This window comes from Melanotaenia boesemani, chromosome 2 (assembly GCF_017639745.1).
Source record: "Melanotaenia boesemani isolate fMelBoe1 chromosome 2, fMelBoe1.pri, whole genome shotgun sequence".
Lineage (NCBI taxonomy): Eukaryota > Metazoa > Chordata > Actinopteri > Atheriniformes > Melanotaeniidae > Melanotaenia > Melanotaenia boesemani.
In genome coordinates this window covers 25,215,611-25,276,558 of record NC_055683.1, presented here as the reverse complement: position 1 = coordinate 25,276,558, position 60,948 = coordinate 25,215,611, and the positions used below count along the sequence as shown (strand labels likewise).

At 40.5% G+C, this 60,948-nt stretch overlaps 1 protein-coding gene across 2 annotated transcripts; it reads left to right on the top strand.

Annotated features, from left to right (window-relative positions):
- The first annotated feature begins 1,550 nt into the window (after positions 1-1,550).
- Positions 1,551-20,136, top strand: pdgfab (platelet-derived growth factor alpha polypeptide b). Of its 2 annotated transcripts, XR_006008912.1 has the most exons (7): positions 1,551-2,193; positions 3,349-3,445; positions 7,297-7,425; positions 8,615-8,805; positions 15,904-16,027; positions 16,560-16,687; positions 17,327-20,136. XR_006008912.1 is itself a non-coding variant. In XM_041974044.1 (6 exons), exons 1-6 carry the CDS (start codon positions 2,134-2,136, stop codon positions 17,338-17,340), a joined length of 615 nt encoding a protein of 204 aa, XP_041829978.1. In that variant the 5' UTR covers positions 1,553-2,133; the 3' UTR covers positions 17,341-20,136. The 2 variants fall into 2 exon arrangements, 1 of the variants encoding a protein (XP_041829978.1); XM_041974044.1 differs by lacking the exon at positions 16,560-16,687 and having other exon boundaries at positions 1,553-2,193.
- Positions 20,137-60,948: the final 40,812 nt, after the last annotated feature.

Genomic DNA, 60,948 nt, shown 5'->3' with positions numbered 1-60,948 from the left:
TATTTCCCCCTTCTTTATATAAACAATACATAGCCACTCCTTCCCATCTCATATGTGTTTCCCACTTCTGTGTCCCAAGCTAAAGAAATACATATATCAAAAACACAAAAGATGCGTAGTGAAAAATATAAAACTGGGCTTCATCTTTAACTATTCCTTCCCAATGTGATGTGAAGTAATCACTTAAAAAAGACAAAACAAAAAATCAAAACAAAAGAAAACATGAGTCATGCTTTTCAATGAGAGTCCATCCAGAGAGGGAGACTGACCTGTGATGTAACCATGACAACAATACATAGTATCACACAGGGTTTATGATTAACATTCTGTCACCAGTCAGTCTTTTTCCCACAGCATCACATCCTTTAACACATACATGCAGCCTTCTACAGTAAAAAAGGATAAAAGAGTGAAGGGCTGTACATTTTGAGAAAGACACCTCAACAGCAGCAAGATCTCATAAATGACTTACTAGCTGAGGGAAATTTATTGTAAAAATATTTGATTCATTCTACAGCACCAGTGCCATCCTAAAATGAGCACCACTGGTCTATTAAAATAGTTGCATTAATTACTCTACCATCTGTTGCAGAGCTTTCTCTGTGTAATGTTTCCAGTCACAACGCCCCCAGGCTTTCCTCATGCTGTGCGATCCAGCTGAATGGACAAGGTGTAGGGTGGACCACCTGGTTGGCTGACCTGTGGCTCCCTGCTGATTGTCACCTTTGGCTGTTAATGTGTGAGCATGCCGTCTATCTGTGCCTCTGTTCCTTTAGGTATGTCTCCATTATCAGGCCCTTGGGCTTTTCTCCTAGACCTCCCAGCACAGCACAAGGCAACTGTCGGCTTCCTCAGGACAAGTTAGGACCAGTCAGTTGTGAACCTGCAGTTAAGTAGTTGCTTCCTGTGGCCAAAAATCTTATCCACAAAGGTACATAATAAATTATCTTAAAAAAAACAACTAAAAAAGGATCATCTTACAACATTACATAACACATAAATAGATTCTTTTGATTTGAACATAAATGCACAAAGAAAGCATGTGCCACTACCCCTCATCATGAAGCATCATCGGTCATGATCATCATCACAAAGAGAATGATTTTACATGTTTCTATTTTGCATCAATTAAATTACATCCATCAAATGACCAAGAAACCCAAGTGATTTCCTTGAAATTAAGTTCATACCATCCTCTCATGTCTTTATTTAATCAGTGTCACGTTCTCATCATCATATTCATCTGCACCATCATCATCTTCATCCCTTCTTTTAGTACCGTTGGGCAATTTTTCTTTATTATCGCAGACAATCAAAATTAGATTACAGACTGAATCTCTGAATGGTCGCTCCGCTAAAGGAAATACACACACACACGCACGCACAAACACACTAGCTGAGGGGGGTTGGGGACGTGCTCTTGGAGTCTTAAGTCATCCAAGCAGCCAACCAGCTCCCCTTGCTGAATAGATGCACAATCATTAAAACGCGAGGGGAGGCGCAACGGGCACGGAGCTGCTGGCTCTCTATATCCAGTGGCTCAGAGGAGCTCTGACACCATTCACTCCAGAGTCCTAGCCAAGGACCTGTACAGACTGCTGCAAGACAGGCTTGGGATAGCCAGGACGGACAATTTTCTCCCTTGTGATTTTCTGAGGGCATCTGCTCATTTGGATTATTTTCATTAAAGACTTTTAATAACAACTATAATAGTCGTGATTCTTAGTCCTGTCTGATCTATCAAAGAAAAGGAGCCGCGTTTCGTCTTTGACATCTTATTGTGCTGGGCTAAAGTTTGCAGCCTGTTTTTAAAAGGTGAAGGGCAAGTGCAATGTGCGTCAGGCTTTTTTCTCGGAATTGTCTCGCTTGCGCGTAAGGAACTATGTCGAGGTGCAGCACAGGGCTTGTTCAAGAGGACGCAGCCTAATGTGAAGAACAAGAATCAACTTCCAGCCTTCTCAGACTTGAAGCAAGTGCAGCACCGCGTCTGAGTGAGCCCGCTAAGCTGCTCTGACACTCTCGTTTCTCACCCCGAGGGGATGGTTGTGGATCCTCTGGGGCCAGGAGCGACTCTCGGGCTCCTACACAACAGCACATTTTTTGTGTTCGGACTTAACTTTAAATTGAAAGGAGATGAGACCCGCACTTTGTTACTTCCTGCTGTGGACGACGTACCTGCTGGCCACCGCTGAGGTAAAGTACCAACAGCTCATCAGTCAGATTGGTAGCCTACGGCTTCGGATAGTTTGATTCCCCTGAAGGTGCAAAGGTCCCACGGAGCGCACATTTATGTAAAGAGCCACGCACATGTCATAGCAATTTGATGCCTACAGAAAACTACGAATATATTTTTATATAAAGCCTTATCAAGACAGACAATGACATTCTAAGTAGTTCTCCATTTGAAGTTACTCACAACATATTTTTAAGATGACAGAGAAGTTGTCATTAAAAGGATAAAAAAAATAGCTATTTAAATTTATCCAGTGGAACAAACGGCGCATACTGCGCTTCACACTACATGGACCGTTGCGCATCGATTGCTTCTGCGCTTGGTCGCATATCGCAGTTATATTTAGTTTTTGTGCCAAATATGTTTGTAGCTTAAGCCAACTGAACAAACGTTTTGGTTGGACCGAGCGGGTTCATGGGAACCGCGCCGGCTGATAAAAATAGCCTCTGTTCCTGTGAGCCTGCACGGTTTGCTCAAGTTGAGGTGCTGCAGGACTGCAACAAGTGCCAAGTCTGAAGCGGTGCCGCTCACACAGCCTGAAGCCTGACGTCCAAATTCCACTTGATTCTTGTTCACCATCTGAGCAGAAACGAAACTTGAATTAAAACGTGTGAATCGTTTATTTGGAGGCATATTTGTTCATACATTTATTTATTTATTCGGAATTCAGTTTGAACAGTCTATTCAATCGTCGAAAAACGAAGTGAAACTCGCTTAATTTCTTAAGCATTTCACGTGGAAATGTTTAAGTAATGTTGTGAAACAACGAGAAAATCATTAAAAAAAACTGATTAGCCCTATAGTTATTTGAGTTTATTATCCCATCAATAGGCTACACTTCAGGCAACGTTGTCCTGCAAGACAAGAGGCAACTTAAACTGTGCAGCCTAATTTCTTAAAGGGGCTCTTTCTCAGTTAATAAGGAGAACAGGTTCATGGATGGTAACTGGTTATATCGGCCTGCTTTTTGTCGAACAGTTGCAAAGTTGTCCTATTACTATTTGTTTGGTTCTTCATTATTTACAGACAAACAATTACACACTCATTTCCCACTGACCCGACACTTCTCTAACATGTTTGATTTTCTTTGCCCCCCCTCCCCGCTCCCCCTGAAGGAAGCAGAGTTTCCCCAGGAGCTGATAGACCGGCTGTCCCACAGTGAAATCCACAGCATCAGCGACCTCCAGCGGTTACTGGAGATTGACTCCGTAGGTAAATTCTGCCTCTTGTTACTCTTATCACAAGACATGTGGTACAGTGTTGTTCTAAAGAGCATAATTGTTCTATGGAGCTTCTCTAGTCATAAAAAAATGTTAGTTGCAGAGCTCTCATTTTTATATGGTGGAACACATAATAAATCAAGCTCTATATCAAAAGCTTTTATCATTATGCCTTACCAAATATTTTGTCTGCAAGGTATTTAGTCTTTTTGCAGCCTTGGAAGATAAGTCAGTAAACATAACAGGTGCTTTTACAGTACACATGTGACAAAGGTTGACTTTCACTGACATATTCTCTCAGCTGTAGCGGTTACTGCACTGAACTGGCTTTATTGCAAGCAGACAGCAACATTTGTTGCCCTGTAAATAGAGTAAAAGAGACAGCAGCATGCATGTCAAGCAGGTTTTCTTGTGCTTTGGGTTGTGCTTCCTCTGTGCTCAGAAACTGTCTCAGACTGCCTTAGATTAAGTTACATTGGTCCACTGGAAGAAGCTGTTTGCTTCATATGAGCCTCTATTTACACAGGCTCCTGCCATATATCTAATTCAGTGCTCTCCCGCAAAGATTTGCTGATGGAAATAGGCAATTACTATGTTTGCTTTAACATTCCCAAGTGATGCAAGCAACCTAAGTAATCAAAGCTGATTAGAAACCCCAAAGCTTATATCAGCAAAGCAGCATAATTAAGATCAGGTTTTTAATTAAGTAATTCTCCGTGTGTCACTGAGTCTACTTTTCTGGAGGATGAATTAACTGATGACACAACATCATTATTATTTTCCTTTTATTAATTTACAGTCAAAGCAACCTGTTGTTGACAACAGTGAGCACCCCACTTCACATTGAGCTCAGAATAGATCCTTACAGTGCCTCAGGCATGAGAATAGGTGTTTATAGTTGAATTAACTTGTCTTTCGTCAAACAGAGTAATATTTTGCAGGGTAACAGTGGTATGCTGATTATTATTATGAGTACATAAGTATGTTTGAGGGTCAGCTCGGTGACCCTGGATAGCCCATTAAAAGACCTTTGACGCCAGCCAGAGGGGTATTTTCAGAACTTTTGTTGGAGATGGTAGCGGCAGGAAGGCTAGCGATATAGGCTAAGCTGTAGATGACATGGTATAACAACCAGAGAGGAAAAAGACAGGCTTAGAAGTATTTGTTTAGTTCAGAGGCAAAGTTGCTTTGAAGGCCTGAGGGATCCACAGTGACTTTGTTTCATTTAGCGCTGCTGTGCTCAGTGCAGACTTGCATTTGCTTTTGTGAGGACAGTTTCTTCAGCACTGACTGACAGATGAGATGACCTTGTTGAAGTCTGCAGATGGCTGTCTGGCCCCTGAGGTGCTTTTCTCCTCGTTATTCCTTCTCTCTATCCCTGTCTCCCTCCTGAGGTGGCCCCCTGCCTGCCTACTCTTATCTCTTTCAGTGAAGGACTTTGACAGAAAAGGGAACCTGACTCTTGGCAGGGGGCAGAGGTGGAGGAGGGAGTAACAGGAATCTTGAAGTTATATTTCTGCCTCACTTAGAGAGGCCACAAAGTTGTGCAATCTGCTTTGTCTCTGAAAAGTCGGCACCATTTTCACCTCCCATACGCTTAGCTGCACTACTACTGAACCCAAAGTGTTCAGAACAACATTATCGTGCGTTACACCTGTCTTCACACCCACAAGGGGGGACCTGTTGGTTATATGACCTGAGCTGATACTTTGTCAACTCAGCCAAGCAACTGTTAAAAATAACAAAGCAATGAAGAATGGCAGAGGAAGAGTTACGGAGTCTTCTGCTCCAAAAAGTCAACAACATGTTAGCTATTTGTATAAGGAGAGGGAGAAAGAAAGAGAGGAGGAGGAGTAAAAGGAGGGAGTCCAGGCCCTTAGCTAATGGAGAGAGTAATTTGCCAGTCATGAAAGCCTGATTCATGGCAAGTGACTGTCTCCTGCTCCTGTCTCTATGCTCCGGGCATGTTATTACCGCTTAGTCACCTGGAACCAGGAGAGGAACAAACCCCTCACTCCGCTCCTGCACTGTTCCTCCTTTCACCTTTCCCCTTCCTTATTCTGCTTCTCTGTATACCTGTGTTTTACATTCACATTCCTTCCAAATGAATATATAATTCCTCATTCCATATTTTATAATCTCTTTTTGGAGTAAAAGGGGGGAGAAAGTATAGAAATGTAATTTTATTTGAATGAAAAGGTGACTGTAGTCTAAATGGACTTTTTCACGGTTTGCAGGTGGCCACCAGGGTAACACCCTTCCTCAGTCTTGCCTTCGTTTGACAGGAGATGAACAGATGGATACAATGGGTGAAATAAAAGAAAGCATACTAGGAGGCAGTGGCCCAGAGCACTTAAAGGTTGCTTGGGAAAATAAGTGTACCTAACAGTAATGCAGACAGAGTAGGTGCATATTTAAGTGTATACAATCAGTTATGTTAGTGTACAGTTTGTGCTTGTGTCAGACAGACTGATGGCTCAGCCTTTTGCTGAACGGCCTACTTCAGCTGCAGGCAACACTTTCCTTCTATGAACCTTTGGCTTTTGGACACTGGCTGCTTGACTGACTGCACAGCAAGGTGGAAGGAAATTCTCTCAATACTTACTGAAGACACTACATTTGGCCATATACCTGACAGACCTAGAAAAAGAAGGCATCAAATAGCAAATAAACAACTGTGTTGGACCATGTATAGCCAGAGGAAATCCCTTAGATAACTCTGGTCAGAGCACAAAGAAAGTGGATGAGTGGATTGTGTTTGTGCATGGTTAAGCTTTGTTGTGCTTGTATACTTTAGGTTTTAGCATGTTATGGAGGATAATAAGAGGAGTTTGTCTAATTGTGTGCATGTGTTTATGTTGAGTATACAGGCATTGGATTGTGTTAGCCAGGTGGGGTGGATATGCCGTATTACAGACAGGTAAACCCACCCACTTTGCAAACAACCTCAGACACTCTCAGCGCAGTATCCTGTGGAAAAGCGTTATCATTTTATTGCTGCTCTGGCATTTTTCTGAAATCCACCTTCTACTCTGGGTGGGGACCAAAACAAGCACACTTTATCAGATGACCATGACTGTGAAAAAGCTGAAGTGGCTATATTGGTCTGGAGCTGGAGAACATTTTTTTTTTGTTTAGCTAGAGAACATGCTAGAGAACTTAAAAAACTAACATAGTAGCACAACAAAACATGTACTTTCCCGAACCACTGAATGACTGAAAAGCAAACACTTTCAGTAAATGAGAGACACCAAACCTCTAATTATGTGCAGAAATAATGGTGACTGAGCACCACCTGTCAAATGACCACTTTAGTCCCTCGTGTGTCTATGAAAGCTTCTTGTTTTTGAAAGTCCATGCTGACTCACCTGTGTCTAGCTACTTTATTCCTGTTACGAAAGTTCAGCCAAATCAGTGAATGAAGCGGACACATAAAGCTTGCAATTACACAGAGGTCTGTGTAAAACTCTGCCTCCTGCCTGCACTCTGGGCTGTTCACTGGATTTTAAGACATCATCAGCTGCTGTCCAACTAGTATCTTGAAGAAAACGTTAATCCATCCAGTAAATCAAGAGCTCAAACATAGAGCACAGCAAACAAGTCAGACTGACCGACACATTGTTTGTTGTGGAATGGTGGAAAGGGTATATAAAGCATCAGCAACAGATCACATGTACCCCATAAGTGAAACCTACCAAGCCAGACATCACTGCCATTCAATATCTTTAAAGCTGCAGTGTTGGTCACTGGCTTATAGCTGGTTTATTGTTTGGATAAGCTTTTAGTGTGCTTGCTTCCTTTATATGTTTCATTATTAATATGATGACCTTATGTTTTGACGAGGTACGGGAAATGATGTTATTGAGGAGCACAAGCACCACAAGCACCACTACAAGAACTTCTCTCATCATCATGGTTACTACAAAGATCTAAAGAGCTCCCAGCTACACAGCCGACGCAAGAGGAGTATAGGTAAGAACTTCACTGTCAGGGGTTGCATCATGATGCTATTTGACATTACATACATCACCACGTGGCACACACAGTGCCAAAATGCCCTTAAAATATTTTGTATCTTAAACATCACCTCTAACACATGAGTTCCCAGGACATGAAACAGATCACTTTACTCTAATGTCAAACAAAGCTAACATTTAGTGGTTTTTATACTGCTTTTTAGAGGTTAAAAGGAAACCCTAATAAAGTCATCTACCCAGTATTTATGGCAATCAAGGAATCATGAGAAAAGCAGCTGGTGCATGAGGTTGACGAGGACATCTGACACGAAAGCTTTTAATTGGCCCGAGGCTTGCAGATCTAAGACAGAAGCGTCAGGAGAGAAATATATCCTCGAGTGTGGAAATTCCAGCCATTCAGGGTTCAAGTTGCAGCTTGCCTGGGCTCTCAGTCAGATTTCTTCATAAAATGCCACGCGGTACGATATCTGATCAAGGCGTAGAGTATATCATGTAGTATGGGGTGTCTGTGTTAAGGCTGCCTGCGTGCGCCCTGCATCTTTCCCGGCAGCATGGCACTAAAAGCAACACTGGATGAAATGGCTGGTCATAGTTCATCTATATGTGCCCAATCATAAGATTATGAAATAGCATACGATTTTGGCAGCTCTCCACAAAAGCCCTCACATTCTGTGCATGATGGACATATCATCTTTACGAAATAATGGTATCTTACTGTACATTGTCAAATCTTTAGTTATGGATGCTTCTCAGTACATTGCATTTGAAACAAATGATTACAACTTTTCTCTTTTTTACCATGGGAGCAGGGTTAAAGGCCATTATTAGATCTCCCACTGGTGGAAACAAAGGTTTTCTGGCATAGTCATGCTACATTAACCCCAGCAAAAGCTCTTAACAATGGACCACTCGTTGTTATGTCTTAGATACTCTTAAGCTCTTTAGCTGATATGAGATCAGCGACTTGGATAGCTTGCACTCATAACAGTTAAAAGTTGTCAAGTGTGATCTGAGGTAAGACAAACAGCTTTCACGTCAAGTGAGTCATCAAATAATGAGCAGCTAAAGAATGCAAGCCCCTGTGAGTGAGAAAAAACAGATCTTAACATACATCTGCAATCATTTGCAGTTGGAATATGTGTCATGCAGACCAAATCTATTAACGCCACTTGTCTGTCTTTCAGTTGAGGAGGCAGTCCCTGCAGTGTGTAAAACACGAACAGTGATCTATGAGATCCCCAGGAGCCAGGTGGATCCCACGTCTGCCAACTTCCTGATATGGCCACCCTGTGTGGAGGTGAAGCGCTGCACAGGTTGCTGCAACACCAGCAACATGCGGTGTCACCCATCCCGCAAGCACCACCGCACCGTTAAGGTAAATCCCACACCCACAAAGTATGTTGGTTGCAAGGGATTGACTTGCTAAAAAGCATGTCTATTCACACACAATTACTACAACTCATTAATGTATTGTGAGGGTAAAAGCAGAGTATATCATCATCATAACTAGGAGAAACCAGGTGAGTAAAACACAACATACCATCCTGCTTCTTTTCCTTTACATCGCCTCTTCTCAGTCAACCTTTCTCTTCTAAAACTTCTCGGTCACTTCATAAATATCAGTCATCTAACCTCCGCTGCCCCCTATGCCAACAGCCTTCTTCCATTTCAGATGATCACCACCCTCTCTCCTCATCACTTTATCCCATGTTTGGCAGAAGTCCTAAGTGACTGTGCCAGGATAGTGCAAGTGAGGAGGAGAAGAAGAGGGGTAAGGGAGGTGGGGAGAGATGCTTGTTGGCACTTTTAACCAGGACATCTGTTGAGGGACTGACCCCTTGAGGGATGCTCCTGCCAAGTGTAAGACAGGCAGAAACAGAGAGAGATAGAGATGAAGAAACAGTCTCCTGTGTCTTGAGAATGTCTGAGTGTCACTGGTCGTTGCACGGCTGCTCCTCCACTTTCCGTTTGTTTGGCATTTAGTCTTTCCTGTAAGGAGACAAAGTGGCATAGAGAATGAGAGTAATTGAAGAGGGATGCACTGTTCTCTGAGGCTCCTTGGCATATGTTGCTTAAAAACATGTCCTGCACAGGATCAGAGGAGACATGGTGGCTGGAGCTGAGATGTATCTCTGGTGTATTTACACTACAACCTGTTAGTTGGTGTGAGGCTCTGTTAGGAAGTATGAGAGTTATGTGGTCTGTACAGTAAAAACAAGAGACAACCAGGGGATAAACAGGACAGCCAGGAACACTGACTGTGTTAGTGTTTCTCAGCCAGTCTAGATCTGCGCTAAATAATCTCTGCTGTTATGATCTTGCCCAGACACAGTGGCACAACACTTTTTCTCTTTTTTTTCTCTGTACCTTAAAGTTGCCGCTTTGATAGAGTAGCAAAGTAATAAAACAAACACCAGTCCCTGACATACAGGTACAAGTTATGGAGATTTTTGTAAGGATATGAAGACATTCTTTTCCACCTCCTCCTTACTGACAAGACAACCTTTGTAGGGCAAAAGCATTGCAAACAGAGCAGAGGGTTTATGGTCAGAAATGCTGACTCATATTGTGGTAAGAAAGTCCAGCTCTGATATACAGGGCAACCCTGTGTATCTGTCTGCATGCAAGCTCATCCATCTCTCTGTCTACCAGACAGCTGGTGTCTGTCATCGTCAATAGAAGCTCTGTCTGTGATCACAGTGATGAGGAAAGATGCAGAAACCCTGACGACAGCATGGAAGACACTATAATGCTTGATTTAGCTATTCTTGGAATGCTGTAGTCCATACAACTTTGTCCATGTCCCCCTTATGACATTGAGGACAAAATGAGTGTACAGACTTGAGAGGGAGCTTCAGGCAGGATGGAGAGGGTTTCAGGGTGGGGGACAGTTTTCCATGTGGTTCCAGCAGCTGGCAAAGTGGGCTGAAAGGCGTTGCATCCCTGGAAAGGTCATCCGTCAGGGCTCCCTCCGGTCAGGAGACATTCACCACATTGTATGTAAGAAACATTGCCTCATGTCAAGTTTTTTTTTTCTGTCTATCCCCTCAGTCGGAGTAGGGGTTCAGTTAATGCTTCTCCCTTCATTTATTAGAAAACTAAAAATGCTGTCTGCCTACTGTGTCTGACTTTTTCCCCTACAGGCCAAAGATGGGAAAAGAACATTTTTGCTGGGTTTGGCTTGGTTTCCATCTCACGTCACTGTACTTTTGCCCGAATGCACACCATTATTTATTTATTACACCTCCTCTCTTTCTCTTCTCCTTTACATTTTCATGCTATAGTCCTAACAAAACAGAACAGGTCTGTGCAGGCCCTGTTCTGTACAAGCTTGTTTTATTCAGTAGAGGGGTAATAAAAAATAAAAAAAACAGAGACTTTAAATAGGACTAGCCTGAGGAAAAAAAGAGGGAAGATATTAAAGTCCCATTCTTTATTTTATTTGTCTTCTCTTGACCCCCTCTAATTCTTCACATTTTCTTTTTTGTTGCTGTTGTTGTTAAACTTTGGTCCATTTTTCAAGCCCTGAAACTTGATTTTTCCATGTGTACATATTTGGACTCCATAATCCCAGAATATTTAAAGTTGACATCTCTTCCTCATTGTACACTTTTAATGACAGCACATCCACCTCCCCAATCACAACATCCTGTCTTTGTCACTTTTTTCCCAGTGGAAGTAGACATTTTCCACTTCTCGCTGTGGTGAAATAAATGAAACAAGACTGGCAATGTTTATATGCAATAGAAGGGATAGTTAGCATCTGATCTTAGTGTGCATGCATTCTTTTGCAGATTTGTCTTTGTACATACGTACTGTATGTATGTGAGCGTGTGAATCTAAATCCCCCTCTGTGTCTTCTTCCTATGGAACAGAGTAAATAGGGCATAATGACACAAGCAAAGAATGGACCTGTCACTCATCCTCACACTCATTAACTTTTGGTGGTTCCATGGTAGAGATGGTTTACTAGTACATTACACCCCCCTTCATCATGCTACTGATAAGCTTATATACAGGTTTGAAAAAATATGCATATAATTAGAAAAAAATAGCAAGTGATAATAGGTATTCTCACAGGGTAAATATAACTTAAACTTGGATTTAAAAAAAAACAAAACAAAACAAAACAAAAAACATTCTTAGAGAAATCGATAGTTTGGGGCACAACTGTGAAAATAGCAGCAAACATGAGAACCAGCTCTTTTCACTGCCCTCATGATGGACCTTAATCTAATAAGCTTGGTATATTACTGTTACAATTCGGTTCAGTTTATCTTATTTAGCTGTTTAGTAGCTGGGAACCTTTAATTGGCATTGAAGCAAGTATTTTCCAGAGGTTATTGAGGGTCATCAGCACACATCTGTGTAAACCAAGTGGAACGTGTGTTTGTGGGTGAGACTGTGAGGGAGAGAATGCGAGCACTTCATGCTATGCTACGTAAACTCCCCCAAATGCAAAGCCATTTATGTGAAGCTGCTGCAAGAGGAAGACGGGCCGCAGAGTAATGAAGTGTTGATGGCTTCTGGATCAAAGTGGAGGCTGACAGAGGTCTGGTTGAAATAGCCATAGTGCTGAGTGTGGGGGTCCACACATCTCTCAGCGCCAGCCCCCGGCCCCAACCTCTACACACAAACACACACACTGACAGCTACCTCAGCGACAGAGGGTCACATCCGGGTGTTGGGGGAAGCAGTAGCTATTTCTCTGCGGTTGTGTGGGACTCTGACTTATAGAGTGTTTCATAAATATAAGACACTGTGATGGTGATACAGTGAGAATGATTCATGACGATCTGAAAGACAGGGTGTGTGTGTGTCTGTGTGTGTGTGTGTGTGGGGGGGGGGGGCATCAGATGGGAACAGAATGAGGGGCCTCCCTGTTTGAAGTCCCTTGCAGCTGTGAATTATTTTTTCTTTGATTCGCTCAACTCTGCAACTATGAAGAAGGGTGAGGGAGTTTGTCAGTGTGTAACTGTGTGTGTATGGTGGAGCAGGTCACAGACCATGGGAGTGTATTGACCAAGCAAGAAGACTGAGAGTTTGGCTACTGCTGCACCGGCTGGAATGCATCAGCTCCAGCAGGGAAAAGTAGATGCATATTTTAATCATATTTTGCCTTGTTTCTGTATTTACTTTCGCTCCTCCGCTCCTGTCCTCCCCCCTGCTCTTCCCCACTGACTTCATCCTCCCCTCCACACCTCCTCTCTACAGACTGCTTCAGTCCTGGAGTCTGATTGTCTGTTATGTGAAATAGTTTTTCACTCCCTCCTTGGTCTCTGTCTTTCCTTGAACAGCGCTCTCTAATTTGACTGTCAAGTATCTGCCAGTTATTCCATCTTTGTTGCTTTCTCATTAAAACTGCTGTTCACTTTTTCTCTTTTAGGTGCTCAGAAATGTGTTTCTTTGAATTTTGTAATCTGTGACTGTGCACTTTGAGTTGGAAAGATCTAAAGATGTTGCACCATTGCATGATGGTTAACTAAGGGAAGGGAGGTGTGTCAGACTCTTTGCACACTGTCTCTGCTGTTTGGGGACAGCAGCAGTTTGTTTTGGTCTTCTTCTGACATCCAGTCTTCATTTTCTGTGGATTGCTGTACTCCTTATTTCAGGGAACAGGTAGACAAACAAACACATGGAGATACACAAAGTCTCAACGTCCTCCTCTTTTTTTCTAGACAACAAACACTAAGTCTCTGTTGTCTAATTTCCCTCCTGATGGATGAATTGCAACCCTAACGTGCCTCTTTCCACCCTTCCATTCTGCAAATACACATACACTTGTGTTTATTTTTGCCTCATTCTGTCACTGTTCCAGTTTGCCATGGCCTGCAGTGTACATCCACATCCCCACTGTGTTTTTCTTGGAAGGCTGAAGCAAAATTTTCCCCTCCATCATGTTGTCATCAGTGCTCTGTGCTCAGGGAATTCCCAATTAGCCCGACTGGGACAATTGGCTTCACATGGAGTGCTGTGGTGACACTGGGGACAAACTATAGGGGGTGTGCTTCCCAGAGCCCTGTGTCTCACCCCGATCCTTTGGATCGGATATCATTCCACAGCCACTCAGGGGACTTTTTCTCAAGGCCCTGGCTTTCTAGGGAGTTCAGAACTGCTTGATTTATACAAAGAGAGTGTGGGGCCCCTTGCTGCAACACAGGGGTCTCTTTCTGATCTGTGTTACTTGGGAAATCACAGAATCTATGCCAGAATGGAAGCTAGAGCAGAGTTGAAGAAGTGGCAAAAAACAGACTTCAATATAAAAGTAAAGTTGGAAAGAAGACATCAACTATTTTATAGTAGCATCAACTCTTTTATATAACACAAGAAACAGGCAATAATATACATCTGTAGCACATAGATAAACAGTTAGACAAAGAAGCACATGTCAGTGTTGTAAATCCTGCAGGGAATGTTTTTAACCCTGCTGTGTGGGGGGCAGGAGGCAAGTTTACCAATGAGCTTCACATTAAGGGAGCTCATCACGTCATCCTTCTGTCAATAGCTGTTGGTTTGGCCAGAAGAGTAAGTGTGTGTGTGTGTGTGTTAGTCATTAGGAACAGCTTCAGTAGTAAGTGTCTGACAAGGCGTTTTGCTTCCTGCTGGTGATTTCTGAAGCTCCCTCAGCACAGACATTCCTGTAACCAATGGCAGCAGACTCGCCTGCAGAGGCAGCTGCATCTTTCATCTCTCTTTTGCTTTCCTCTTCTCTCCATCTTTTTCAGTCAGATAATGTGATTAAATATTGGCAGCGGTTTCCTGTGAAACTTGTGTCATTCTATGAAGCTGTGTGCACTTTCAGTAGATAACAACAAACCATTGATAACTCCTCTATCTATCCTGTCAGTTTAATAAATTTCCCCAGTGGGTAACCCAGAAACTAGATGTTAATGGGTAACACATAAATGTCGTTTAATACAAGTCATGATCATGGTTGACCCCCCCCCCCCCCCCCCCCCCCCCAGATAACCCCCCTCTACTTCGACACACACACACACACACCCTTGTGTTCCTTAATTAGAGTGAGGGCTCACCCTCCTACCTTCTGCTTCGCTTTGGCCTTTCACCTGCTCTCCTTTTTTTTCAGGGCTCGGTAACAGCAAACACACCACCAAAAACCCAGACACCATTGTCTTCTGTTTGCTCACTGCATACCTCTCCTGCTTGCTTATTCCCATTTCACTCCCTTTCTTCTTCCTCCATAGACAGAAACTGTTGCAAAGGAGTGGCTGCTTAAACTGCTGGTCACTTCTTCCTCCCTCTGTTCCAGCTGTACCAGATCACCCTGCAGCTACTGTTACAGCTTGCTCTCCGTGTCAATGTCAACATTATACTTTGTTTTATCAGACATGATTTGGTATGTCCATTGGTCTTCATGACTAACTCAGCACCGAGAACTAGCGTTGCCATCATGAAATACAGGAAGAAAGCCTCTTATCAGTTTTTGCCTGTTGTTTACGTGTGTTAGCTTCGTGTTGACTACAAAACGGTGTTGCTCATAACACCAGAGAGTGCTGGAAACTTGTCAACCAATATCCTTTCTTGTGCAGTAACTAGGATAGGTGAAGCTGAGAATATTGTTTCCACATGGCTCCAGGCCTCTCAGTGTTAGACTGGGATGTTACCTGCACTTGGCGCACAGATCAGAGAAGCAAAAGCATGCAGCCACCTCCCCTGAGTTACACAACAATATGATCATAACCTTCATTCAACCTTTTCTATTGGGCTTTCATCTGAGCTTTAATCAACACAGTTCATCTCTGACAGAAGCTTAGCATGATCATAACCCTCTGAGGATTAGTTGCTAGACAGTAAGTAGAGGTCCAAGCTGTACACTGATAAGGTGTTGCCTGAACTGTGTTTGTTAGTTTGAAATTGTCATTGTTTGGGGTTTTATTGCTTATAATGGACCAAGTAAATGGTATTTCTTATATGCACGCTAAGAAAAACTTTCCTTAACTGGTGAAGAAACATGGTTTAAAAGCAACATGTTGAGACAGGATGAATTAGTTTAGGTGTGTGTCTGTATAGATGTGGATGCTTAAGGCTTGAAGCTGGGGATCTCCCAGCTTCTTTTCTCCTGCCAGAGTAAACCTTCCCAGGCCCTTAGGGTGTACAACACCCCCACCCCACTCTCTCCTTTGCCATTGTTTTTGATTGCTTGGACAGGGTCATACACTCCATTCAGTTGCTTGTAGACTAAAGAGCACACAAGTAGGACCTAGTGAATCAGCATCTCAGGAATGCTCTGTCACACTGTTGACTGGCAATTCAATGGCTGTGTTAGTTTTGTTGTTGTTATTGTTGTTTTTTTTTTTTTTTTAATGAACCAGTTATGGATGTGTCATCAGTCACAGAGCAATATTTCATGACATTTGTGGATGGGCAAAGAGTATGAATTCACTGACACCCAGAGGGAAATAGAGGTGGTTTTGGAGCCTAGAGCTAACCTTTTTTCTCTTCCTCTCTTCAGGTAGCCAAGGTGGAGTATGTGAAAAGGAAACCCAAGCTTAAAGAAGTCTTTGTACGATTAGAAGACCACCTTGAGTGCATCTGCACATCACATCATGTAGTAGAGCACTCCGATGCAGAAACAGGTAAATGCAATACTTTATATTTATGGCAGATCTTTTGAAATGTTGGTCAAACATTGGGTTTTTGGAGAAAACTCAGAAGCTGAATTTGATGGCTGAATCCTGTCTGTGTCCTAATGTCTTCATGCTACTATTCCTGCCTTGGCTTTGCACTTTATGTCGTGATTGCTCCCGCATAGACGTATACACCTACGGGATGGCCTGCTGTTGCAAAACTGTAAAACCTGTGTGTTTGTGCCTTGTTATATGAGAATGTGTGTGTAAACTTGTGTGTTAATGTAGGGTGTTCAAAGGCTGCTTGGCATGACACAGGTAAATCCGCCAGTGCCTTGATCTGAAGTCTTTCTCCCCCTGGGAGCTGATAAGCGCTGTAGTGTGTGCTGATAAGGCATCTGAAGAATTTATTCTTTAGAGTTATATCTTTGCACTCGCTGCTTCTGTCCCAGGGCTTTTGTGCTCTTTTCTGTATCATAAACCCTGCTTATTGCTTTTTAACCCTCCCTCCAATCCACCCTCTCCAACTTTGTGTTTTCAGGCCATCTAAAAAAGGCTAAAGGTAAAAAAAGGAAATCTAAAAAGCTAAGGCCCAGCAAGGACTTATTGGTGACATAATAAAGTTGCTCTCATTACCCCAAGTCCACTGGAGGACTGTGAAGGGAACAGGTAGGACTCAAGCACTGAAGCCTTCTCTCACCTACTAGTGCTGCACTGCCCCAATCAGGGTGCCGAGAGGGCCTGTCAATCACTGTCACCAGTCACATCACAGCCAATCAGTGTTGTCACCAATCACATCACAGCCAATAAGTGTGAGAAGACAAATGAGCAACATGCTCAATGCCCCAATGCTGCATGTTGAATTTGTGGCCTGCTGAGCATGCATACCTGCCGAATCTGCTTTGTGTCACAGTGTTGTGCTTGCGTTCGGTTGTGTTGTGCCCTCTGACTGTTTGGTATGTTTTACTTTTTAAAAGGCACCGTTTACGCTTTCCACCAAGTTTTCATCACCCTCCAAAACAGAAAGGGCTTTCTTAATCCCATCCTGTACTTGGGTATGAATAAAATGAACACACACATGCAGGATGATGACCGGACATAATTGTTGGGTCAAGGTTTTTACAATGTGAAGGGATATTATTTAGAACTCTTTCGGTCTTGTGTGTGTTGTGTCATTTTTTTTAAAGCATGGATTAATTGATGAAATTGGGTTCTAAATCCAAAATCTATTAACATTTTTTCCATGATGAAATGCATGTATTTCACATGTTCTGGTTGTAATCTAAGCTTTGTCTCTCTTTCCTTCAGTGGATGTGAGGTGAGACCAGACAGAACAACGGAGTTCAGCACGGGAGGGACCTAAAACAGAACATGCTGCCAACAGGATGCCTGCTCTCTACTCTTTCCCACTGCCATGCAACCTCTGTTTAAGAAAATAAACTTTTCTTTTAAGTCAAGAGACTGAAAAATAGACAACAGACAAAAATGAGTAAGATGCCAAAGGTGCTTTTTTTTTTAAAGAACAATATCCAGTGATGATGACTGCCTCTGTGGTATGATATGTACCCAGTCAACTGAATTGTGCCGGTGAATGAGAACTTAAAAGAAGATGCCAATGAGCCTAAGCGGGCAGAAAGAGGCCACTGGGTGATGATGAAAGGGATTTGTGTTGAACATTGTGACAGACTTTGCTTGAAAAGACACAAAACAGAAATGAGTTGGATGATGCTTTCATGGGAGTCCAACACTCTGATTCAGCATAAGTGTCCTGCCCCATCTAAATGACTCTTAAATACACAGGAAGAAAGAGAGAGAGAGAGAGAGCTATAGGAATAACAATGCAAAGAAAAAAGAAATAGACAGCTGAGGAGTGTTTTTTCAAGACTCTATCAAGCATCAAAACATTGAATTATAGGATGTTTGCTCTGATTAAAGAGCAAATCATCTTCAAGACTCCTGATTGTCTGAGACTTTCCCCGCCCGCTATGTACAGTTAAATTTGAAAAGGAAGATGCGTCGCTACTTACAAACTATTTATATGTCTGGACATTTGCTTTTTGTCTCTTTCAATACAAAAGAAAGAACAAAAAAGTGTTTTAATGATTTTCACAGACACGCCAGTGTTCTGTGTGGTCTGGTTATTTGTATTCATCAGTATCACAATCTCAGTGTCATTTTTATAGTTGTTTTCTTGTCAACCATGTTTCGTATTATATTACAGTATATCTGATTGATGTCAAGTCTTGCATATGGTGTGGATATGTGTGCAAGGTGGTGATGTGAGAGTCAGTACAGGAAGATGCTTTATTTTTGTTATGAAATATATTATGCATACTTATCTCCAAGCAGGAATGATGTTTTTTTTCCTCCTTTGTTGCGATTGAATGGCTGTATTTAATGTAATAGGAAAACATGCAAAAATGTGGGCAGGTATAGCAATAGACAAAGAATAAATGGCTGCCACTATTGTAGCCTGTTTACATCATAGCTGTAAAAAGGAAAGAGGACAAGAAGGATAAAGGGATAGAACAGCTTATACAAGGAAACTTTATAGTTAGTGGTTAAAAACTTAAGCTACAGAGGTGATAAGTCTTTATGAAATTTCAAACAAACAAGCATATATCAGTTTGTGCTAATCAATCATGTCAGGACCCAAATAATAGAGCAGTTATAATGTATTTCTAAATAAGGGGAATGTATGTAAACCTTTTGTTTCATTATTATACAACTTAACTATAAACACTGCACTTCAAAAATTTTTTATTGCACAATAGATGTCATTAAAAAGTGAATCCGCAACTTAAATTTGCATATCCAAATGTTTGCTTGCAAATTCAAAACTTCTGGTTTCCAATCCAACAACTTCATTTTCCAGAAAGAAACATATTGTTTGTGAAACTCAGAAGTTTCGCCATCCAATTAAGAGGTTTTTTTTGCTGTAGAGCTGAAGCTTATGGGTGAGACCTATAGACACATTTCTATTGGTCTGCCCTGATCTTAGTGAATAAAATCTACATGCACCTGTTCAAACATCTAATTATTGCCATGATCTCATAATTTACTGCATGCTCCTTTCAGTTCTATTTATATACAAACTGTGGACGTTGCTAAGCATTCACTGCTATCAAGACCATTAGATCCTGCACACAATATTCAGCTCAACATCAAGCAGAATTTCCCAAAAATCATTTTGCCTGCAATAAAACATCTTTTGAGTGCAGTGTACAAACTTTTTCCATTGCAACCGTCTTGTGTTACTCCAAAGCCACACAATCTGTGTGTGTGCCTTCACACAGTCTACTACAAGAGGATATTTTTCGACCATATCTCTACCACTGATAAGGATGATGCCTGCCCAGTCTGCTTTTTAAGCCTGTATATTCTGCTTGCAAAGAGCAAAGTCCATCTTGAAGATTGAATGAGTGAGCAAAGCAAATCGACAACCGCATGAATGGGCTCCTTGTTTAGTCAGGCTTTACTCCCCTGTTGACAGGAGAACAAATCACTCCACCCTGTGGAGGGACTCATGCTTTATGCAGCCACATACAATCAGGACAGATGATGATGAGTGCACTGAGGTGGTCTGAAAACATTACAGCGCTGGCATGACCCTGCACCTCAGTGGAATAAACAACTCCTTCCTTCCCAGTTCCTTTAACAGTGATGAATGTACAAGCAGGGCAACATAGTGTGAAAACTACAATCTTCTTTCACCCTGTGTTGAAATGAGGAAGTTTGACTGGGATTATTCTTATAAACCAAGAATAAGTCACTGTGCAATGTGAAGAGAATCTAGTGAAAGTCAAGTAAGTTTGACTGAAACATGGTTGTATCAGCTTCTGTTGTTTTGTGAACATTACATCACATAGCCACCTTTGAATTAACTTAGCATATGTTGACTGGTGCTATAATTATAGCCTGATGTTTCACTACTGTAAACATCCACATTATGTCAATGTAAGTTAGTTGTTTGACTAAATCAGGGACCACACATAGGTATGTGATTACAATACAACACAATGCTATCACCAAGCCTTTATTACTTTTTAAAGCTTCTTTTGGGTAAAAACAGCAATAATCATAATTTATATATTTATGTTTTCAACAATAAATGCATTTCTGCTTAAGAAACTTTTTGCTAGATGTTGAGTCCATTATATTGGGATGTGTGTGATGTGGGATGATATTTCATGATAAATTAAGAAAGATTACTGGTCAAGTAAAAAGGCTATATATAAATGAGCAACAGATCAAATATGATATAAAGCAGTGAATTTATGCAGCCACATACAATCAGGACAGATGATGATGAGTGCACTGAGGTGGTCTGAAAACATCACAGCGCTGGCATGACCCTGCACCTCAGTGGAATAAACAGCTACTTCCTTTCCAAGACAACCTAAAGGACAGAGGGATCTGCAACAGAAAAACAATTTATTTGCTCCTTGACAGACTTTGTAGTAAATTTAGTACTTTGCAAAAAGTGACAGATGCACAGATTATGTGGGCTCAAATGATTGGAGGTTCATGTGTTGTTGCTACCGCTGCAGGCAAAACGGAAGCTGGATGTGAGGGTGGTGGTGTATACAGGAAATGTGAGCTTTTTCAGGTTTGCAGGCTGAGCAGGAGTTGGGCTTCATTCCAGGATCCAACAAGAGCAGACGGTAGGTTCTGGGGGCTTTATTACTTTTCCCGTAGCAGCTCACCCTAATCCCAGGGCTAAGGGACATGAAAGTCCCTCTCCTTTGCACTTCCCAGCCATACACCCAGCTTATTACCTCAATAGGGAGCCAGATAAAGAAAGGCAAAACATGAAAGAGAAAAGGGATCACAAGAACAGCAATTCGGCTAGCCAGTGGAGCAGGGGGATAAAGTCAATAAAGTAAAGATAAAAGGAAGAGCTAAGTCCTGATTGATTTTTATTGTTTTTATCTGACATGCACAGCTTTATTCATAAAATGTGGGGAGGGCTAAAGTGGGGGTTTAGAATATCATGTGCAGTGTATTTGCAGTGCAGGGAAAGGAAAGCAATATGTCATGGTGGGGAAAGCAGGAGGAGGAGTGGGAATACCCTAGGGAATGAGAGTGCAAAAGGATTGAGACAGAAGGGGAAAAATGAAGAAAAGAGGGAACTGAGTGGACTCAGGATGTGGGTAATCGGCACCACAGCAACAAAGGCCAGACAGGTCAGCACTTAAGTGGACATGCTTCTATAAACAATGCCAGAGGGGCACAAGGGGCCAGGTAAGGTGTGAAGAGGGCTGCTGAATGGGCTTTATATTTATGAGTGTGTGTGTGCGTGTGTGTGCATGTAAAAGCCAGCAAATGTGTGACTATTTGTGCAGTGGAACAATACAAACAAAGTTTCCTGGTGTGAAACATGGACTGTTGCAGTTTTGGGTTTGAGAGCAAACTGTGATTTTACTTACACAGAGGATCGAAGTTCAGGGTTCACAGGTCATGTGGGGATGTCGCCAGTGGTGAAAAGTGTTGGATGAAATGCCAAGCTTTAATATTCTCCCTCCATTTCTGTTTATTGTAAATATATTCTACTTCTCAACTCAAATACTTTAGATAAATGTAATCCTTTTAAGTAATTTGATGAAGAAGTAATGGAACCTGGTTTAACAGAAAAGAATAACCTCCTCAGAAATAGTCCTGATTGTTTCCATCCCAGATTACAAATCTTTTAACATTACACTCCTCCCACCCCCATCTTCCCCTGTCCTTTTCCCCTCCATGTTACCCTGTTATGTTTCTCCTCTTTCCCTCAACCTGTGGGCTCTGGGTTTTGAGGAAAGGCAGAGGTGGCCTTTGAAGATGGCGGCAGCCAAGTTTGTCCGGGGCCACAGCCATGAATGCATGTCTTTGTTGTCCACTGTTCTCTCACATCTTCATATCCTCCCCCAGCTTCACTCCTTATCCTCGCTCTGCCCCCCACAAACTTACACCGACCAGCTCATGCCCTCACTGGGGCCCCTTTTGCACAAATGACCCTGCTAATTATGTATTTAAGGTATTTGGCTTCTGTGAAAACATCTTTGGGTTAGCGGTGGAAGGTGGTGGGGAAGGAGGAAGGTGTATTGGGCCATGGTGTGGTCCAAGGTCTCATGGCTATCATTACTGCCCAGCATTAAATGTAAACACTGGATTAGGGGCAACAGGGGCTGATTCAGTTGAAGGACAGTTGATGTAGTAGAGCATGCTTGCACTTTTGAGTTCTGGTCTTTGTTTTCACCCGTGGGCAGCAGTCTCTTAGAAACCTTTATGTCATGCATGAACAATTTAACTCACAGTGTACATTGATAGTTGACCAGCAGTATAGAAGATATTGGATGCACAATGTTGTAATGGTTAGCACTGTCATCTTACAGCAAGAGGGTTCCTGATTTGAAGCTAAGCTGCAAGCATGAGTTCTCTCTGGGTACCTTGCATTCTTCCCACAATAAAAAAAAGCTTGGTTAATCAGTTATTTCATAGCAGTGAGTGAGCATGGTTGCATGTCTCTGTGTTGTTGCTGTAATGTATTGTCTAGGCCAGGGGTGTCCAGAGTGTTTCGGATGTTTCCTGCTGCAGTACACCTGAATCAAACTGATGAGTCAACATGCTTGGACAGAACTTGACAACAAGCTTTGAATCAGGTACATTGGAGCAGGGAACCACGTAAAACCTGCAGGACTGCAGCCCTTGGGGACTAGATCTGGACATGCCTGGGCTAAGCTGACCTTTTCTCACAACCAGTGAAGGCTGGGATAGGCTCCAGCTCCCCTGCAATCTTGAACTGGATTAAGTAGGTATAGAAAATGAACAAGGATGGAGAGACAACAGATATATACAAATAAATGTTTAGGCTTTCCATCATGTTTATTGATGTGTAGGCTTGTATCTAATCTTTCTGGGTTCAGCATTGCCAACAAATGCCTTTGTTGTCACATTTCAACAAGCAGCTGAACAGATTTAAAGTTAAGTTACTCTCTGTTGATATTTTAAGCAATAAAGGCAGACATCTAAGCAAGGAAACATGCACACCTGGCACAGGACTAAACAACATTGGTCTGAACCCCTAATATAAGTTACTGAGGAACTGCAACAAAAATGTTCTGTGGTGAATATTCCCTTCATAACCAATGCCTTGCCTTCCCATCTCTTGCTTGCTCTGTTTTTTCTTTTTTCTTTGTAGGAATTCTTTGTCCCATCACCTATAGCTTTTCTGGGTCACAGCAATAGATGAGACCATGAGCAGCCCTAAAACAACAGCTTAGAGAGCAACGATCCAGAAACTGGATGCAGAAACTGGATCGTTGCTCTCTGAATCCCAGAAGTGGAGGGGGCTAGCTGATGCTGCTGATAAACCGGAGATGGACCGAAGCTTCCTCTGTGCCTCAGTGGGAACCTGTTGACACAGTACCCCTCTTCATTCACACTTAAACATCAAAGCTCACCATAAGAAGTACATCCAGTTTTAACTGAAGCAACTAATTACATGCATGAGACAAACCTCTGTCACCTTAGATGAAATTGGCAATAACACACAGATGAACTGCACTAATACATTTAAGCCTGTGAACACATGGCTTACTAGTAAGGTGATGGAGTTAGTTTTCACTTCCTCTCTTTCAAATCTATCTGTATCACTCTTAACTCACTGCCAGTGTCTGCACAGAGGTTTAGAGAATGCCTGGAAATCCTCTCAGTCTGATCTATAAGCCCACAGCTACTTTTTCTCTAAGTCCTATCTAACTGAAGTAAACCTGGCAAGGCTTCTGTCAGGTCTTATTATACGAAGGGAGGGAAGAATCAAAAGGGAGTGAAGGAGGGCGTGGCACAGGAACTACTGAGAGTGTAGAGGTCTCTGGAGGGTGATAAGTCAGCTTCTAATGGGAGAGGAAGTTTGTATATGTGTTGTAATTACAAAGAGAGAAGCGCCTCTACGGTATGGGTGTTTGTGAGAGAGGTCGAGAGTATGAGCATGCATGTTTTCCGATGGGAGCGCAGCAAAGGAAGCCAGTTTCCCTTTACACATCAAATAAATCAAATGTCTACAATTAGAAAGAAGGAGTGAGTGGTGTTTGGTTTGTGGGAAGACAAGAAGAAAGCTTGGAATGTGTCACTGCTACTGAGGAATGAGGACTCTGTGTCTGTGCAATTATATGTGTGAGGTCGGGAGTAGCCAGCCTGGCCAACATTCTTGGGCCAGCAGTATTATTAACTGTGGTGTAACCATTATCAGTGTTTACTTTGATCCAACCATCACCAGAGGAGTAATGGACTCTACTGAAATTAGCCTCTTTTTCATCTCAGAGATGCTTGTCTTTATCAGGATGATGATGTTCAGGATAATCTTTACTTTGCAACACAAAAAAGATTGGCAGCAATAATGAAGCTTAATTAAAACACAAATCAAGTGATGTGTGTGTTGGACTGAGTCTGAGGTCTTTTAGCACTTTGTGTCCCATAAATTAACAGTTCAATGAGACCACCTGGTTTTAAGGCCTCACTGTGCAAACACACACATATGCATCCAACCACCCCTTATCTTTAGAAGAACACTCTTGTCAGTAGACTGGGAACATACCTTTGTTGACAGAAAGGAGGAGAAAATGTCTTAAGGAACATTAATCTAGGATTCAGGCACTTGGTGTGTGTTCATGCAGTTTACATTCAGTTTGTGGGAAAGGCTGAAGAGTTGCCATCCCACCTGTCTGATGAGAGCAGACCTCACACTGCTATTGCCAGCTGGCAGGTGGCAGACACACCTGGACTATAAAGTGTAGATGAACACACACATATTTGCCATGAACATAAAGATATTTAAGTCCAATATTCCCTTTTTTAAACACTTTTTTGTCTCTACAAAGTAAAATCCTAAATTTAATTCATACCAGCTGTGAACAAGCAGAAAGTCTGCTGTGTGAGTGAACGAAACCCCCTGATAATCTCATGATCTCTTGTATTGAAAAACCTTCCTGAACTACTGTCTACTGGCTGTGGACTTCCTGAAACAGTCACTTAAAAGCAGCTTGCATTTCTCTGAAGTTATCTTATGAAGAATCACTCCCCCCCCCCCCTCCACACACACACACACATGCATGCATGCACACACACATGCACACACGTGCACACACACACAACTGTCTTTTATGCGAGGTGAGGCTGAAAGAGTCTGAAGTGGAAGCTGTCTTGACAGAGGGGCTTGTGAGGGAAGGTCATAACAGTGGGGCAGGAGCAATTGAGCTATGAAGGGGAGGCAGGGGGAAGACTGTGTAAGGATCCATGACAACATGTTAACATTTGTGACGCTCATACTTCACAGCACCATATTTGTTCTTTTTCTTATCATGGCTTGCAACAAAAGCAAACCCCTTTTTGTTCCTCTGAAAAGCCTCTCATCTGTGCTATCTTTCTTATCTTTTTATGCAACATAAGGCTTTCTCCCTATGCTAACGTCATTTCATCCTTGTATTGTTACACTACATCTGCATTTCTGCTCTTGTTCTCATACTCCTTCCAATTTAGATTAAAGAAAATAGCTGCTTTGGTGACTCAGTTGATCAGTTTTTATCTACATAGATTTTCATTTTTCTGTTAGCTCAGTAAGATGATGTCATTTCAGATTGTGCAGAATCAAGATCGCACAGACAGATGGACGAATAGTTTCCACTAACCCAGTGCTTCTTTTTCAGTGGTTTTAGCCTGATCCACATATCTCTAAGATGACTTTCACCAAAGCTAATAATGGCAACAGCATAAGAACTACCAGTACGCCTACTGCTGGAAGTTGCCTGGCAGAGTTATTGCAGCAGGATGAGAAACAGACCCAGCAGTGGTTGGGGAACTCAGTGAACTGCATGCCAGTTTGACTACAACATTTAGGAGTTTAATTCAGGTTCAGCCCTATCCCTGTCTCTTCTCCCTTCACACAAACTCTTCTGTCTTTCCCTCTCTCCCTTTAATTTGCTTTCCATGAGCTAAGCAACATGTGAACACCTGCTATTTTAAATGACATATTCATTGTCGTGCAGAGTTGATGGTGTAAATCATTGTGGGGCACTGCGTGAGGCAGCCATGCACATACGCTTGAACATAAATGACTGACATCTCTGACCTGCTTGCAGGGAAAGGAGAGCAAAAACTGAGCATGTACTCAGCGTCCAGGAATTCCTCTTTCACTCCCCCTTTCCTATTTAAGCTCTACCCAGTAGTAGACATACACAACTATCACGCAGTGAAGAGTGTCCCGTGGCTGCTCTCAGTTGTCTTTGCTGTGTGTCTTGCTGTAATGTATATTAGCTGGGGTCAGTGTAAGGAGGGTTAACGCAAAAATGTCTGCAGATATTTTATTTGAATGCTCACCATGAAACATGTTTTCCTATGTAGTTTAGCATGTTAGTATGATAACCTTTTGCCAATTAGCCCTAAAGCACTGTAAGACAGAGAGGAATGCAACTTATCTTGCAGGTGTTCGGTTTAAACTAAAAGCCTACAGGATAGAATATTAACCTATGTTTCAAGAACAATGAATTCTCCCTTGGTGAGACTGAGCATGAGTGGTCTGTCTTTCAGCTTTGCCCTGTGATGGACTGGCAATCTGCTCAGGGTGTACCCTCTCTCTCACATGGTATAAGTTAGAATAAGCTCCAGCCTCCTGCAGTGGAATAAGCAGGTATGGATGGAAGATTCAATAATAAAAAAAAAAGGTTGGACCACAAGTCCTCAAAATGTTTAATGTGTGGAAGATAAAAGTCCATTCATCCATTTATTGTGCTCCTATTATCTGAAGCTGAGGGAAATCCAGACATCTCTCTCCCCAGCGACACTCTTAAACTCCTCTTGGGGGATCATGAGATGTTCCCAACCTGAAAGTGATATATAATCCCACCAATGTATTCTGTGCCTGCCTTTGGGTCTCCTCACAGTCAGACATGCCCAAGAAATCCACCAAAAACATCCGAATCAGATGCTCAAACTACCTCAGCCTACTCCTTTCGATGCAGATGAGTTACGACTCTACTTCAAGTTCCCCCACGTTTACTCAAGCAGCCTAATAATCACTTACAACCTATAGATCTAAGCATGTGTGCACTTTATGGTTAATTACGCTACAGTGGCTGGGACATCCTCTGAGAATGGCTATTTTTTGGCGGATAGGCAATACTACCTCTACACTTTCCTACCACATACATATCTAAACTGGAAACTCTTTTTCATTGCTGCTAATTAACTGACCAGTTAATGACACTGCAGTCAGTAGAATTTGGTTTCTAACAAGAGAATCATTCTACAAAAGAATTTTTCAGAAAATTGCATGATTAAGATATTCACTTACAGAAGCTGTGATAAGTTGAAACAATTCTTCACACTTCACACCCCTGCTTTACGAAGTCTGTCTAATGTCTTTTATGCCCCCACCCTCCACACACACACACACACACACACTGCACATTTACACAAATTACAGTTTATCCTCTTTGATCTTCTCCTCAAACATTCCTTTCATAATATATTTGGTTGATCACTGAGTTGAGTTTAAGCTTACACTGAGACACAAGAAAGTGCTGATGCAGACAGACAGCTGGGGGTGGAGGTAAGTCTTTTGGAGCAGCTATGTGTGTGTGTATGAACAATGTGTGATGCTGCCAGCAAATGCTGAGCTATGGGGGGGTCTTCAGGGATGTGAAGGCCTCTATAAAGAGATCAGTAATCCTCTGCACAGCTGTAGGGGGCTGTGTGACTTCAGCCCTTTCCTCATTGTATCTGTGAACTCCACACACAGTGGGTCACAGTAAAAATAGTAATGCTTAGTCATTCTTTTTTTGCTGTTACCTTGGAAATTGTCTTCTGAACCTGTGTCTCACACAACAGATTTAATGAATTGCTGTCAAGTGTAAGCTTATTTCTATAAATGAGCATATTTGGAGCTGGGCAGTAACTTGTTATAATCCCATGTTACAATGTGATTCATCTTTCTGTTTAGCAGGATTATACGTTTCCAGCCCTTTTCAGGGCTTAGAAGCTGATTTTTCCACATACATACATGTTACATCATATCATCTCATTATATTTAAAGAGTCTTTTTGGAATAATTTTTGGGTTATTTTGCACAACTGTAGCTTTTCTTTCCATTTATAACAGTGCCTAAAATAGGTGCGTTGTGAATACTTCTCTGATTGTAACTACTAATTTTCTGAAAGTCATTGTTGACAACCAAGACTCAAATAGACCAAAGAAGATGAAGGTTGAATACATAAAACCACAGAATATCTTGTTATTGCAATGTGACAACACACATATACAACAGACTTTTAAAATGCAATTTAAGCTTGTCAGGTGTAATTTTGTTATTAGTATAACATGCCAAATGAATAGAATTATGCTTAATGTAGAGGATAGGGTGTCATCCATTCATAGTACATGAAATGACAATTAAGACTACAAATATGGACACTACAAGGCAAATTTAGTGCACAATAAGTATAACTTTTGATAAGACTAGGTTGTACCACTGTGATATCACCAACTGGTTTGCAGTCTGCCCAGTGGTTAGAGTTCACATAAAACAAAATATTCTATTGAATAATCATAAACCATAAACTCATTGAAACTGGCTGGTTAAAAACTTCCTACTGCATACTATGCATACAAGTGGTACACAATATGCGGTACAGTAGTGTGTACTGCATTGAATGGATAGTATACAACCTTATGAGCCAATTATTTTGTAGCATGCTACTACTTTTCAAATCAGCACACCTTTTGGATACTTTTTGCATATTGCAGATTTTGCAGTAGTTTGAATACAGCATACTGCATATTGTGTACTACATACTAATTACTACAGTTTGACAAAATTCATGTGGCCTATTTTTGAAAGAAGCCTAACACAATATAACTTTCATTGTGTTGTTTTAGTTTACCAATGTGGGCTTTGTGTAGCTGGATGGCATGACTGTGGAGTTAAGAACGTTTCCATTGTGATCTGCATTTCTCATGTACAGCTGTTTAATTTGTGTGCATAATGAGTCAGTGGGGTTTTTATCACTTGCTAGTCAGTTTTTAGCAGTTGGCTTGCTCTGCCTTACTATGCTTAAGGCTTGGATTGATTAACTATAGTCTGCCACTTTGGCTAGAACTGTGGTAAAAAGTAGCAAACATAACTTTTAAAATAAAAACAAAATGTTTTCTAAGTCATATCTGAGCTGCATCTGCAAAGACAAGGAACACATTTTATTTTCTCCCCAATTTATAAGAGTCAGAGCTGCAGTGAAAGTTTATGTTGTAATAGCACAAAAACAGAGATTAAGTGTGATTGTGGTGAAAAAAAAAAGATGCCTTGGGGTGTGTTCTGACTTGTGAGAAACTGTTGATAATGTCATTCAGTTTTTCCCCTCTTTCTCCTGATCTAATCACTCCAGAATTTGTTTATTACCAAGCCTCTAATGAGATTTCTCTGTGCCACAAGTAAAATCAGTGGCTCAGTTTCTGTTCCCAGTTCCCAGTGCCCATTAAAAACAGATTCTGCTGTTGCTTGCCTGACTCCTGAATCCCATTAAAACACCCTACAGAAGTGAACCAGTCATTAGTGAGTAGATCGGCTGCAGTAATTAACTCTCTTACCCACTGCCAGCCACAGTGTTTATCATTCTCCTTGGAAAGCCCTTCAAGGCCCGAAGTGGCGAGACATGAATTCCTCACTGACGTAATGCTTTGGTTTACCTGAAGTCCTGCGGGCAGGAAGTGAGAAAGAGCATTTAGATCTGTGTGACAGGAAAACAGGAAGTTGGAGTAACATATACCAACACTACTAAATACCTTTAAGCTATGTAAACCTAACAAGGAGCCTTTTCTTTTCTTTTTTAAAAATAATTTAAGTTACTAATTTATAACGTGATCTTGCTGTTAAAGTAAATGATAATCCAACTAATGTTACTATAGAATATGATGGTGTATGCTCAAAATTTTTACCAGCTTATACGTTTTTTTTCTTACTTTGAAGTGAGGCTTGAACAAGTGTTTTTCAAATAATGGCCACTAAACAAGCAGAAAAAAAAACTCTTTAAGTCCAGTATTTCTTCCAGCTCTCATTCTTTAAGTTCAGTATTTTTAATGGAGTTGTAACTGAATAATGCTCCCTCTAATGCATGAGTTTTCCTTTCCCCACCACCCGTATCAAAGAGCTGGCCTGATTCTGTCGGTGCTGTCAGTGTTTCAAAGACTGTGTTTCAGAGTGGGGCTCCATGACGTCCAGTGGCAGCGTTTCAAATCACCTCTGGTGCAGTAGATATAAAGATAGCATTCATCTATTGACTGCTTTATGTTCCCACTGTGGCACAGATAACTACCTTACTGTCCCAGGACAACAGGGCCTGTGTAGACCTTTGTTGCTCTTACGCCACTGGCGCAAGTGTGTATTTCAGCTCTTAGTTCATCCGAGACATTGAATGCTAGAAGGCTCGTGTGCATATGAGAGTCAGAGGACAATGATAGTATGTTTGCACAGCAGAAACCAATACTTCAATAGGAAAATGTTTGCGTTTAATAATTTGATGATACTTAAGGCTTGAGAAATTTGTCTTAGAGCAAATCCGAACAATGGCTCCTGTATATGAACGTTTGGCAATGAGCCTTTTAAGCAAATGTGTATTGACATGGGAGAAGAGAGGGGAACGGGATGAAATAGAAGTCATGAACATGAAAAAAGTGGAAGGAAAGAACTTAACAACTAGAGATTTAAATTAGACTGATTATATAAATAAAAAAAAACATACAAATAAAAGAGTAGAAAGAAATTTCAAAGAAATGAGGGTAAAAAAGAGGGCAACAGGACAACGTGTACAGAGATTCAATGTTGGGATACCAGTAAATAAGACCTGACAATTCATTATGAATCCATTGGTGCACAACACAAAACGTTACAGTATGAGTTCAAAAACTGATGTTTGCTAAGTTTTACTTACTATCTTTGGCAAAGTTACAGCTTACTTTCAAGTGGTCGTGTTGTTCTCCAGCATGTCTCTGGCCTACATCTCTATTACCTGTCCCTGCATGATGTCATCTACTTTCAACATCTCAGCTGAGTATCAAGTTTGCCACAAAACCTTTGAAGGAAAAAGGAGGGGATGGTGGGAGGCAATAATCAATTAATTCTGCACAATGTTTTCAACAGTAATTGTGCTTTTCTCCTTCCCCCTCACTTTTAATTTCTTATTTTTCTACAAAAGGGTTAAAATTATGGTCAGCCCTGCATGATACAGAAGACATGGTTAAACAGTTTCAAAAATATACATGGTTATGGCTTTCACATTCCTATGCCTATGTATCACAATTCTGGTCATAACATTAGAAAACTGTCTAAGTCATGGATTGTTTCACTGCTGTGTTTGAAAGAATGAGAAATGTAGTCGTTACATTTTTTTTTTGGTGATATTGGATGTGAATATTGCTGGAATCTTTGTAGGATTTTACACAAACTTTGAGGTTCTCCTGCATACATGTGTTGCAAGATTTTTACTTGCACATGTTTATGTGTCTATTTAGCTGCAGCCTTGGTTCAAGAGAAAGATGTTCTATTATTTGTTCAGTTGCTGTAGAGTTGATGGAGAATACGATAGCCAAGCAAACAACGGACATGCCCACACTGCTCTCATTTCTCTTTTTTTTTATCCTTCTTCCCTTTGCCCTCTCTTCATGTTGATCTCCACGTTGTGATAACACACAAAGATGTGAAATCAAATCCCTGAATTACTGGCAGCAGTGACAAGCCTCTGTTCTTTCCTCCCATCTTCTGCTTCTTTTCATCCTTTGTTCCCACACTGAGGACAAATGGTCTCATCAGGCTCTGGTGAGGCACGAGCATCTGGTTGTGGGTGCCCGGCTTAACTATGGGTGGTATGATCTCGCTGAATAGCTGCTGTGGTTGTTGCTACAAGGTGGCATTGCGTGGTTCAGTGTGTGGAGAAGTAACTTCTGGTTAACCTCAGAACCTCTGCAGGATGAGGTCGCTGTACTGATTATGTCATGCACGACACTTAAAAAACATACCCGTTAAATAACACTGATTCAACATTTGTGTTTAAATGAATTACATCTAATCCCACTTTCTAAAATGTGGATTGATTTTAAAGATAATCAACTAAGTTAAAACTGAAATGACATATTTGCTCCATGTGAAACAGTTTTGAAGTCTGTTACTTTATGAAAATTCATGTGTATCTAAAGAGGGATAACTGTCATGGTGAATGAGCCAGAGGATTAAGGAGGTAACAGATGGGGGGGCTTGAAGGGGTGAAGGTCAAGAATTTTGGAAACAAAGAAAAACAGACACTCAGATGATGCTGTTGAACACCTGTCTGTGTGGTTGGTTACTGCACTACTGATGTGTAGCTAGTTAAAATATGGCAACTATGTTTGTCCCTCGACTTTAAATCATTCAGCTTCTAATAGGTTTCTTTGAAACTGGAAGATGGAGAAAGATTATGTCTGAAAATAGCTCTTGACGATGAAAAACAAAATGAAAGCAGAGATGACAGATAATCTGCGGAAGATGTAAAATTTTATACTCCTATTCTAGAAATGAATTTGCGTGATGAGACATCAAAAGCAAACATCTCCGGGCTCCCTGCACTTACAGAGGAGACATTGTGCGAGTCTGTAGCCCTTCCAGCACGACTGGTTGCTTGGTGTCTAGGTCCAGCCTTCACTGCTTTAGTAACACTATAAATATCTGACAAACCAGAGCCTTGAAATGCAGCAAAATCTCACTACTAGAACACCACTCCATGACTTTCATTATCAAATAATCTCAAGTTTCACAATTATGGGCATTAACTTCCTTGTTCTTTGCTGAAATTTCATTGCCAGGATTTACAGGCTGTCTCTACAGTGTCAGCGTGGTGATTCATAATTTGTCACACGGGAATCCACAGATGATGCTGCTTTGTGGTGACTTTTCATCCGGCTTTTCACCGTGGTGGCAATATGACTGGACAGCTTCAGAGCCTCTCTCATCTCACCAGGAGCTTAATGACTTATATTTCAATGTTTCCTTAAAACAGATTTAAAATAAAATATCCACAAAACTTCTCAGAAGACAAGTTTTCAACCTTTTGTTGTCTGTCATGAGGCTTTGCTGGTTCACTCCATATTTCTCAATAATTCCACTGTCACCTCATTGGCCTCTGACCTCTAACCCCTGTAAAAAGCAGGGTCATTGCATGACTGACAGTGACTCCTGTTGCAACAAACAAGGCAACAAGGCCACTGTGGTAGCATGCATCCAGAGTTTCCTCACTCAAGCATACACAAAATCACTTCACAATACCTGACATACCTGCTTAATCGCCAATATGCTCGGCTGTGGCATCGCAATGATTATCAAAAAGTGAGAAGGACCTGTTGAAAGCTTTTCTGGCATGTTATTTTATAAGGTCATTTGCTCAGATTCCATTCCTTAGAAGTGCATTTTTATGTCTGATCCAGGTGATGGCTGCTTAGAATAGCTGCTAGTGGCCTCTGTGTTTTAGAGTGTAAATGCAGAACAGTTTACAGTTTGAAAGAGCAACAAGGGAAAGAAGCCAGAGAAAGAAGGGAAACATTTGGACATCTTTAGTGAAAGAGAAATGGGCAGCCTCATATATTATTTTTTGCCATTTGAATCTCACAGCAGACAAATAGGTTAGTGACAAAAAGTACTATAATGCTGTCTGATATTGATACTAAATGATCCAGAATGATCTTCCACATATTTTCTGACAGCCTTATTATAACATCTGCCCTTTCAATATTTCTGCTATCCTTATTAAAAAACGTCCAATGTTTATTTATAATTGCATTATTTCTGTTGCCTCATAAGTGTTTGTCCCCACCCTTTGCTCAATAATGGATTACTGAGGACAAACATTTTCTCTTCCTCTTTTTCAATCCCCCTTTCTTTCCTCCTGCCTTTGGCTTCTCTCCAGCCAAAAAATCTGGGCATCGTCCAACAGATGCCCTTGAGGAGGACATTCCTGTCTGGCACAATTCCTCTTTTCACGCTATTTATAAGCAAATATCTGAGCCCTTTTTTTGATTCCAAAACAGCATGGAGCCAGACTAAAAAGAAACCCTCCTCTCTGTGGAACCTTGGTGAAAAATACAAACTGTACAATGTTGTGGAACAACAACACAGTTGTTGTACATTGTTATCACATCATTCACAAATCACAAAGAAATCCTTAGTAGAATTACAAAGAGATTTTTTGCCATGTTGAAAACTGCCTGTTCCCTACACAAGAGCTATTTTTTTCATATAAAGACCCCCATCTGACTTTTGCTTTGAAAATCCAACATGACTGAATGGACAATTTCTGCAACTGTTTTACCTTCTGAGCTACAGGTGTTCCTAAAAGTGGATCAAGGTTATTAATTAATCAAAAGTCTTGTAATCATTCTGCTCAGCCAAAATCACCGCCTACTGCATAACTCTACATCCTCCTTCAACTACACAAAGAATCCTTGTGTCCTAAATGACCAAGACCTGTAAATTTGTGTTTCCATAGCAATAGAGCCAATAATTGACCAGCTATTTTTTGTGGTCCCAGTGGTGCACTCACTATCATGCATATAACAGTTTGTGCCTGAACACATTTTCATTGAGATCAGGTTGTCAAAATTGAAGTGCAGGTTTTAGTATTTGTGTGTCCTCTTATGTGATGTCATACAGGTCTGCTTTGTTTTTAAAACTTGTGCCTGAATGAACTCTTTAGATTTTAAGAGCCAGGTAAGCAAATGCTGCAGTAACTGGGATGTAACTCTAGTTGTGTAAATATGTGCATAGAGTACTTTAAGGAGAGACTGTGGGAGGAGATTTACTTTTATCCACACACTTATTATTCCTAACTTAAACAGAAAATCTAGACAAGATTGATTTTTACTGTATTTCTTCTCCCACCAGTGAAACTCCATTTTTTGCTGTTGTGGTGCCATTTTTCTTAATCCTTGCCATATATGAAATCCTGTATAAAGCTTAAATCATAGACAGATTTGTATATAAATTGTAATTTACTGAAACCGTGTACACATCTGCAAATTTCTATTTGGTTTACACACATAGATGCCAAAACCATGAATTGGCTTTAAATATCATTGAAACCACATATGAGGATCAAACGAACATTTTTCACCTAAGCTTAGAAGTAGCCTTTTCATTCATAACGAATGTACATTACCTGATCTGGTTGGATCTCTTGGAAAAACATAAACTCAACATATATCTTTGTGTTTGGTTTCTGCATGCATATTCTTCAGTCTACACCGCATGAGGGTCAAGTTAAAAGCAACAGCTTTGCTTGTACAAAATGATTACATTTACAGGTTAGAATACCGCCATTATTACAATATATCAGGCTCACAACTGGGGAGCTACACTTATGAACACTGCACTTAGCATCATATTCAATGACAGTATAAAATCTTTCTAAGTTTGAATGGAATAACTGCACAGCAGTATAAGTGGGATGAAAGATGATAATGGACAGAAGGAGGTTCTTCTATTACTGATGGAGTGTATATACATTGCACAGAGTGATCCCAAAGGCAATGAGAAGTACTGCACACTGTTGTACTCATAGTTTATGTCAAGGAGTAAGTACAGTAAAATATGAGGGAAACTGTGTGACGAAACACAACAATGTTGATTTCAAACTAAACCAGGTTAGAGACAACCTCTTGACATATTTTCAATCAATCAATCAATCTAAAATGTTACTGAAGATGAAAGTGTTATTTTTAACAAAGGGAAGGTGAGTTTAACATCAGTCACATGATTACTTTCCATTTTCAAGGGTAACAAAGGGTAAATTACAAATTATTAAAAAATTTAATGAAAGTCCTTCATTTGCATTTTTAGTACCTACCGTCAGCCCTTCTTTGGTTTCATGGTCCACTTTTGCCAAAGCTGCAACCACAAACTCACAAAGGTTGTTGAAAGAGGTGCATTGTCTGCTTCACTGAAAATTTCACAGTTGAGAAAGGTTCTCAACTTTTCAATAGGATTTAAGTCAGTTTAGGGAAGGGGCCACGCCATTCTTCAGCCATCTTGAAGGCTTTTACTGGCAAAACAAACAGACCTTTAATATATGTGAAAGATTGTGGCCTTATTGATGGTTGCAGACCACTTGTTAGACCATTACTTGGAGAAAAATCTTCCAGTAAATGAAAGTTGTCTTAATAAAAGAAACATACAGGTTAAGATGGTTTGTAGTGAGAAAATGAACATTGCAATAATATTCACTCGCCTTATAATACAGTACACATCCACACGAGGGGTCTGAAAGGTGTGTAATTCTATGCTACATGTGGTCCAGACTGACACTGACATCCATAGAATCATAATCTGATGGTGTGGAAATTCAATAGCAAGATGGTCTATAGGATTTCCTTAGAGACCAGTATCTTCAAATTGGGAACAAAAAGAACAAACATACAGAATGCAAACAAACAAGCAAACACAAATTAAACAAAGCCAAAATACCTGCTTGGCTCAATACCACTGAAACAAAACAAGAAAACACGTCACTTCTGCAGTGTGTTTGAATTGACCCTTTAACCTTACAGACAGGCTAAGACATTTTCCTGTGAGCTCCAAACCAACAATGGCTCCTCTTCTGTGATTAAGAGCGGAGACGTAGCTGGTTGGCTGGTGACGTGAACTGAGGAAAGACAAACTGTGCGCTTTTTAAGGGTTAGGAGGGACGTTCACAGGTCGAGAAACTCAACCAACATGTCCATCTGATGTCTGCTCTGTGAGGTTGTCTGGATTTCAGACAGAGCACCTGTTCAAAGCGGAGACATTCTGACAGATAATGACCTTATTCAAACAAAACCATCTACAAGGTCTTTCCTTTCTGTAGTGGTCATCTTTAAAGTTCTCATCACTGAGCTTTAAGCTTCAGTCCAGGCCAGACCTTCTTTCAGTTTATATACAAAGTGGTGAGATTCAATGGCTTTTGGGTTTATCCAAGGCTGCAGTTAAAGTGCAGGACCACAGGCGTAAAGCTGTCAACATGTGGACACGGTCATGGAACACAGCCTTGACTGTCCCCATGGCAACTTTATAGGAATGTTTAACACCCCCTCCCCTCCATCCAAACATATCTGTCCTCTGTACCGTTTTTTCCCCTTGCCAGGCTGCTTAATATGCAGGCTGCGATTTCACCCCACATTCCACCAGATAAATCTCCACTCAGCATCTTTCTAAGCAACGTCGTTAAGACTTGTTGGGAAGTCTCCCGCCTTTCTACCCAACACCTGCCAAACTATGTGTTGTGTTTTAAGTCATTCCTATCAGTTTACCTACTGACAATTAGTACTGTTGATATGAGCCACTTAAATTGTCTCTTTGTGCTGGTTTATGTGTAAAGACACAGTGAGAAGTACTCGTGTGACAGATTTCTTTTTACTTCCCTTTGAAGTGTACAAGACAGGACGGGCCAGCCTGTCACCACAACATCGATGAGTTTGATGTACCTTTCCGCAACAGGCTCCAGCATTTAACAGCCAACATCCCACAATGAACCAGTTGTGAAAGAAGATCAGATTTTTATAAACATTGTTATTATCCTGCCTGTGCTTTTTGATCATTTCTTGGTACTCTCCTTGTCTGCCAGTACACAGGATGACTCCTTCTCTGCCAGACAAACGATTCTGTCAACTTTGCAGGATTACTAGGGAAGCATACACAGGGGGATGGCTGGGCTGGAACATATAAAATATAGAGATGCATCCAGACGCTGTGTTGGTGGGCACGAGATAATCTTTTTGGGATTTCCAAATGATTACTCAATGAGGAATAAGAAATTCAAGAGGGCTGGCTCACACCCTGTGCCACATAATCAAAGTCACAATCACAGCCCTGGCAGTCTAATAGCAGAGCAATAGCATGTCAATGATAGCATCAGAGGCGGCTTTTTTGAAACGCCAGCATCCTCCCTGCCTGAGTCTAAGCCTCTGTATCGACATGGACATCAGCCAGACCTCAGCTATGCAGCAACACTAATTTTGCTTTACTTTGTTCTGCTGCTACATTCCCTATCCCATATTTATTTTCCTGCTTGATACTTTCACTTTAAAGTGGAGTGACACATAAGCCGAGTTTTCCAGGACAGGTTTCCTGTGTTTGGAAGAGGGGGAGCAGGGATATAAAAACAGAGGAAGGGGTTAGAGGGTCACACGAAAAGAGGGAAAAACAGGTTGGAGAGTGCAGAGACTAATTGCGAGGTAAGCCTGTGGACAGCTGCTTGGACTCTGGCTTTTGAAGTTCAGACTGCTGCAAGGTGTGTGATATCAGAGAGAATAGATAGAGAGGAAACACATTTGGACACATTGCACAAATGGGTTTTCTAAAATGAATTAAACTAAGGCTCGCTATTATCTGTGAGTAAAGACTGACTAAAAAAAAAAAGAAACCGCTCAGGGTAAGTTGTAACATGAGCTCAAAATGAAAACACAGGACTGCTATGAAGTCACTCTATCACCTCTTCCAAAGACTATACAAACAAGATACTACCTGGTTATCTTCAAAACACGAATACAACAGTCGGCAGGCAACGACCACAACAACCGTATCTGAGAGATGGCAGTGGTCTTCAGCACATTATCGGCTCTAGATGAATGATATCACACATGACAGAGAGATTGCAGCTTTCAGACTTGAAGAAGTGTCAAGCTGTTGCAGCTTATTTGAGGAGGAGCACAGAAGGCATATGTTCAAACAAAGTCAGAGAGATTGAAAGGGTAACGCTGTTCAGTATCAAAGGTGAGACAAAGCTCTTATTGTCTCTTTCTGATTGGATTTAGACAAAGAAAAAAAAATCCTTAGTAGAATTACAAAATAATCATGATTTAAGATCAAATAAAATTTTTTTTTACAATGCAACTGTCACCACCATTTCTCAGTGTACCATTTTTACCATTTACATTACTCTCATTGCCACTAGAAGTTTTACATTCTTTAAATGCGTATTTTTAAATTATATATACATAGACTATATTTGCCTACATGCACATACCATTCCACATGGGAATGTTTGGGGAACAAGGACAAACAAAGTTCCCCCTTCCTTCAAACAGTAACTTATTTCCTCAGAGTCAACCAATTCCTGGTTTCAAACCAGCAGCTTAGTTATTTTCTAACTAAGTAGTTCTGTAAACCAAACCTTTTCTGTTCACAGTTAAACTGTTTTAGCAGCTGAAGTAAAACAGTAACTGAATGGAAAATACAAATGTTTGGAAAAAAAAAAGAAGATGGGCATTGTTCTTTAGTTTTCAGGTGTCATTTTGCCTTTACTCTAAAGGAATTGGTACCGAGACACTTCAGTTAAATTGACACTGCAACCTCTGTCCATGGTGGTCCTGTCCCAACAAGTAAATGGGATTTCAATGGGATATGGTAATACTGTATACAACATAACAGCACTGTATTTATAAACATGAACTTTGGTCAGTTCACATTATAGAGAAAACTTCATACTTGGAGCAAAATGTTTTGATGAGAGAAGAAGAGGAACTGATTTGACACACCATTTATCTTGTCAGACAAACAGGCTGCTGACTGTAATATATAGTAATCTTATTTTTTGTGGTCACAGTAACTCACTCTCTTTTCTTACTACAGACAACCCTAAAAGGTTTCAGCAACTCTTGCCTCCTTTTGCAAACCCTTTTTCAAACATGCTTTTGGAATTAAGAAATAAATGTTCACTCTTGAACCAGCACTGCGCAGCACTGATGCATGGATCTCATAGTGGCGGTGTGGGGGTCTATCAAGTGAGGGATTTTTGTGTTTCCTTCTGGTGATTTCTCTAGAAATGCACATACAAGGTCAAATGGTCATCTAAACAGGATAATAGAAAATTTATGAAAGAGACATTAGCATTAAGGACAGAGAAAAGAGGGAAAGTCTGTTAAAGAGAAAAAGCTGAAGTGAAACTCCGCTTGTCTGTGTTTATGTAATGTACTTCTCTTGAACCTTGTGGTTTTGCAGTAATGTGCGTAACTAAAGTAGCAGACTTTTGTCTCTGTGACAAACAGGGATTAACCAGTGTCCCTTATGTGGTTCTTTATACAGAAGTGCTTCACCTTTCACCTCATCTGTCTTTAGGTTACTCAGGTTCACATTCAAAGCAGCAGAAACGGCTGATGTGGATGGATGGATATGTTTTTCTCATTTCTCATCCCCTTCAGACAAACTTCCAACATTTTCTATCCATCCACCCACAGTTTCCCCATTCAAATTATTCAGACACTGTTTCCTCTCAGGAACAACTTTCTGTCGGTTTGTCTGTCTCTTACTTGGTCCAAACTGAAGATATACCTTTCATTTTGTACTGTGGAGATATGTTTCTTATCACCATAACAAAAAGCATGTCAAGGTGAATTAAAAGTATAAACAGCTTTCAAGGATATTTGTGGTTATCTGTGGCAACTGTGGGAAAGTTACGATTAATGTGCGTCTTATTTATATCAATAAAAGAGGTTTAATAATCATCTGACTTTTTGATGCTTTTAATCTGTTCCATCTATCTTTAAATGTCATAACAGAGTGGAGGTATAACATTACCGTCTACAACATCCACAAACAGAACAACCATACACACTCTCTCCTATCACTCCTACTTCCTCCAACACTCTGCTTTTATCACTGTACCAGTCACATAACATGATCCTCCTGCTTCTTCTTTTTCTTGTTGGGCCTTAACGTTCTCCATTTGTTCCCATGTGTTGTGATTACTGTAAGCAGACACCATCAGGAACTACTGTTTTGTAACAAAGCCCAATGTTGGGTCAACTTGCACGCTCATTAATATAATATATCCAGAACTGAGACATTGTTGTTTTCAAAAAACAGAGCTTTTTTTTTTTCCTTTTCTGATTGACATATGTGTGAGTAGTATTCCAGAGTTTCTCTTTGTTTTTGTCTCAGGTCCACCTTTTACTTTTGTTTCATCCCAGTTTAAAAACAAAGGAAATGGGAAAAGCTGAGTCCTAGAGCTAAAGAACTGCTCTCAACAAGAATGCAAGACACAGGAGGAAAACAGACACACTGAGGAATGTCATTACTGCGCAAAAATCTGAAAACAAATTCTAATCTGCGCCAAGATATTAGTCAACACCACATAATTGCAAGTAGACATATACTGTACAGATGGGCCTGCACTCACTAGACAATCTGACAGGGTTGAAGAGGACGTCTAGATAAATTATTTAATAACGTGTAGCAGAGGAAATATTAATTGTGTCTGAATCACTTATTGAGTTCAGATGGTAGACCTGCACAGACTTATCTTTAGTTCAACCATCTGTTTGTACACATGCAATGAACTGAATGCAAGTGCTGTACTTATATATAAAAAGTTGTTTACTTCTCATACCTCCCTATAAAACAATAGAAATCTTTTTATATTCAAGATATGATAAGTAGAGGGTAGCTTTTCTTTCTTTTATTTATTTGTAAGGACGTCCTCCTATAAACTAAAACATTTTGTGGACAGACTTGGCAGAGCTGCTTCATTGGGTTTCCATTCTGGCTGCAACCAGCCATGAGCCTGATGTGAATGTGCTAAAATGTGTGACAAGGCTTTGACAGCTCTCAGGGCACCTTTCAGTGCAATGAAGATAGACATAAAAAAAAGTGCATCTGCTCAGGCTGAATCGGGAACCTTTTGCAATTTAATAATGTGCAAAATTAAAACACTACATGCACAGTGTGTATTGAATATTATGTAACAAAGTGTGGTTATGTTTTAGCTCTGGAGTTTACATTTTTGGATCAACGAGATGGGGTCAAGATGTACCTGCCATGTTTTTTTTTTCCCCCTCAGAAAGATTGCAAGAGGTATGATGTTAGTGCGTGTGATGAAGTGGCATTGAGCTGTGACAGATGTAGAAAGACAAGCTCAAAAATGAGAAGAAAGGGAATGTGATAGCTGCGATAACATCCTCATAAGAGACAAGAACCATGCTGTGAGTAAGAAACAAATTGAGAGAAAAAGGGAGTGAAATTAGACAATAAGAATGAAAATAAAAAGAGCGTGTAGATAGGTGGCAAAAGAAACTCAAAAACTCAAATAAAATGAAAATTTGACTTTAAGGCAAATCAAGAGCATGTGCATCAGAGTTGCAATATGTTTTAGTTAACAATCATTGTGTCTCAGAATGCTGCATATCCCAGTGACTTGGCCAGTCTGTTCTGAGTAAGAATTGTTTACAGCTGTCCTGATAACATCAGCAAAACACAACTCTATGCTCACGCTACCTCCAGCCCCCTCTTAGTTCTCGGTTACTGTCTGCCTTCCTCTCTGTGTCATTACAAAAGTGCAGCTGCAGACAGTACACTGGTCTGTCATAAAGGACTGCAGGTAGAGCATCATACTGCAAAAATGAGACTAAAATAGTTTATGATGACAGCACATGGAGGGTTAAAAGGTGTCTTTGTTCTTGTATGTCCACAAAATCTTTGTAAAATTACCAAGAATTTCCTATGTTCAAATGTACCTAACTACACCCATTTAGGTACAGAGCATTTTGTGATATCTATAAATGTATTTCCATTTTACATGTCTTTATAATCTACTACATTTATTTAAGCTTGATGCTAATATTAAAAATAAATGAGCTGAGAGCTTTGGGGTGCCCAAACTTTACCATGGTAATCTTTTTTCTTTTATTCAGTTCTAAAATTGTACAAAACAATATATATATATATATATATATATTTATATATATCTATTTTTACACTTTTTTGGATTATTTATTTTAAAATGCATCATTTATATAACATATAAAAAAGGCCTTATTCATAATAGCATGCCATTTTCTTTTCTTCTTAAAATTTTATCTAGTGTTTTTTCCTGTATTGGAAGACTGACACTCACTGTTTTTTAATCAACCTTGAGTCTTCCTAACATTCTCCTATCATTTGTCTTTTGCTCTACTTTTTCTTATGCTTTTCTCTTCTTGTCTTCACTCACCTGCCATCCAGGTATGACATCTTTGTTGTGTACATGCAGGTTCTGTATCTGTCTGCACGCTGTCTGCAGGCTGATGATGACTACTGTTTCACACTTTTCATACTTGCACAATTTTCATGTGTGCTGGCAGCTTCAAAGTTTTTAATGAGAGACATAAAGGCACTCTAGGAGTGTTGGGTTCTGTATGCAGCCAACATAACACAGTGTGTACAACAAAGCAGCATTAGTGTGTGTTTTATTTGACTTGGATAAAATCCAAATCTGTCTTCAGTCATCTTTTTTTTTATTATCAGTATTTTTAATATTTTGTCTTATCAAAATCAGTTGTGGGTATTTGTCCTTTCTTGAAGCTACACCACTTTTAAAACAGTTTCTATTATCTTCATCAACCTGTTCTCTATTTAAGACTCCCACTTCTGCCCTGAATCATATCTCTGGCTTGAGTTCATTGTTACTCTACTCCCACCCTAAATTTACAACACAGTATCACCTTTGCCTATCTCCTGATGTCTTCATTCTCATCACTCTACATTTTCCTCCTTTCCTCCATTTCTTCATGAGCTGTAATAATTATCAGTTGATGGGACTGATCATTCAGTCTGGGAAAGCAGGCCAAAGGCAGCTGAGCCTGTTATTCTTTCCTCCCCTGTCTGGCATGTGTGGAGAACGGAGGGAGATTTGAAGCTTGCACTGCTGCAATTTCTGTCCTTCCATCCGAGTCAGTCAGTAGGATTGGTAAGCTGATGCTGCTTCAGTGAGGAGAAAGAACACTTCCTGACCACTGATATACACAATGTTACTTAAACTAAATTCACCCAAAAAATCCCAAGAATGTGCCTCAGAGTTATGCAACAAACGAAGTAATTTTACACTAACTGCATGCCCTCTTGTTATCTGATCGTGGTATATAAAACCTGCAGAAATATATGCAAGCACTATTAATTACCACACTATAGCATAACAGTGTAGGAATTAAGAGAGTTCTTCATCAAGATCCTCTGCACGTAAAGCAGTCAAGAACTCACCATTTCAATTAGCTTATGCTGCTGTTTATTTGTGCTTTTTTTTTGTTGCAATGGGTTGGAAGTCGACCTAAAAGCAACACTATTTGCTTTGATTTCACTGCACCAAAAACTAAAGAAGTTCCAAAACAAGTAAGTTAAAGAAATGTACACCCAAAAAATACTATGAATCAATAACTATGACAGTGGCACATGCTTTGAGGGTCACCATTACTATTAGGGGCGGCATGGCTCAGTGGGTAGAGTGGTCGTCCTGTAGCCCAAGGGTTGCTGGTTTGATACCTGCCTGGAGAGCTCATGTCGAGGTGTCCCTGAGCAAAACACCGAACCCCTAATTATTCCTGATGGGTCGTAGTTGAGCTCCTTGCTTGGCAGTTTCTGCCATCAGTGTGTGTGTGAATGGGTGAATGTGACATACATGTAAAGCGCTTTGGATAAAAGAGCTATTTAGGTACAGACCATTTACTATTTGAAAATTTAGAGTTGCTAAAACATCACTTTTTGTTTTATTTGTCTGACTATATATATATATATATATATATATATACATCACACATATATATTCTTGCAACATTCTACATATGGTTGTCAAACATATAGAAACGTTTGCACCTGTCCTCTATCATCAAAGGACAGGCGCTTATAAAGCCCTTAAAGCCATGGGAAAATAAGGCTTACATCTTAAAATATGGGCCCTTCTTCCATAAGTGTAGCTTCAAATTCACATAAATGTGTATACGTTCTTTTGTGTTAAGTTATTAATGCAGGTTTGTGCTTTTTGTGCAACACCTGAATGTGTGAGAAAATATAAGCTTCTGCTGGATCAAACAGGAAAAAAAAAAAAAATCTGCTTAGAAATGTTCAGACCCACGCACAGGTGTGTATACTCACTTGAACAGGACAGTGTGTGTAATTGGTATGGGTGGGGGTGAGTTTTGGATAAATGCCAGATTTGTCCACCAGCCCCCAACCTGGACCTGGATTCCTCCAGTCAAAGGCAGAGTTTGCATGCAAGGAGGAAATCTGTCTGCTGAGAGAACTTATGCTATGACTACAAGGACATTTATGTGGGTGGCCATCAAAGATAATTGTAATGCTAAGTTGGGAGGTAGGGCATGTTTTTTTCTTTTGATATCTCATTTTAAATCTATTAATCCCTCTTTTTTACTAACCCTTTTCTCTCTATTCCCTTGTGCTTCTCGGTACTGCATCATGAGCCTGTCCTGAGGTGACTCTTTATCCACTAGTTGTTAGTATCTTATTCCAGATGTTCTCAAGTGCTTCAATAAAAGGCAAATGGACTTCTTGTCTTGTATATTGATTTCACAGCCATTTACACCTTAAATATGGAACCAACACAACTCTCATTTTTTGTTTCCAGGTAATCAAACAACTCACAGGTGACAAAACCCAGAAAACCCTCTGTATGGGCAGACAGATGGATCAGTGACACATATACTCTCAATATATTTTATATTGGGAATGACCCAACAAAAACTCATAAACCTGATTTTTATTTTATTTTTTCAAATTTTCATTTTGGATAAAGGCTTAAATATCTTCCAGAACCAAAAAAAAAAAAAAAAAAATCCAGGTGTCTTCTGTTTGGGCATTTAGGATTACCATGACCTGGATGACTGATAATCTATAGAGACATAGTACAGATGTTTTGGATCTGAATCTACACCCATCAGTCTCAGCTTCCTCCTTTGTCCTCATCCCTCAGTGTATTTGTTCCTGTAGTTTAACCCTCATCTGTCCATTGCCTTTGTCTGCATACTGGGTGCAGCCCAGGTCTCGTTTGATGGTACCTGGAAGTTGCTCAACAGCCTCTTAGATCAAAAATGACCTGATATGCTTACAGTGCAACTATAAATGTTTCATTCCTCTTATCCATTATTATCCACACAGTAAATATACAATGCTACACTATTTCATTCTAGACAGAAAGGTATATTGGATGTTTGTTCATCCTGCAAGCTAAATTCTTTACTCCCACTTCTTGAAATTTCCATACATACCTTAACTGGTTCAGGTCCTATTTAGAAGGCCGGAGTTATTTTGTTACGATCGGCAGCTATGAATCTGAGTGAGTGGCCATGACTTGTGGAGTCCCCCAGGGGTCAGTCCTTGGACCTCTTCTGTTCAACTTGTATATGCTCCCTTTGGGTAAAATATTACAGAACTATAGCATTAGTTATCAAAGTTATGCAGATGATACACAACTTTATGTGTCTCTGTCACCAGATGACTGCAGTCCAATAGACTTAATGTGTCAGTGTCTGGAGCAAATAAACACCTGGATGAGGGAGAATTTTCTACAATTAAATGAAGACAAAACTGAGATTATTCTGTTTGGTAGCAAAGAGAAGAGGGTCAGCATTGGCAAACACCTGGAGACTCGGGCTCTTAAAATCACCAACCAAGTTCGTAACCTGGGAGTGTTGATAGACTCAGATCTGACTTTCAGCAGCCACATCAAAGCTGTCACTAAACAGCTTTTTACCAGCTCAGAAACATCAACAGAATTAAAAGTTTAGTTTCCCAGAAAGACCAAGAGAAACTCATCCATGCATTCATCTCCAGTAGACTGGATTACTGTAATGGTCTTTTAACAGGACTTCCTAAAAAGAGCATTAAACATCTGCAGCTCATCCAGAACGCTGCTGCTAGAGTTTTAACCAGGACTAAGAGATCTGAACACATCACACCAGTTTTAAAATCTTTACACTGGCTTCCAGTCAGTCACAGAATAGATTTTAAAACCCTTCTGATCATTTACAAATCCCAGAATGGTTTAGGCCCAGAATACATCTGTGATATGTTCAGAGAATATAAACCTAGCAGAGCTCTTAGGTCCAAAGACTCTGGTCAACTAGTCCAGACCAGAGTCCAGACTAAACATGGAGAAGCAGCATTTAGCTGTTATGCTGCAAACAAGTGGAACAAACTGCCAGTGGAGATTAAACTTTCCCCAAATGTAGACATTTTTAGATCCAGGTTAAAAACATTTCTTTTCTCATGTGCCTATGCATGAAATCTGCACGGTAACTTTTTTTTTTGTTTGTTTTTTTTAACTTATCTTGCTTTAATCATTTTAATGTAATTTATTATTTTATTGTGATTATGTGTTGATTATGTGTTGATGCCTTTTACTATTCTAAATATCTGTAATATCTTTGTTTTATGTAAAGCACTTTGAATTGTCCTGTACATGCAATGTGCTATACAAATAAACTGCCTTGCCTTGCCTTACTAGTTTAAGGACAGAAAAGGTTACATGCTATACAGAGAGAAAATATATTATTTTGGGCTACCTGAATCAATTATTTAGTTTTTATTTCCAAAATCTGATGAGAATGTATAGAAATAAATATGAATGTATCAGTACAGTATACTAACTAAATCAGCTTTAATAAAATCTTTTTGTGAAAGGCTGTGAAAAGGCTTGTTGGCTAAAAATGGGACAGTGCATCTGCAGGACCTGGAATGTGTGCTTGGCACAGTGCCGGAATTCAGGAAAACATCAAACAGCTGCTTCGAGGTGATCAACCATTCCATCTTCTCATCACACTAGCTGAGCTGTCAAGGATCTTCATCATTAAAATGATGATCATAAAAATAAAACAAAGGATGAGAAATACCTAGCAGCCATTTTGAGCCCTGCCCTGACAAGTACAGCACTGCTCCCTGCAACACCTCACTGATCACCCCCACCATTTACTTTTCCAGTTTTTAAAAAGTAGTACAAAGTTACATAGACCAAGGGGTATTGTAAGCCAACACCGAGCTGGGTTTTTCCCATTTCTCAAGTGTTGCAGTGGAACATTTAAAAAAAAAATAGACAACACACCCTTGGCATAAGATTTTTTTTTTTAAAGAGCGACTGAAAGGTGCATTGTGTTAGGTATTCTTCAGGGAGTTTGGTCTAATAATCACTGGGTTGGGTGGGTTTACTTTCTAAATAAGAGATCAAGGGGTTGTGTATTAATCACAGCATATGTAACCCTGTCACACTTCCCCCTGGAGTGGAAAAACATCATAGTGGTCAGAGAGCGTTTTACCCCATCATGACTGACTCTCATGTCTCAGGAGCCAACTGTACGTTCACCCTACTGATGTATATGAAGCAATGAACATGAATGAGCATATAAACACAAGCTTATACATTTAGTGTGTTCTGAGTGAGCGGCAGAGCACGGTACACACAGGCAGCGCTGTTCTATGAGGGCTGAGGATTTTAGCTCTACCTAATGGCTGAATTTGTGCTAATGTGAAAAGAGCTTTGTGAGGATCCTCTAAAGCTCTCATCAAGTTTTACTTCTTCATTGTCTTTTCTTTGCAAGGAGGAGTTTCTAATAGGTGCATTCAGAAAGGGTTCGCCTGTACAAGAAGCAGCTGGACTGAAGCAGTGTCAATGAAAAGTGACACTGCTTCAAGATCAATTAAAGCCTCTTGTTATTGTTTATTGTTAAGTCATGACATTTCCTGTGTGATGGAACCAAACATCTCAGTTTGGCCACTGCCTGGCTTGCCACAGGCTCCACAGCTGAACAAGAAGCCTGCAATTATATTAACTTCAAAGGTGCCAGTTAGTCAAAGACAGCATTCATGCATTTATTTTGGCAAACGGCATCCACTCCCCCTTCTCTGCCTCCTCACCTTTCCACCTCCCACCCCTCTTGCCCTTCTTCCTCCTTTCCCACCAACCCTCAAGCTTGTTTAGATGAGCGATTAAGTAGAGAAACAAGTGCAAATGGAGTTTGGTTTGGCACACGTCACTATTGACCCACAGTGCACAGAAATATCTTCCCGCGCAGTTTTCCCCCTCACCTAAATTTGGCCGTGGTGGATGTCGGCAAAGATGAGGGGAGGTGTGGGTCTTATGTGCCAAAACAGGGAGGCTTTAGTCCTGGGCACAGACACCATCCGCTGCCCCCTTCTCACCCCACCTCCTCCAGCTGATCCTGAAATAAAACCCAAAGAGAGGGGGCAGGAGGACATGTTTCACCTCAGACCATCTGCTCTACACAAGCTATTAGATGTTCAATTAACATGGTAAACTGATAGTTTGCCATGTCAACAGAGCACTGTATCTCCAAGCGTTAAGCGTTATTGGAAATTGCAAATCTCTTTTAACCACACAGGACAACTTTAACAGTCAATGACAAATTTAGAGAAGTGTTTATTCACCGGGCATTTCATCTTTTGCCAAGGTTTATTTTATCATGAGAATGCTGTGTATGTAAAAGACTAATAATACAACTTCCTAAAACTTGTTATTGCATTGGAGATTTAAAGAGACCTGGCTGGAGGCTGGAATGATGAGGAGCAGCTGGCATATTCTCTTCATAAATTTCACTTACTGAAAGGGCATCATCCAGTATATAAGTGATCATATTTCAGAAGATTTGAGTTAGCTACCATCTGTTAAGGGACACCTAGTCTTGTGAAGCCCTGATGCAGTTTGAGACATGCATGCTATCTGCATGCATGCATGTGTTAAAAGTTGTATTTATTTGTTCATCTCTTTGTTTCTGAGTTTGTGTACACATATTGTGCAACACTGAGTGGTATGTGTAGGAGTGACTGTAAATGTTTGTTGTTAAAGCAAACCAGACACTTCAGCCCCACTGGGCCAGAGCCCCACCATCACACACCCTGGAATCTGAAACCTGATGCTAGAAGATGGGCGGCCAGAGTGATTAGGGGGACCCACCACGCTGGTGGTGTTACAGTTTAGCTCAGGTGTCCCATTCGTCACACCACAGACTGGCCCCAGCCCACACCGACCGGGACCGACACCCTTTTTGCAGCACTGTCTCTTGGGTGGAGTCAGGTGGCCCAGAGACCTCTCTATAGGACCCTGTATGGCTCCCATGGGTCCAACTTATCCATCCATCTGCAGAGGCTCCTCTAGCTTGTTAAAAATCACAGACCTACAGTGCTAAATCATCAGGCTGTCACACTCATCACACACACCTGGTGGGACTTGTATCCCTGTAGAACAATAACTGTCACATACTGGATCTTGAGCAAAGACTAAAAAGTGGAGTGAACATTTTAGTATAGGGTACAAAGAGAGATCAAATGAGATGTGCCAACAAATGCCAAACACACACTCTCAAACTGCATCTTGGCCAGACAGCAGAGGTAGTTATGAATGTGAACCACAGTGAGTGGCTCCACATAAAGACTGCTTTGTTAAAACACACTGTCCACCCATCCAGCTCAGCCACAAAACCTTACTAACCTAGGAGACCGAAGGCATGATGAAGAGGACCAAGACCTAAACGTGATCACAGAAAAGTTGTGACTTTCTACTGTTTATTTGGAAGTGAACTGTCAAATGTTTTGGCACATTATGGTAGGTATCTATACACACCTACATAAACGCAGACATTTACAGTCCCCCTGGGCTTCCTTTAATTGGCAAATAATCTCATTCTTATCAAAGTGTAATCCTGGAGCTCTGTTTTATGGTGCCATAACTGACAAAATATTGAAATTTGTGCGTATGTACGTTTTCCCCCTCAATTAAAATAACTTCACACCATTTCATTGGGACTTCCTTTGAATTTGGGGTCATCAATTTTGTTGTCACGGACACATTTTTTTTTTTTTTTTTTTATGGTTAAAACTTGATTTTAGGATCAGGGTCACATTTGGGTTATAGTTAGGGTTAGCTATATATAGTTGTGATGTTAAAGATTGGGGAAAAAAGCTAGGAAATGCATCGTGTTATTGGAGAATCCCCACAATCAATGCAAACCAGACATCTGTGTGCATGTGTTTGTGTTTGGCATGCCATGCGGTACAGGTCATAACTGGCACATTCAAACTCACACTCTTGTAATTATCCTTTGCCTACAATATGGCTGAGATCCATTAAGGGCTCAAGATGAAAGGTGTCCTCTTTTTGGCTACGGTCCTTAAATCCCCACCATTTATGGAACAGTTGCATTGTTTCCTTGCCTTAGTACTTTTATTATTCTTATTATTTCTTATTATTTATTATTCTTTTTTTTCTGTCTTTGGACACATTTTAAGAAGATTTTCACTTTATATATAGTAAAAGGAAAAGAAAATGTATGAAGACACAAATGTTCATTAATAGCCTGTCTCCACAACAATGAACTTAAATGAAAAGTTATACTAAATTGTTAACTCCTAATAAGTCTAAAGTTTCAACACACTTTCCCATTGGATTTATTGTTTGTCTATTTATTTATTTATATTTAATGCACTTTAGGGCAAATTGAAGCACTTATGTGTGTTTTTAAGTGCTACTTGAAAAAAACCCCAAAAAACAACAGACAAAAAAAAAACAAAAAAAAACAGCATTTCAAAAGCTTTCCCTGCACAACTGGAGGAATTAAGTGCTGGACACACACACACACACACACACACACACACACACACACACACACACACACACACACACACACACACACACACACACACACACACACACAATAAAATCAAACATTGTTCATTTACTGAAAATGAGTGAAAGAGTTTGATCATGATCAGCATTTCATCCCCTAAATGCAGATAAAATGTTTGTGTTTCTGCTGCTGGTCAAAGTTTTATTTTGGGTTAATACCCTCAAAGTGTAGCAGTACCAGATCCATGAGGGTGTCACTGTATTCACTGTGTTCAGGAATTATAACACATATTTTACAGTCCATAACCTATCCCATAGCTGAAGAGAGAGACATCTGTTTAATAAAAAATATCAACTATTGTAATTATAATAATATCACTTTTTTTCTCAAACCCCTCTAGGTCAAGAAGTAAACAAAAGACTTTGCCTCTGTGGCAGATGACCTTTAACCCCCTCACACCCGCCCATCACGGCTGTGCCTGGAGGCAGCATTGTTAATGGCTCTCTGCTGGTATGCAGAGCATGAGGAGAGAGAATCCTGCCAACACCGTATGAGAAAACTCTGGTCTCTACTATATATTATGCCTTGCACACACCTAGGTGGTCCTGAAAATGTTTTAGGAGTGAGGGAAAAGAGAGACACCAGAGTACATGGGAGGACAGGAGATATGTGGGAGGGGGAATGTTTGGCCGTCTGTGTCAACAATAAGGAAATAATTGGCCTCTGTAGCCCATGAGTCCCTTGCAGCAGCCAGAGGGGGGAGAGGCAAGGATTGGGTGGGGCATGGCCCTGGCATTGCACACAATTAAGGCAACAAGGAGGTCAAATGGGGAGGCAGGGGAGGTCCCAGTCCTGTCACTTATGAAAAGGATGTCTTTGTGCCCCAGGCTAAGCCAAAGCAAGGCCTGGGTCACAGAGAAAGGCCCTGAACCAGGACTCCGTCTGGAGATGAAAGCCTCATGTGAGTGTCTTGCTGATATGAGACCAGGCGGATGCTGCAAATTACAGAGGAGGGGTAGAAGTAATAGGTTAACTGAGGATATTAACAGGTAAATAATTGTTAGGGGGATTAGTCGAAAGAGCTGGAATCACTTGGGACCGCATATTCAAGAAGCTTCTTGTTTCTTTTCTTCCTTTGTTTGTACTTCTAACCTTCCACCTCTCCTCAGCCTCATTTAATCATAAACATGTTTTTTCTTCATACCTGTGAAATCCACTAAATCCTACTCAACAAGTTCCATGTCGGTTCTGGGCTCTGGACAGTATCATTAGCCAGATTGCTGGGTGGCAATCCACCAGCCCCTCACTGACTTGACCCCCTCCTTGACCTCTCTTTAATGTGATAAACATTCCCAATCAATGGAGGAAACAGGGTGGAAGTGGCTGGGGATGTGAACATGACCTCCTTGGTTGGCTTCAAACGGTCAGTGGTTTTTTGTTTACACCTAATCCTCACCATTTTCTTCTGATTGGCTAAACTCTGCCAGAGATGGAGGGAGTTGAGCTGGTTCAAACCCGAATGTGTCAAAAAGGAAACAATTTGTTCTATTGTTTTCTGAAAACTGACAAAAGCATCTATCAATTTGATTGCATATCAGTAAATATTATTCTTCTATAATAAAGACATTTAAAAAAATATAAATTAAGTATTCACCCTGGTATTGACTTATTATTAATTAAACATTATTGACCTGCATAAATGATAATGATATATTTCTAATTACACAATTATATTCAACATGTCATCTTTTAGCAATCATCTTTTTATTAGGATTAAGATACCCAAAGCACCTAATCTATATGCTTTGCATGCTGCAGTAATTTGAAAACTATAGCACTACCTCAGCCTCAGAAAGGTAAAGCCAGACACCCTGTATGCTCGACACACTATTTGGAGGAACTAGCGCCAACCAACCATGACCATTTCCTGGCTGCAGCTCTGGCAAGGTATAGGAGAAGCTAACACAAGTTACCTGCAACGGCAAGTTGGTTGCTTTCTACTGGTTGGGACTGTGATAATATGAAAACAGATAAAGTAAACTTTAATGTCATACCCAAAGATATTGAAAACAAACTGAATTCAGTTTTGTATGAAGACATGCAAATTCTGTTTGGTGTATAAGACACAAACAAGACGAAAGATTTTTTTAAATATATTGATTTTTTAATGTTAATAGCAAAAACAGATAAACTTTCGGTCAATAATCAAGATTTTCTGGATTGAATGTTCAGAATTTCTTTTCTTTTTTTTTTTTTAAAATCAAAGGCAGATTTAAGTACTCGACAAACATTTTCCATTGGATGTATAGCAGCTGTTGAAAGTTTGGACACTCCTTGGAAATTTGGTGTGGAGTGTTGGGGAAATTATGGAATATTGGTAATTAAGAAGATTTAGGATATCTGAATTGACGGTTTGCTGACTTAGAGCACAAACAGCTTGTGAGCAACATTATTTAGATTTTTGCCAGGTCAGAAGATCATTTTCAGTGTTACTTTATTAATCTAATGCAAGTCTTCTTTATGACTTATTTGCACATTGGTGAACAATTACAATTACTCTATTGCCACTCAGGTGGTGTGGTGGTAAACCCTTTCCCTGAACATCACACCTTTTTGTGTGGGTACATACTCTGTCTAGGTTCCTCACACAGTCCAAATTAATGCATGTTAGTTTGTGTGTCCAACCACACTTGGACTCATGGCCTGTCAGGGGTGTACTCCTTTTCAGCCCCCCTGCAACTCTGCATCACAGTGAAAGAATATAGAAAATGATTGAATGGATGGATGGATGGATGGATGAATGGATGGATGGATGGATGGATAGATGGATGGACATCTCTCAATGCATTCAGTCTCTCCAGGTCTGTGGTGTGACCTATAATTGATTAAAAAAACTTTTTTTTTTCAAGTAACTTGAATTTGTTTAAGAAAAAGTTATTTAAATGAATCAAAAAAGAAGCCAACATGTTGTGGCCATGATATATATGATAGCGTAAATATTGCTACTGCTCTGTAAGGCCAAAAAATTAATTAGAAATGTGATATTCTGATTACAAAAGTGTGTTGTTGATTAGATCATTTATATATGAAGTAATTCAAAAGGTTTTTTGTTTAGATAAAAGGGTGTCAGTTATTCGACCCAGACTATCATACTGCCGTGACAGCATAGCCAGACTTGAAGTCTCTTCATTGGCTTCCACTTGTGTCACCAGCTTTCCTCCGACATGTCGGTGCACAGACCCACCCCATGCAGATAAAATTTAACAACTTTGTTGCGTATCTTTAAACAGTTTATATCCAGTTTGTCACTTTCTCTGAGCAGAGGGTTGGAGACGGCCCTTACGTTCCTCATGAATGACTTCATGTAACAGGAGAAGGAAAAGACGAGAGCAAAGGGGTTTGGTCTCTACCCCCCTTATTGACTCTTTTCCAAGAGAAGACATGCAGGAACAATCCAGCATCTTAACAATCAATAAAGCTTAGACTGTCTACTGTCTGTTTTTTCACCAGCCCCTTTTCCCTCACTGAGCCAGTTGGCTGAATTTAATAACATCATTTTGTAAGTTTAAAAAGTGTGTTTTGATCTCAGGATCTGGCCCCCCATGTAACTCTATCTGTGGCTGTTCAGGCAGCATTACCCAACAGTGCGGCTACACTCTTGCTCTTTCATACATGATGTTTTTTGTTTTAGATCAAGAAACATGAATTTAAATGCATCCAGTTTGATATATTTGAAGAAGTTTTATAGTTATATAAGTTATATATTTATTAGTGTACATGAAAAGGTTTAAATGCATTTTCATAAAGGAATATTTTAATTAATCGATATTATCATTACATTTTTTCAATTAATTGCCTATATTTGGTATATAAGTAAGATGTTATTGATCTGAATGTTTGCAAATTTTCGAAGAATTCATATACATTTGAACAGATTAAAAATCCTTGTTACGTTTTGTTGTCATGTTAGAGTCAAATTCTAAAATGAAGAGTGTGAGGAAAACATTATTTTTCCATGGTAAAATTTTATTAGTTTACTGGAAATAATAAATGTAAAATTTGATATGACCAAAACTTTCCAGTTTATTGCCGGAAAATTCCATATACACTGACATTTGTGCAATTTGTACAAGACAAAACAATAGAAAAAACAAGCAAACAAAAATAAACAAAAAAGAAAAGACATTATTTTTAGCAATAATACCAAAACCACCACATATATGATTTGATTAAATCACAACTTTTCGTATTTGACAAGAACCTATGAAGACATTCCCACCACCAACTATTTTCCCCAATATGTTATGGTATCAATTACCAAAGAAATTACATAACAAAGAAAGGCTGGGAGATGGTAATTTTTGTTTTGGAGTAATCATAATAATTAGGGCTAGGCTTGGTTAAACTTAATGCCTCTCTGTAATATAGCTGATAGACACAGGAATTCACAGCTAGATGTAAAACATATATGTCAAGGATCTCCTTTTACTGAAGCCTTCTGCTGCCTCCTTTTACAGTTTAGTATATGATCAAACAAGATGAGACAGGAGTGGGATAGCATTAGGTTTGTGTTAGTTGGGGGCAGTCAGAGTGTGTGTCTGTGGATGAAAAGGAGACTGGGGATTGTATCGGTATCTCTGATCCCCCTCCCACTTGGCCCCTGGGGAGCAGGCAGGGCTGCTGCTGAGACTGAGTAGGGCTCAAGTTTTGTCAACCCGCATCAATCTCTCTTGTCTGTCAACCCTGTAACTCCCAACCCCTGACCCTGCCCCACCCTCTAATGGCCTGGGTTACAAGGCCTCCTAGATGGGGATTGGTTGTCACAGAGGTCCAGCAGAGAGACAGCGGAGACAGTAATCTGGCCTGTGATGCCACTGTGTCTCAAAAGGATGGAGCTCGTATTGCTCTGTTCTGCACTTAACAAATTTAAATTCATGCCAAGTATTTTCAGTTCTCTTGTCTTCTGTTCTTGATCTTCCCTGATGTTGTTTTTCTGCTTTTCTTTTACCCCTTTACTGATAGTAAAAACCCACTTCTACTATCTCCTATCTTTTGGTCATATCAGTCCATTTCTTCTTCTTCTTCTCTCTTAAAGATACAATGTCTTTTCATCCATCTCTCTTCTAACAACAGAGTCTGTCAGTGAGTTACTTCTCAAGTGAAGAACAGTGTTGTCACTGAACAAAGAGTGTTGCCTGCTCTGCACATATTCACTAAGTCTTTTCTAAGAGCCCAGACTCCTAGATTCTGCAGTCTAGGCTGTGATGTGACAGTGTGGGGTAAAGACAAACTGGAGGGAACATGACAAACCGCTTCTGGCATGGTTGTCTCGCAGCATCTCCCTGAACTATTAATCGTGGCAAGACCATGCTTGGCTGCTGTCCTCCCTCAAAGTTTTTGTGTCACCTAAAAACTGAGGTCAACAATTCACAGAACATCCTCATTCCATGCTGCTGCATTAATCTTTTTCTTTCATCAAGTACATTTTAGGGCATTACGAAGGAGACAGTGATTTTTCCTCCTCAGGGTATAGTATGAAGACAATCAGATGGCAAGCAAGGGTTACAGGGGTGAAGGGTGGGAGGTGTTGAGGTACTCCAGCTGCAGTGTTCCCCAAGCTTCTCCTCTTAATCTTTATCACTCTTTGCTTCCCTTTTCACCATCTTCCTCCATCATTCACTGTCCCTTGTCCATCACTATCCTGCAGGTTCCTGATTAAAGAGAATATCCTTTTAATGCCCCTTTAAACTAGTAACCCCTTCTCATGCTCTCCATTCACCTCACTCCATCTTCTTCCCCTCCCATGTGAGGGCGCCTGGCTCACTTCCATCAGCTTTTATTTGGAATCTGTGAACTAAGCCCCGGTATGCACTCTGCATGCTCAAACTAAATGCCTTTCCATTCTTCTTTATTTCCCTTCTCCCTTTATCTTCCTTGGATTAGAGAACACTTGTCTTGAACATTGCTTTCCCACAAAACAGTTGGCAAGCTGGGGTACTTGTGCGCCTTGACTGGCTATAAGAAAATAAAGGCAAGAAATAAGACTTAGTTTCATTTAGCTTTTATCTACAGTTCCTTTGTTCCTCATTAACATTTCAACCAAAATCCACAGTCAGCTGGGGTTTGCTATTAGGATCAAGACAATGCACCTGGTTAACCCAGCCCTTTGTCCTAGCTAGCCAATGATCAGCGAGAGGGAGCTGACATCAACGCCACTATAAACACCCAACTATGAACTCAAATTAAAGGCAAAGCTAACCTGTATGATGGAACTTTTTACTAACAAACAGCTTTCTGAAGCTGGAGGCCCTACCCTTATGCAGGGACCCTCAACCATCATCAGATCATCAGTAAGCAGCTTTGATGCTCCATTCACTTGATGGCCCATTGTCACAGCTCCATATTCATAAGCACCTGGACAGGGTGCCATAATGAAACCTCAAAGCTGTGTTTTGAAAACAAATGCAAAATCTTATCCAGAAGAAGACTAGGTTGGATTGACTGTAGCAGTGAAGTGCACTAGAACAGCCCAAATCATAAAACCATCAACACTATTTTGCAATTAACTCTTTTTAGATGTGGAGGCCTAGAAATGCAAAGGACAAACTGGATTACATTTTAATTTCTTTAAAGCATGTAAACTGCATAGCAACCTCCATGGACACTTTTTAATCCCTACTGTATACACTTATATGTATCCATGTTATATAGGAAAAAGGTAATGCTGTTCCAGCTGTAGAACACTTAACAGCTGAGCAAGGCAGCCGTGGGCAGCAGCTGGGAAGACATGCTGGCACCTTTACCTCGAGAGCAGCCAAGCACGCCCTTGTCAGTTGTGTGAGTGTATTCTCAGACGCCAGCCAGCATGTCCCTTGGGTGCCTCCTCACCTCTGCGGCTGTAGTTGAAAGAGGGATTACTGGGGACAGAGTCCTCCTTTATCATCTCAATGTGAGGATGGGACCAGCGCCCAGTTTGGCCTTGACTGGCCAAGTCCATTCCTATCCGAGCCACAGCTCTGGGCAGAGCAGCTAGGGGGCTCTGGACCCAGTGGTTCACAGAAAGCTGTGCTCCATGACCTGCATGAGCAAACATATGGTGAGTACTTTTTGACAGAGTATGCACACATGTGCCCATGCATACATATATCTATATATATATATATATATATATATATATATATATATATATATATATATATATATATACTTAGTAAATACATCATATAGACACATCCCTAAATGAGTTTTTCCCTGGAAAATTGCTGTTTGGAAATGATGACAACAATAATGGAGGCTGTGCTGTTTGCTCTCATGTTAGTCTTTCAGAAAATAGAATGGAGCTGGAGAGGGGGAGAGGGGTGGAGATGAGGTAGGTGGTTCTTCTTGGTGTCTTTGATGCACCTTTGTTCCGCTGACCACTTCTCTTCTCAGTGCAACCCTGTGGTCTGGCCTTGGCTCCATGACCCTCTTCACAGTCCTCTGGGCTAACTCTTTCACCGCAGGTGAACATCTTTAGTACATGTCAATATTAGTTAAGGATTATTTCTAGAAGTCCAGAAGGATAAAACCCCTGTACAGATTACAGAAATGACACAAAATAATGAGGAAGAATCTGAGGAACCATGGATAAACCATTAATGAATATTTATTATTTGCATAATAAACACAGATGATTTAACTCAGGCATACTGTGGGCAGCTAAATTTGGTTGTAGTCACATGGTGCCCTGGGTAACCTCAGCCCAGGATAGCCCACAATGAAAACAGAAGTCTCAGTGGTGAGTTCGGCTCTTCTGCGTACAGATGAGGAAGGGAGTTACTAAAACAGAGAGAACAGAATGAAGTCCTTCCACCCAGGGATGATCCCTGATAAAAGGGTTTATGTCTGGCTCAGCAGTAACTGCTAAATGAAATTTGGCATCTCTGGTCTGGAGAGAATTAACAGGGACGCCCCGGCTAGGTGGTCGGGTCATCCACACATACATCAAAGTCAGAAGATTTTAATTCTTCTACTCTTCTATTTCATGGAAAATGAGAGATATAGATGTACGAATGTCCTTGGATAAGGGTGAGCTGTATTTCTGTGACATCTATAGGATCCCCAGGTGTGACATCCTTCTGGCAGGACACAAGTTTGCGCAAGTTTCTGGTTGCTTTGTAGCAGTCAGCAATTAGTCACGCAGTCTTAAATAAGGTTGATGCATTACAGCCACCTCTTCTTTAGGGACATGAGGTATGTCTTCTTTTTTACTTGCTGCCCACTCTTTTCTCAGTCACAGTATAACTGATTAAATAAGAATGGAGCCTGCAAAGGCAATAAGGTTAAAATAAGTCATTCTAGCCAGAGAACTATTCTAGCTCAAAGACATGAGCTCATTTTACAGTGTTGTAGTTAGTTAAGCTTCAAAAGGTATTCTTTTTACCTGCAATGAATGGGAATTTCCTTAGCTTATGTGTATGTGATGGCAACAATGGTCATAAATTAAAGATCAAAGGTGATATTTATTTTATTTTAAGGTTCATGAATTGGCATTGATAAAAAATTAAGTAGTCCCCCCCCTTTGTAGATGCAAGAACTCTTGTATGCACAAAGCCATGGCATTGTATATTATGACAGCGGATATTGTATGTTACCATAAATTCGTCTGCACAGACCAGTTATGAAACCTTTGTACTTGCACTTTTGTCCATACCATGTGGTGTGTAAAAAGGTGACACACGTTTCAGCTCATTTTTACTTTTGTGAAGATAAATAATTAGATGACCGTTATATTTCAGTCTGAGAGCAAACAAGAGTCACCACCAGATTAAGTCATATGTAGTGTTTCATTAAAGAACTGTAGCTGTCCACCCCCGTTTAACTCTCCTCATCTGCTGCTCAAAAGAGAAGTGGAAAGTTCATATGCAGAATTTGGAAACTACAACCACAACCAGCCAATGCACAGGACACTTATTCATTGACTCTCTCACACACACACACTTGGGGTGGAGAACAGGAGCAGCGGCAGTGGCAGAAGCAGTAAATTGGTACAGGCATCCGTCAGAAGCCCCATGAGTCACCCACTGGAAAATATACAGCTCTCCAAAGCCAGAGTAGATATCCATCAAAAGTGATTGCGGCCAGCATGAGCTGCTGCAAAAACACAGTTAGAGATATACATATACAATTATGTCACACACACACAAGTGCATACTAACTTGCATACACGCCAGCACATGCTAAATGCATATCCTTGCATGCACACACGTGCAAAGAAGGGGGAATTTTGTGGTTCTGATGGTAAGACGGTAGTAGGATAACGAGGGCTATGCTTTCATAAGTAACATTGAGGCTGGGGGAGCTATGTGTAACCACTGCAGAGCCTTCATGAAGAATATAAATTTAACCAACTTTACATATGAGGTCACCTGACAATATAAACACTGACTCCATAGTGAACTTCAAATAAATCTCCTATTCTTTGAAACTTTGTGTGAGCTCAAGCAATTGATGAGACAAACACTGAAACCTGTAGAAAC

What these genes read in the sequence shown, in the direction of transcription:
- pdgfab (XM_041974044.1), top strand. Translation starts at nt 2,134, where the DNA reads ATGAGACCCGCACTTTGTTACTTCCTGCTGTGGACGACGTACCTGCTG. An exon ending in ACCTGCTGGCCACCGCTGAG is followed by an intron (nt 2,194 to 3,348) that starts GTAAAGTACCAA and finishes CTCCCCCTGAAG; the next exon opens with GAAGCAGAGTTTCCCCAGGA. An exon ending in CCGACGCAAGAGGAGTATAG is followed by an intron (nt 7,426 to 8,614) that starts GTAAGAACTTCA and finishes TCTGTCTTTCAG; the next exon opens with TTGAGGAGGCAGTCCCTGCA.